We start from the raw sequence: 72,089 nt of genomic DNA on the forward strand, positions 1-72,089 counted from the left end.
TAGATTTCTTAATCATTTTTTGTTTGATTCACGGGCCCGCCCAACCCATATTGCTCAAGTCCACGAACCAACGAGCTTATACTGCTAGGATGAAAAGCCCTGTTCTTAAATGAGCTGCAAAAATCATAGTCCAACCTCATCAAATTACAGGTTGGGCCGGGCTGGTCCAACGGGCCTGACGCATATTGACGGCTCTATTGGCAGTAATAAAAGATTTAGCCTAGTGGTCAATAATATGAGAGAATCACGAGGTTTTAAGTATCTTGGACAGAGTTACCTGTTATCTGTAGCATGTGGCAGACTAACAAATATCCCATAAATTTTGGTGAAGTGCCTAAATTGATCTGGACACTATGATTATCAAGAAAAAAAATGTTGCAGTCTATTTTTTTCTATCTTTTTGTGAAAATGAATATACACGAAGGTAGGGTTGTGTATTGATCAATTCGGTTCGATTTCATATATTATCAATTCGATTTATTGATTTTTAGTTTTTAAATATGATAAAGCAATAATCAAATCAATAAGATATTTTTGATCCACTTTTGATTTATCGATTTTTAGTCTTTAACAGTTTGATTTTTTATTTAACTGATAAGAAAATACTCTAGAAATAGTAGCAACTAACATGAAAGTAGATTGAATCTTAATTGTCGTCAAAATCCTATAGATGTGCTTGAACTGAATGTTAGTTTAGGAAATTAAATAGATTTGTTAGTTTGGAGAAATTAAGGAGAAATATGAGTGTAAATATATGAAAAGATCTTTCTCTGCATAAATAATGTAAAAGTACGCTATGATAATCCAAAGAAAAATGTGATTTTATGAACTCGTTAAGATTTCGATTTTGTTAGTCCTTCAATAATAAAGATGACCAACTTCAAAATTTTCCCACAACAGTTGCATATAACACCCACGGATGTGGTCTAGTGATTCAATGAAGTGAGTTGAACGCTATGAAGTCTCAAATTCAATTTCCGACAGAGACAAATACTAGATGATTTCTTTCCATCTCTTTTTATCTTGGCGGACAGAGTTACCTGATACCCGTCGAGGTATGCGGAAGCTGGCCTGGACACCACGATTATCAAAAACTAAAAAAAAATACATATTCGGAGAACAATAGCACCAATGACCTCCAATAATAGATACAAGGACAGTATATTACATCAGGACAACATACCTGAAGCATAGTTTATTATTGGTTCTCGCGACGTGGGGGGTAATGGAGTACTTATTACAACAACATACCCATGTAGTCTCACAAGTGGGGTAGGTAAAGAGGCTGTTTTAAATGTACATGAATATACTTGAGAACAAGATGCTTAATATTAGACCAGCAACCAACATCTTGCTCTCTCGTTCACTGTATGTTTCTCGAATCATCTAAAACTATACATATTATACACATCAAAGCCTGCAACAGACTAGAGCTTCGTCTACTGTAGTTTCAGAACACGCGGCAGCTTCTCCCGAGTTGCTCAAAGCGTCCTTATTATCCAAAGTCTATACTTCTTTATATACAGATATACAAGACACGGACCAATCAAACTCGCATCTGAAAGGTGCTTGCAAAGGTTAAGGTATGCTTCCAAACTTCCAGGTTGTTGAATTCTTCTTCGTAGTCTCTGTAGCAGAGCTGCTCTGTCGAGAAAATCTGGATACAGACCCAAGTCGAGCATCTTAATTACAGTTTCCGCAGCATTCTCTAAGTGCCCGCCTTTAATGTAACCTCTCAACAGCCATGACAATGTTTTCTTTTTCTGTAATGAGCTTGAAGATTCCATTCCCGTAAGCAACCGTGAGATGGGGCCTAGCTCGTTTTGGGAAGCACATATTGCTAAGACAATGTCATGAAGATCTCCGCTGACTTCCTTGCCAGCCAACTTCATTTGCCACAAATGTCTCTCCGCTTCTATCCCACGGCCAGCGCAGACATACATTGCAAGAAGCCTCTCATGAACCACTCCAAAAAGAGAAGGGCCTCCCTCTCGAATCAAATAATTGGACAACTGTACACCCTCAGCTAACAGATCTGCTTGATATTCTTCTACGAGCCTTAGATTTTCTAAATCAAGCTCACCGACGAGACCAGTTCTGGCAAAACCTTTTAATTTGCGTAAAGCTTTTCCAAATTCATTCAGCTCTTTTACCACAGCTGTCATTGCAATCAAATAGCTGTATAACTCGGGCTTCAAACCAGAATCTCGAATGTCAATAACTAATTTGACTGCATCCTTGTAATTACCCTCCTCCTGACACAAAGGTAAAGCTATAAGACATGGATATAATTTTGCAGAACAAATCCTAGAAGCAGGAAAACCGTACATCAGAAAAGACACGGGTAATATAAAACATGAAGAAGTTACTATCAGACCTTTTTCCCCTTCTACTATACAACACCAAAGGATTGAACCATATCAATTTCTCAAAACTAAAATACAGAGCATTTAACCGGAGGACAGAGAGCTTGCAGCGATAAATTCATGGTGAAGTGATCCTAGATCCCATAGCAAAAGAACCCCCTTATCAACGTTCATTGTCTAACTTTAGTTGGGGATCGTAATTTGTGAACTGGGCTGCGACGACCTATCCAACCAGACCCGACCCAATTTTTTTGGCCAACAACCATCTACGAACATTCCACAAGTAATCTTATTCAAGTTTCACAACAAGACACACATGTTTTTCACAACAAGGATGCAAGAAAATAGAATATATACGCAACTTTCCTAATATCATAGGGTGTTATTTGCTTCATTCCAATACAATATGATACACAGCTAATGAGATAAATCCTAATTTGACTGTAATGGGAAATAAATAACTTTCAATAAGCATAAGATAGTATGACATTAACATGACCAAACTGAAGGACTAGAAAAGAACACAAGCCGGTCAAAGGCATGACACTTTGTATTTTCAATCAAGAGTCCACCAAGACAGGACTATATTACATGGTGGATCTAGAGTACAGTCACTGACTATATATAAAAAGGCAGTCCGTTGCACTAAGCTCCCGTGATGCATAGGATCCTGGGAAGGGCCAAACCACAAGGATCTATTGCACCCAGCCTTACCTGCATTTCCGCAAGAGGTTGTTTCCAACAACAACAACATACCCAGTGATTTCCCACCTAGTGGGGTCTGGGAAGGGTAAAATGTACACAGTCCATACCACTACCTTCGAAGAAGTAGAGAGGTTGTTTCCGATAGACCTCGGCTCAAGACACACAGACAGTAAATAAGGTTGTAATAAAACGTGAGACAAGATGAAATAACAGAAACAAGGTACCCACAAAGCAGTACGATACACTAACAAACTGCAAGCACCCACCTCCCCCAACCCACCTAACTAGAGATTCCATCCTAAAATGAAAGTCCTACGCTACTAGCAAGGCCACTCCAAAGCACACCTAACTATGCAAGAGGTTGTTTCCACAGTTTGAATTTCAAACCCATGACCTCTTGGTCACATGACAACAATTTTACTTGCTACGCCAAGGTTCATTCCACGGACACTGTATATATATTAAGAAATTTATTAAATATCTACAAATATTTGCCTGTGAACCCAATGATTGTTAGTATATATACTAACTTGAGGAACACCTAAATTTCAAATCGTGGATCTACCTATGTTCTATTATATCACTTTTTTAATGGAGAAACACCAAATATTTATAGCTAACAAGTACTCTATCTGTTCCAACTTGTTTGTTTTAGTTTCCTTTCTAGTCCGTTTCAAAAAAAAAATGTCTCTTCCTTTTTTGGCAACTCTTTAACCCGAAAGGTTGATTAACGATCATTTTGCTACATTTTACATATCTTTTAGTTTAAGACACCACAATTCAAAAATCATTTTTTACTTTCTTCAAACTCCGTGTCAAGTCAAAACCAGACAAACAAATTGAAAACGAAGGCAGTACTTAGCATAAATTCAACGAGTATATAAAGATTACCATCATCTTCCAGGCAAGATAACCAGCAGGACCAGGCTTATGCCCATCTACATTCGCATCGGAATAACCACCAATCTGCCTCCTCAACACCTCCTTCACAAACGCCACGGCTCCATCCCTCTCCCCCGCGTCCCAATACAACGAAACAACCTTCTCAACCATACTAAACCCCGGGTTCAACCCCACACAATCCATATCAACCAACAAATCCACCACATCTCCAACATCGCTCTTCCCACCAATCAACTTCTCAACCCATCCACACATTATCGAAACCATTAACTCCATCGTTTCCTTATCGACTCTATTCTCTTTCCTTAACCACTCAAATACCTCCAAGGCACACCACGAATCCCTCCCTTCTTGCGCGAAATACACTAACACCAACTGCATTTCTCTATCCGATAATCGCTCGTTCATTTCCCCTAACACATCTGATGGCTCCCTTCTCATGCTTTCCAATTCCTCTATCGCCTCGAAGAAACATTCACTCATCTCATCACCCTTTTCCTCATCATTATCACTCGTCACAAAAGAGTCCAATTCAACTGAACTATTCAACCTAAACCCATTCCTCCTTTGAGGGTTTTGTATGCGTAATTGGACACTAGGCAATTTCAACCAAGATAGAGGGGCGATAAAACGACGTCGTTTTGGAAAATACGCACGTTTAATCAACCCCAAGTAGGTAAAACTTCCAATTTCATTAACAGTAGCCATATATCTCAATCTTGAAACCCAGAAACAAGAATTCAGCTGCTTTACTTCCACCAAATACTCAATTTATTTTTAAATTTATTTTTTTTCAAATTTCTATTTGGCTTTTTTTGCTAATAATATTCACATAGAAGAAAATTTTTCTGCTTTTAGGTACCCAATATTTGCAGCTGGAATTCTATGTAACAAAGAAGAAGAAGAAAAAGTGAGGGTGTAAAGCATGTAACAAAGAAGATGATGTTTTTAATTAAGTGTCATTAGTTTATGTAACTTGTTTGGATGATGATTGTCACTGTATACTAATCTCTCCGTACAACAATACTTGTCCACAGTATTAACAATAATTAAGAATCATTTAATTGAAAAATGTTATAAATGTATTTAGAGAATATTTATTAATATATATAAGATCTAGTTGATATTTATCATTATTATCTAATTGATATTTATCAGTATTTGAAGTATTTGACTTTTAGTCAGAAAGTAAGTATTTTTTCCTGTAAATAAAGAGGTTTTGTTTATTGTATTCTGAATCAATCTCTCATCCTCAAGAGAAAAATAAGAATCACTCTCTCTATTTTCTCTACTCTTCTTCTTTCTTTATTATTTCATAACACGCTATTAGCACGTCTTCTTCTTTCTTTATTATTTCATAACACGCTATCAGCACGAGGCTCTGCCAAACAAGATGAGATTATAAATGTAATTTTCAAGGTTAGTAATTTCTTATGTTATCTGTCTTTTGCTACTAATAATATAATTATTGTTGGATTTGAAGAAAAATAATTGATTTGGAACCATTTATGTTTTAAATTTATTCGTCAAGAACAATATTATCAAAAGGGATGATAATATGTTGGGTTCAAGTCCCATTGATTTATGCCTAAGACGTCTTTATATGGGTAAGATGTTGAGTTTGAATCTCAATGCACCATATATATGATGATATTATGATGGCTAAGGCAAAATAATGTATTTTTGATGAAAAGTCATGAAACTTGTCCATTGAATATGCTCCATTCCAAAAAATGAATGCAGTAGCAATATATGATCAGTTTGAAAAATGACAATTTGCTCCATTCTTGAAGTGAATGTGGTAGCAATATAGAAAAATTTTCTCTATCATATTTATGTCTCGATTTGCTCCTGAAGTCGCAATATCACGAAAAAGGTTATAAGCTATCATAATTTGATAGGCTTAAGGCACAATTATATTCCATTCCTGGGGAATGAGAACCTTATTAATGCAAACGTGCATTTGATTGTGATGGTATCACAACTCACCTCCGAATGAGACATAATAACTGAGAAAAGTATTATATGTATTTACATTATAGTGAATATCTATCAAGATCTAATAAGATCTAGTTGATATCTATCTGTATTTGAAGTATTTGACTTTTAGTCAGAAACTAAGAGTATTTTTCCCTGTAAATAATCCCTCAAGAGAATAAATAAGAATCACTTTCTCTATTCTCTCTACTCTTCTTCTTTCTTTATTGTTTCATAACAAAAAAGAGTTATTTCTGAACATTAATCTCAAAATTAATAATATGATATAATTTATTCCATCACTATAATGTAAATGATGGAATAAATAATTTTGGTACCAATTAATACCTTACAGTGGAATAAAATTATCTTTTATTTTATTCCTAAACTATTTATCCTTTATACCTCACACCAAACAATCCCTTACTCCCTCTATTTAAAAAAAAAAGATTTATTTTAACTTGGTACGAATTTTTGAAAAAAAAAATAATTAAATCTTCATGATCTTAAATTAAAGATATCACATATATCAAAATATTATTTAATTTTGTGATTTTAAATATGTGGGGTGGAAAGTTAGAATTAAAGAATTGCTAAAAAAGGAGGGGATTATTTTATTTTTTTTAGACCTATTAAGAAAAAGAATAAGTCATTTTTTTTAAAACGGATGAAATATCTATACTCATACTTGTTTGGTTTAACAAATTAGTTGATAATTTACCTTTTTTTTTAAAAATCTATTTTAGCTTTACTATTAAATATTATTCATCTCTCAAAACATTATATTTATTATATTCAACAGATGATTAAAATTATATCTATTATTTATTAACTTTTAAAATTATATGTCAAATTAATAATGAACAACTATTGTTAAACAAAACAACTACTTATTTTGGATACAATTTCTTTTTGGTAATGTGAATTCACGGGCTAGCAATTAAAAGAAAGAAATAAGTTTTATCAACAAAGTGAAATTTTCTAAGTTTTAAAAATTATGAAAGTGACAATTTTTCCTTTAATAATTTTCAGATTTTTTATTTTTATACTTTTATCTCATGTTTTCTCGTCAGCTGTAAAAGTTGCCTTAGAATCATGTGTAGTTGGACAATTGAATAGATATTGAGACAATTAACATAATTGTTTAATAATCGGGTACAGTTAATTATTTGAAGAATTTAATCACTTTTATCTTATTAATGTTACGAAACTCTTTTATTCTTTTTAATTAGTATAGCCCTTTCAACTTATTTTTATGTGAATTCGCGGTTGTTATCTTTTGAATAAATTATAGATTGTAGATTTATTCTTCAGATTGTTGCCATGAATTATCATGTAATATGAAAAAGATACAATCTAATTATTGGCCAAGTTTAATTATATATATTTTTTTTCTCATATGATATTCGCTATTTATATTAAAATTTGATTACGTCGAATTCACGATGAAAAATTTTAGTAGATAAGTAAAATATTTCTTATCAAAGGAAACTCTATATTTAACGCTCGAATTCAAAAATTTTAATTAATGATAAAGCTGTACTTATCATTTCGGTGTCACCTTTAATAGTAATTTAATTTCTTTTCATCACTTTGATGTGCCGTGTTAGTTCATGTCAACTTTTATATTGTTACAGAAATTTATATTCAATGGGGGTTATATAAAGGGTGTGTTTTGATTGGAAGGAATTTTTTTTTTTTAAGAAAATGTAAGGTTGATTAAAAAAAGTATAGTAGGTACGTCTCAATTTTTTTATTTTTATTTTTTACATGGGTAGCGCGGAATAACTTTATTGATTAAAAAGAATATAGTAGGTAATATGATCCATCATAATCAATAAAAAAAGATCAATTACTGTAAACAATAGAAGTTAAGATGGTGGACAAAAGGGTTGACATAAATTGAGATTATTGTATTAGTATCTCGAGAAAATTGAAGGAAAGCTGTCTTTTAAATCTTGAATAAAGGATTGGTGACATTGATCAACTTAAAGGGTTAAATATAATTAGGAAACTTAATAAAGTTAATTGTGGACTTGATTAATATTTTCAAAACTTTCTAATATTCTCAAAAATACAAATCAACCCAACCCACACCCCTCTTCAATCCAAATCATCGACGTCTCTCTCCTCTCTCTCGACAGCTTCTCTCAACCAACAGTTCTGCAAATTTCTCCTTTCAATCCCAGGCGACTTCAACCTTCGACGATAAATAGTTGGGCTTCGAGTTCCTTTTCGACTTCAACCGTCAATAGACGTGACCGCCTTGCTCTCCGGCTACAACAACTTCAAATTCTTCATCGTTCCTTTTCTTCTTTCACAAGTAAAAAATTATGGCCTTTTTAGTTTTGAAGAAAATGAGGAACTTGAGCCAACTTCTCTTATAGTATTGGTTAACAATTTCAATATTTGTTGCTTTAATTTGAAATGCAGTCTGAATAAAACCTAATTTTTGTTTTTTCTTTTCTTCTTTTTTCTTCTCTTCTCTTTTGTTGTTTGATTTCGAAGTTTAATTTGATGCGCCCTTTGCTGGGTTGATCTGTTCCTGTTCTTGGTAAAAATGGTGATATTATTGTTGTTCTGTTGAACAAAATCGTGCTACTATTTTTTTTCTCCAACAAATTATCCATCTGGTTCAACATATTAACCATCTGATGCAACAGATTTAACATATGATGCAACAGATCAACCATCTAATGCAATAGAGGAACCATCAGATTAAAATTCTGATGCAACAGATTAACCATCTGATGCAACAGATTAACCATCTGATGCAACAGATTAATATCTGAAGCAACAGAGGAACCATCAGATAAAAATTCTGATGAAATAAATTTAGCTTATGATGCAATAGTTTAATCATCTGATGCAACAGATTAACCATATGTTGCAATAAATTAACCATCTGATGCAATAGATTTACTATCGGATGCAACAGAGAAACCCTCGAATTAAAAATCTAACGCAATAGATTAACCATCTGATGTAACGAAGGAACCAATGGATTAAAGATCTGATGCAACAGATGAACCTCCTGTTGGATAAAATTCTATCAACTCTCCAATAGGACATGTCTAAGACTTGATTTTTCCAATTGATCATTCATCTGTTGTGATAGATGATCCTTTTGTTGGAAGAAATCAAAACAATATTGATCGTTGATAATTGTTCCAATAGATCACTCATATCTCACAATAGTGTGTGATCTATTGCACAGACCATTCATCTTTCTCAACAGATGAGTGATATATTTTGTATTATCGCAACAGATTACTCATCCGTTACTACAAGTTAGTTAACTATTCTAACAGATCACTCATATATTACAACAGATGTGTGATCTGTTGCACAGATCATTCAACTTTCTCAATAGATGAGTGATATATTTTGTATTATCACAACAGATTACTCAGCTGTTGCTATGGGTTATTTAACTATTCCAACATATCACTCATATGTTACAATAGATGTATGATCTATTGTACAGACCATTCAGCTTTCTCAACAGATGAGTGATATATTTTGTATTATTGCAACAGATTACTTATCTATTGCAACAGGTTATTTAACTGTTCCAATAGATCGCTCATATATTGTAATAGATGTGTAATCTGTTGTACAGACCATTTAACTTTCTCAACAGATGATTGATATGTTTTGTATTGTTACAACAGATTACTCATCTGTTGCAATAGGTTATTTAACTGTTCCAACAGATCACTCATATGTTGTAACAGATGTGTGATCTGGTGCACAGACCATTCATCTATCTTAAAAGATGAGTGATATATTTTACATTATTGCAACAAATTACTCATCCATTGCATCAGGTTAGTTAGTTAGTGCAACAGATAACCTACCTGGTGTCACACTCCATTTTTTGAACTCCAAAATGATATGTTTTAAGGATCGAAAGGGTTTTAATTATTAAAGTGACAAAAGATGAAAATTTATTTCGAAAAAGGATTATTTTTACATTCAAAACTCAGAGTCGCCACTTGGCATAATCCGGTGTGCCAAGTTACCTTTGGAAAATCCTTTTCAAAACGATTTTGACTCTTTTAAACAGATCCGTGAATAGAGATTCCGGTTAAGGAATTCTGTTGACCGAGGAAAAGGTGTTAGGCACCCCTCGATCCTGTGGTTTGACCACGGTCACTTGGTGAAGCATATCGGCTAATTTTGATGCTACGATTATATAAACCATACAAAAGCACGCAAAACAATCAATCAACAAACAAAACAATCCAAAATTTAGTGTCCAGTCCAATTATACAGTCCAAAACAAAAAATGCAAAAATATAAACCTACGCTAACCTACACTAGTCCTAAACTATGCTCCAATGTTTTACCCGATGCCTCGGGCCTTCATCTCGATCATCTTCCGCCAACATAGTACGTCGGAACATTTATCGGTGAATAAATACAAATACCTCGGGGCATTCCCCGGCCAAATGAATACACTTTTCAAATGCGGCAAACAAGACATTCAACAAATATTTCAAACATTCCAATAATCCCCCCATTCTAAATTTGCCTACCCGGCCTAATGTTTGTCTACCCGCTCGAGGACATATCACATTCAACATCAACCATGAATCAAAATACCATAATATTCACTTTTTACTAATTTTCGATCTCCGTCCCGATTCATTCTCAACCAATGATTAACACAACATCCAACACTTTTCAAAATCTGAAACCAATATCCAACACATACACCCAAGGAAGATTCAAACTAAGCACATGAGTCATCCACAACAACAATCAATATTTTTGCTCAAAGTATTCAAAACCACACCATAAAATCACAACATTAACCAAAATTCGAGAAAATGAAAGAGCAAAGTTAAGAGATGGACCTTCAAAGAATCGATTTCGTAGATAATATAGAATTAAAGGAACCCAAATTCGAGACCCCGAATAGGAAAACCTCAACAGCTATGAAATCTAAGCTCGGTATTGAAGAACTGAGACACGAAATAGAATTCAACGAACGGGTCATGACAAACCAAAGACTAAATCCCCGAGCCAACAATAACTACCGATGAACCCGAGACAGAAATTGCAATAGCACAAACCCAAATCAAATTGCGAAGCAACGAGAAAACCATACCGAAATTCGCATACCCATCACAGTTTCAACCGTTTTCCGATGAACTTCACCGGAATCGAACTGAAATAGATCAAAATTGGTCAATTTTGTCTGATTATGGGGTCGAGCCGATGCTGTTTTGGTCGGAAACCAGGGCTAGTGATGTTTTCTGATGGCTTTGACCATATTTGTAACGGCTTTGGCGCATTTCCGGCGAGATTGTTGCTGAAACAGTAACCGCCACTCTCTTCTCCCTTAATTTCAATTGCGGATCTCTCCCTCTCTCGTCGTCTCTCACTGTGTGGCTATGTATATCGTGTGCGTGTATGAGTATTTCTTGCCAGTGATTTTGTGTATGATATTGGCAAGAAGAAAAGGGACGAATCCTGTTAATTGTGAGTGCGTGATTATGTATGTTTTGTCGTGGATGAGAAGATGGATAAAATGAGTATTTATGTGTTTGCTGTGAGTCCTTATTGTGTACAAAAAATGGTGTGTGTTCTCCCTCTTTTTTCTTTTGTATCCCTGAGAGAGAGAGGGTATGTAGGGGTAGGGTAAGGTGTTGGGTGGTGATGTGTTATCAAAAATTGATAGGAGGAGTTTATTGATTTGTTATTTTTGTCTTTTTGTAAAAAGATTATCATACGAACGAGGGTACATGGTAGAATAAGGTAAATAGGCAAACAATATCTTTTGGAGGGACAAAATTACGTGTCTACAACATGCCCCCTTTGAATGTAAACACAAAGTATTTTTAGACAAAGAAGTAGACAATGAGACCAAATTTTGACCCGACCATTTTTCAAAGAAAGAAACAGAAGGAAGAAGGGCAACCGGGTCTTTGATATCTTACTTACCTAAGTTATGAGAGAGTCCAATCACAGGTATCTCAAATGGTTGGCAAGAGAGGAATTATACCGAGTTGGAGAGTCGAGTGAGGCCCTATTGAGGTTCCGGTCCGCGGCTCTGTCATTATATCAAAAATGAAAAATTACAAGAGTTAAAAAGATAAATAAAATTACAAAAGTCCTATCTATGCAACTTCTTTTGAACTCTTGACTTGAGTTTCATCACCCTATTCTTCAGGCGGGCTCCTAACTTGCAATTTATTCAACTTGTTGCTTGCCTTTTAATTTCCACACCCTATTCTCGAAGCGGGTTCCTGACTTGCTATTTCATCAACTTGTTCCTATGCTTTTCAATTTCTATACCCTGTGCTCTAGGCGGGTTCCTGACTTGCTATTTTATCAAATTGTTGCTATGCTTTCAATTTCTTCACCCTGTTCTGCAAGCGGGCTCCTGACTTGCTATTTCATCAACTTGTTGCTATGCTTTTAATTTCTTCACCCTGTTCTGCAGGCGGGCTCCTGACTTGCTATTTCATCAACTTGTTTCTATGCTTTCAATTTTATTTTCACCCTGTTCTGTAGGCGGGCTCCTGACTTGCTATTTTTCAATCTGTTTAACTTTCAATTTCTTCACCTTGTTGCTTGGTTTTCCATTTATTCGGCCAGTGCTTCGGGCATGCTCCTGAAATCACATCAAAACTGAAAAAAAAAAAAAAATTATCTCAAACAAAGGGAATGACTCGACTATAAGGTACGTCTTATAGGAATCAAAAGGAGATGACTCGACTAAAATGTACGTCTTATAGGAATCAATAGGAAAGACTCGACTAAAAGGTACGTCTTATAGGATTCAAGGGAAATGAATCGACTAAAAGGTACGTTTTATAGGAATCAAAGGAATGACTCGACTGAAAGACACGTCTTATAGGAATCACTAGGGATGACTCGACTAAAAGGTATGTCTTATAGGAATCAAAGGGGATGACTCGACTAAAAGGTATGTCTTATAGGAATCAAAGGGGATGACTCGACTAAAAGGTATGTCTTATAGGAATCAAAGGGGATAACTCGATTAAAAGGTACGTCTTATAGGAATCAAAGGGGATGACTCGACTAAAAGGTACGTCTTATAGGAATCAATAGAAAAGATTCGACTAAAAGGTATGTCTTATAGGAATCAAAGGGGATGACTCGACTAAAAGGTACGTCTTCTAGGAGTCAAGGCGAATGACTCGACTAAAAAGTACGTCTTCTAGGAATCAAGACTTAAGTTAGGAAGTGCATTACCTAAGAAGCAAAATTTGAATTACCCAATCAAGGAAGTGTGTTTCCTTATCAATGTTGTTTGAAATATCAAAACAATTAAGTGTGTCTCCTTACCAAAGCTGCTTGAATTACCAAAACAAGAAAGTGCGTCTCCTAGAGATCTTGAATTATTAGTTTTACCATGGTTTTGATTACCAAACCTGTGCAGCAACCTTGCCTCTTGCATTTGTTGAGGTGAGAAATTACGGCCTTTGATGTTTAGGCTCTGAAATCCTTGATCTGAATGTAGCATGTATTCCTATTACATACAAAGAAAACTTGTGAGTTTAAAAACATGGTGGCTAGTTTGTGGCTTTGGCTTTTGAGGCAATTGCTCCTGCCCCCTTCACATTTAGCTTTGCTTCCAACCATTAGCATATGTTATTGACTTGCTGTATCATTGACTCAAACTCAGCTTATTAAGAGTGACTCTGAAACAAACACAATATTTCTGCTTTGTCGTGTTTCTCAAATAAACCTTTTGAACCTTGATATTTCCATGAGTTCCCCGACTTCTCTGTTGACAAAACTTCATGCATGCCTTTTTTGGGGCTCACAATCATGTCTCTTTCATGTGCTAGCTTTTGTCTTGCTTTGTGCAATTAAAGAAGCTGGTAGCCAGTTTTGAAATTTTTTCTCACTTGTTTGAAACGGACTTGACTCAAAGACAAAAAATAAAAAAAAAGAATGACAATTTTTATTTTGATAACTGACTCAAGAAAGATAAAATTAAAATAAAGAGAAGAAAGAAAAGACAATGAATGACCCCTTTTAAAACAAAGAAACGAAAAATTCATCTAAAAATGACAGTCAACACTAATGATTATGCCATGCATTTTGGATTAAGCAGCTTGATCTTTTTATCCAAACTTTTTACCCATTGTTGTTGAGTGAATGGCCTTGAAACTGAGTTGCTTTCTTAGGTCAATTGCATTTAAGACCCCATTCGGCTAGTGGCGCCTTGAGGGGTTTTCGCCAACAAGCTTCTTTCATTTTCTCTCGGCTCACTATCGCCTTATGGTGCCCGTGAGGGTTTTCACCAATAAGACTCTCTCATTTTTATTTCTCTCAACTTGCCATCGCTTTATGGTGCCCGTAAGGGTTTTCACCAATAAGACTCTCTCATTTTTATTTTTCTCTTGATTCCCTATACCGAGGAAGACAAATAGTTCCCAAATGCATCATCATATCCCTTGCATGCTCCGCCTTAACATCCTCAAAGATTGATCTTAAGGTCTTTCTTTGGTTGTAACTTGGCTTTTGGATAAGGTTAGAAAGAAAGGATGACATGGGGCCCAAATGACACTTGAAGTGGGGTAGGACTTACAACTTTTGGAATCGAATCAAACAATAAGGATTAACTCATGACCTAGTTTCTTTTGACTGGGTGACTCTAAATTGTTTATTTGGTTGGACCGAGCCCTTAGTAGGGCAGCCTACATATCTCACCCCCGAGAGAGGAGAATCAGGTCATGCATAGTTCTGGTAGCTTGTTTTTTTTTTTCACTTGATTCGAAGTTTTTTTTCCTTTTGTTGACTCTTTTCTCTTTGGGACTTTTCTGACTTTATTTTTCTCGACGCTCTTCTTTTTCTCCTTTTGGACACATTTTTCTCTTCTTTTTTTTTTGAAACTTTTTTGACTCTATTGTTTTGCTCGACACCTTTTCTTTTGAGCTTTGTTGACTCTATATGATTCCAAAAGAGGGGTATGAAATAAAATAGGACTAAAGCTCAAATGGGTAAACAAAGGATGACACGATGTTTGGATAGTAGAATAAAAGGCCTTCGTCATATCAATCCTTAAAAATGCAAGTACAGATCATGCAATATGAAAATGAAAGATGAAGATCATTTGTGGTACTTTAACAACACTATCTTCAACTGAGCATGTATGTTACTTCTTTTTCTACACTTGTCAAACATACAACTTCATTTTCGTTGTACATTCCTCATGCTGAAGGACTCATGACTTCGTGGAGCTGATTTTCTTCCTGTTCCTTTTGACATAGGATCACACATTCACTACTTGACCTAATTGAGATATGTCTTTCAATTGATGACCAAGTTATTCTCACGATTTTCAAAATAATAGCCTTAATTTTCAAAGAAGGTTTCAACTTGATCACCAAATGCCCCAGTACTCTATCTATTTTCTCAGATGCTCTTTTTTTCAAACTTTAAACCTCTGATTCAATGTTCATCCTTAAACTGGATGTTAAGATCTAGCTGTAAATTTCACTAGCATATCATATCCCTAGATTCAACATAAAATGTACTATGTAAAAAAAATAAACAAACAACATATATTTAAAACACAAAGAAAAAGGGGACACTCCATTTAATAAAAATGAAAGATAGAAGGGTTTGAACATAAACGACAAAGGGAAAAAACAAGATAGATCCCGAATTACAACCCTGAAATAATTCAAAAAATAGAAAAGAAGACAAAACAAACTACCAGACCTCTTTCTAGTAGGGAGATAGGTGCATTCTCAATTGCTCAGCCTGACAACTTAGCCGCTGGTTTGCATATCAGCATGACTAGAGCTTCCCTCACTATCAATGTTCTGCACCATAATTGATCCATCATGAATCATCTTTTCAATTTCTCTTTTTAAATCTCGACAATCTTTAATACTATGACCCTGAGCCTCAGAATGATACACACATCGTGCGTTAGGATCAAAACTTCTTAAACGTCGATTAAGGATGTGCCTAAGGAGAGGAGTGATCATTCCTTTCCAGTACCAATCTCTGAAATAAACTGGCATATGACTCTCTAATTGGTGTGAAGCTATATCTCGACTTCTGCCTTATTTCATTGTCTGACTTAGATAGAAAATCTGGCTTAGAAGGGGTTTGGTATGTTTGTGGAGTTAGAGAATGACTCTGGCGCATTGGGGTATGCCATTGTGGGTAAGATGAGGGTTGAACATATGGTTGTGTATTATACACTAGATATAGATGTGGAGGAACAGAGTATAATGGATTTTGGGAGTGATTATGTGAAGCCTGGGCATAAACTTGAGCTTGAGCCTGAGATCGACAACAACGTGGTATTCTTGACCTTTCTTGCTGTCCAACTATAATTGCAGGTGTATCTTCCTCATTCTTTTTCTCCCCAACACTTCCTGAACCCTTTTGAATTACTTGAGTAGTCGCTTTTAATGTTGCAAAACTCACAATGCGACCAGTCTTAATTCCCTCTTCTATCATCTCCCCCATTTTAAGGACCTCAATGAACGGCTTGCCTAATGCAGGTAACAAGTGTTGATAATATATTTTGTCCTGCGCTTGAATAAACACCTCCACTAATTTGCTTTCTTTCATTGGCGGTTTTACTCTAGCAGCTTGTTCGCGCCATCTAATCGTATACTCCCTGAAACTCTCAGTATTCTTCTTTTTAATACTAGTTAGGGATTTTTCATCAGGGATAAACTCCACATTGTATTAAAATTGTTGCACAAATTCGTTAGCTAGGTCATCCCAACTAATCCATTTGTCAATGTATTGGTCAACAAATCATTGTGAATCTAGACCTGAAAGACTCTCACCGAAATATGCCATGAGTAATTCTTCCTTCCCTCCAATGCCCCTTAGCTGGTTGCAATAGCGTCTCAAATGTGCTACAGGATCGCCATGTCCATCATACTTCTCAAACTTCGGCATTTTAAAACCAAGAGGAAGATGTACACCAGGAAACATGCACAGATCTTTATATGAGACACTTTTGTACCCCCCAAGTCCTTGCAAGTTTTTCATAGTCAGTTCCAAACTTCTCAATTTTCTGGCTATTTCCTCTTGTTCTTCTATCATAACAGGCTTCTCAGTGTTAGGAGGAAATTCAGGCGGTTGAGGACAATCGTAAGGACCAGTCGACTTAAATGTAGGCATGAGAGCATAATGCTGATCACTAAAAATATTCAATGCAGGCTCTCTTGTAGAGTAGGAAGGCACAAATTATGGATGAACATCAAAAGTAGGAGGTGGGGGTGGCGCCGCAAAAGCATGAACAGCAGCTGGAGCCGAGTATGTGGTAGTCTTGGATTGGGGAGTGAGGAAATGAACGTTGGAAGTGGTTGGATATTGTTGCCCCGGAGTCGATCCTGATGCATGTTGTGGCATATCAACAAAAATGGGAAATTATGCATGTGACACGGGAGGCAATCTAGAAAGATATTCCAGATTATCAGTGGGAACTGGAGGAGGCGGCAACCCATTAGCCCAAGCTTGATGCATTTCTATTATTTGCCGCCTTAATTTCTGAATCTCTTCATTATCTCCTACATTCTCATTCCCCGAACTCCCTATCTGATTAGTTATAACTAACTCGGTATCCTTGTTGGCCATAACTTCCTCTGTGACTTGGAGCAATATGGAGGACCAGCCAAAATGTCACAAACCAACCACCTTAAACTAACTGGACAAGAGATAGCAAATGCGTTAAGAGTTTCAATGATTTTTCAAAACCTCTTTTTTTTTTTTTGAAAAAAAATCACCGAACCCTAGAAGGGCTCCTACGTATCTCACCCCGAAAGGGGAGAATCAGGTGTGCGTAGTTCGTGAAGTCTTGCCAAAATGGCCAATTAAACTCTTTTTTCATTATTTTCCTTAAAATTTTAAGAAGAAAAGAAAATAACAATTTGTCAAAAGAATTGACGAAAATCTTTTTGCATTTTTTACTTTTAAAATACCTATACAAAACGAAACCTATCATTACCAAAGAAAAATCTTTTGGGATTTTCAATTTTGAATTTCATATGAAAATGAAATTTGAAACTATTAAAGGAAAATCTTTTTGTAGTTTTCTCTTGAAGATGTATATGAAATACCTACTCTAAATAAAGAGTGAAGAAAATCTTTTTTTGAATTTTTTGGAATAAGATCAACCAAAATAAAACCTACGACTATTAAGGATTTTTTTTTGTATTTTTATTTTCAAGACATGTATGAAACACCTACTCTAGATGAAAAGTGAAGAAATTTTTTTTTTGGATTTTTTAAATAAGATCCCCGAACCTATAATAGGCTGCCTACGTATCTCACTCCCGAGAGAGGAGAATCAGGGGTATGTAGTTCGTCCATATTGGACAAATAAAGATTAACTAACAGACTGACCCTAACTTAAGAGACACAACCAAAGACCGATGAATAAAAGAAAATTAAAAAAATTGGGTTTTTAAATTGACACCAACAACTATGAAAGAAAAATCTTTTTTTGAAATTTTTGAATTATGAATGCGTGTTAAAGGAATAAAAAGATTTTTTTTTTATATTTTTTTTTATATTTTCATTATATGAAATGTACAAAACTTCTACCATTATTTTTTTATTATATATATATATATATATATATATATATTTGCATTTTCCTTTATAAAACCTCCTATTGTAAAAAAAATCTTTTTTTTGAATTGTGAAAAACAAAAGCCATAAAGAACTATAAAAACTACAAAACTCTTTTTCGGACTAATTTTTTTTTCACACTTTACTTTCTAACACATGCTTTACCCCACATCATTCTGTCAAATGACCACGTTATCATCAAAGATGCAACATTTAGCACGTAGGAATGCTTTAGAGGTAAGTCTCCTACAAAGGATCAAGTGGACCCGCTAGGTCTCAATATGATGCACATAAACATGACCTAAAGGCTGACCTATGCTGGGGTTCACTAACAAGGCCGTTCGGGGGAGCATATGGTCGATAGTGGCTGCTTAGCTTTCCACCTACTCCATACATCCAACGACTCCCTCCCTAAAATGAAGGTGACTCAACTAAAGTTCGTGTCCACGACGTGCACTCCGAGACTTGTTGCGGACAGAATGACTCGGGTTATGCACATGATGTCAGATATAAAAGCGGTAAATACATAGGATAAATATTGTAAACAAAGAGCACGAAAACGCACAAAAGTGAAGACACAAACAAAAATCACAAACAATGCTTATACACTTGTAATGCCAAACAAAGCCGATACGACTCCAAAAAAAAGCTCAAATTCTGAAATAGTTCCCCAGCAGAGTCGCCAGAGCTGTCACACCCCATTTTTTTTAACTCCAAAATGATATGTTTTAAGGGTCGAAAGGGTTTTAATTAATAAAGTGACAAAAGATGAAAATTTATTTCGAAAAAAGATTATTTTTACATTCAAAACTCAGAGTCGCCACTTGGCATAATTCGGTGTGCCAGGTCACCTTTGGAAAATCCTTTTCAAAACGATTTTGACTCTTTTAAACTGATCCGTGAATAGAGATTCCGGTTAAGGAATTCTGTTGACCTAGGGGAAGGTGTTAGGCACCCCTCGATCCCGTGGTTCGACCACGGTCGCTTGGTGAAGCATATCAGCTAATTTTGACGCTACGATTATATAAACCACACAAAAGCATGCAAAACAATCAATCAACAAACAAAACAATCCAAAATTTAGTGTCCAGTCCAATTATACAGTCTAAAATAAAAAATGCAAAAATATAAACCTACGCTAACCTACACTAGTCCTAAACTATGCTCCAATGTTTTACCTGATGCCTCGGGCCTTCATCTCGATCATCTTTCGCCAACATAGTACGTCGGAACATTTCTCGGTGAATAAATACAAATACCTCGGGGCATTCCCCGGCCAAATGAATACACTTTTCAAATGCGGAAAATAAGACATTCAACAAATATTTCAAGCATTCCAATAATCCTCCCATTCTAAATTTTCCTACCTGGCCTAATGTTTATTTGCCCGCTCGACAACATATCACATTCAACATCAATCATGAATCAAAATACCATAATATTCGCTTTTTACCAATTTTTGATCCCCGTACCGATTCATTCTCAACCAATGATTAACACAACATCCAACACTTTTCAAATCACTTTTCAAAATCCAAAACCAACATCCAACACATACACCCAAGGAAGATTCAAACTAAGCACACGAGTCATCCACAATAACAATCAATATTTTTGCTCAAAGTATTCAAAACCACACCATAAAATCACAACATTAACCAAAATTCGAGAAAATGAAAGAGCAAAGTTAAGAGATGGACCTTCAAAGAATCGATTTCATAGATAATATAGAATTAAAGGAACCCAAATCCGAGACCTCGAATAGGAAAACCTCAACAGCTATGAAATCCAAACTTGATATTGAAGAACTGAGACACGAAACGGAATTCAACAAATGGGTTATGACAAATCGAAGCCTAAATCCCCGAGTCAACAACGACTATCGATGAACCCGAGACAGAAATTGCAACAACACAAACCCAAAGCAAATTGCGAAGCAGCAAGAAAACTGTACCGAAACTCTCATACCCATCACAGTTTTAACTATTTTCCGATGAACTTCACCAGAATCGAACTGAAATAGATCAAAATTGGTCAATTTTGTCTGATTATGGGGTCGAGCAGGTGCTGTTTTGGTTGAAAACCGGGGCTAGTGATGTTTTCTGATGGCTTTGACCAAATTTATAATGGCTTTGGCACATTTTCGGTGAGATATTCGTTGAAACAGTAACTGCCACTCTCTTCTCCCTCAATTTCAATCGTGGATCTCTCCCTCTCTCGCCGTCTCTCATTGTATGGCTATGCGTATCGTGTGCGTGTATGAGTGTTTCTTGCCAGTGATTTTGTGTATGGTATTGGCAAGAAGAAAAGGGACAAATCCCATCAATTGTGAGTGCGTGATTATGTATGTTTTGCCGTGGATGAGAGGATGGATAAAATGAGTATTTGTGTGTTTGATGTGAGTCCTTATTATGTGCAAAAAATGGTGTGTGTTGTCCCCCTTTTTTCTTGTGTATCCCATAAGAGAGGGAGGGTATGCAGGTGTAGGGTAAGGTGTGGGGGTGGTGATGTGTTGTCCAAAATTGATAAGAGGAGGTTGTTGGTTTGTTATTTTTGTCTTTTTGCAAAGGGATTATCATACGGACGAGGGTACATGGTAGAATAAGGTAAATAGGCAAAAAATATCTTTTGGAGGGACAAAATTACGTATCTACACCTGGTGCAATAGATGGGTGATTTATTGCAACTATTATTTTACTGTTTTGCATGTTAGATTTATTGTTATTCCTTTTTAACAATGCATTAATCAACTATAATATTATTTTTTGTGTTCCTATTAATTTAGATAATATGACTCCCAAAAAAATAGAAACCGAATCAAGTCCAAGTAAAGGAACAAGTGAAGCAGCTAGGCTACATCCACCACTCTATGAGCTTTCTTTACAAGCGTTTCTCAATGAGGAGCAGAATATAATGAACACGGGAAGGAGGAATATTTCAAAAGAGATGATCCAAATGCTAATAGCCCTTCCACCGAAGAGTTGGTCAAAACCTTCAGCATTGATCATTATTCTGTGAGAATGCAGTGGGATAGTGCCACAGATTTAACAGGTGATTTCGCGATTAAGTCAACCATGGGAAAATCTTTAACGCCTTCAGAAAAATAATTCGAGAATAAAAATTGGATACTTATTTCAAGGACAGCTATTTTGAGAAATATCTTGATTTGCCTGAGGACAACAATGTTCGTTTCCAAATGAAAATGGTATATAAACTTCTCAGTGTAGGTTTATGTATGAAAATAAAGATAAGATAGATGAGGTGTGGATAAATTACTGTGGCATGCCTGTTTGTTTTGGTTGTAAGGAGTTTGCCATAGTTACTGGACTAAAATGTTATCCTCCTTCTCCTTCTCATGTTATACCTATTCTAGCCTAAAAAAAGCACCCCACACACCCAAAAAAGGTAAAGTCAAGTCGTGTAATCATGATGACTTGGTGTCCATTGTTGGTCCAAGCTTCAAAAATAAAAATTTGATAGAAGCGTTGAAAGATAAAAGAATTTCAAAGAAGCACAAGCAGTCATTGTGCTTGGTTTGGTGTGTACATAATATTCTTTGGGCGAGAGACGTTAACAACAATATAAGTGTTGGTTTAATAAAGCTCTCCTAGGATCTTGAGGCATTCAACAACTATCTTTGGGGTTATGAAAGCTTCAAAATAACTGTCAAATATTTGTTGACTCAGTTAGCGCCAAAGACAGTCAACTTATATGGCTTTCCATGGGCTTTCATGGTAAATGTTTCTTTCTTTTATTATGATATCATTCATTTTTTTCACTCAATAATGGTTTTGATTTATTGGCATTATTTTATAGGCTTGGGCTTTGAAGCCATTCCTTATTAGAGACAACAAGTGAACTACCAGGAAGAAGTTTCCTGTCCAAGAATCTTGAGATGGTTGCCGGCCAAAACTGATAAAAATACAAAATTTTTTGATCTCTTCAACTCCCCGAAGGATGTAGTAAGTATAATTGTAATTAAGTTTTTATTTTAATTAATAATTTTTTAAATGATCTAATCATCCTTTAATATATGTAATGATTTATGTTAGATTGTGCATCTGTTGCTAGTTTTGATAAATCAAGAGTTGAAGATGCCATTTTTACTTACTTTACGGTCTGTGCAAACTTTATCGGACCTTAAGGTCATTGACAGAATAAAAATAGAATTGTTTGGAGCAACAACCATTACAAGAAAACTAATTTTAGAGGGTGGACTTAATATTGTTGATGATCTTAGTGGTGATGGAGCTGTTAGTGGTGGTAGTGGTGATGCTGTTGGTGATAATGATGCTCCTCTTACGGTATTTAAAATAAACCATTATGATTATGATCATACTGGTTATACAGATTTTGCCTCTCCTAGCGAATGTTCTGGATGTAAATGTCAAGACTGCAAGGCGAAACATGATGTAGTGATTAATACTATTAATGCATTAACTGCTTCTGTAAAGGAATTGACATCTAAGAGGGGTGTCATTCCATCAAAGAGAATTTTATATCCATCCACTCCATTAGAGATTAAGGCTAAGAGGAGAAGAAAACTAATTTTCAAGGCATTATCAAGCATCCAATAAAGCAAATTGCAACTCCTTTGTCTGTGTTTTTTATTGAGCAATGTACAATGGTCAAAGAAAAGTAGAACGAGCTGGAAAAAAATGAATATATATATGTCTTTTTCAACTAAAAACAGACACATATCTGTTTCAACAGATAACACATCTGCTGAAAATTATCAAACAGATATTCATCTGTTGCAATAGTTGACTAACTTGTTGCATCAGATAAAGTATCGGTTGCAACATATGTCTCGTCTGTTTTAGCAAATCAAATCGCTCTTTGTACCACTTTAATTTATACCAACAGATGACTCATCTGCTGCAACAGATGAGTCATTTGTTGCAATAGATGGTTCATCCATTGGAAATTATCATACAAGTCTTTCTCAAGTAGAAATTTATCCCAACAGTTGATTCATCTGTTCCAACAGAAATATAATCTGTTTAGGATAATTTAAAACAGGAGAAAGACCTGTTTAATTTGCTAGAACAGATGAGTTATCCTTTTCTGTTTTATTGTATCTCCGTGATTAGCATTGACCAATTTTGGCTTTCCAGGTGGATGTATGTAAGACCCCATAAAATTTCTAAGCTTAATTCATCCTTTTAGGCTTGCCAAGGGGTCTCAGACTTAGAAAATTCTAGCTAAGTTCCCAGACTTAGTTTTTTTTGGGCCTTCGAAAGTTGGTAATCTCATTTTGCGACCTTCATGTCCCTTAATGTTCTATATTTTTGTTGATTCATGATGAGAGAGGTCGATAGGTATTTTCGAGCAAGTTTTAGATTTTTTGGAACTCGTTTAGACCACGTTTGGTGTCCCAAAATAGTGGACCAATGTGATCTTGGCACGCCGCGTCGCCTATCACGTTGGTTAACATTGTTGCGGGTTGCCAGAGTCAAAACTACTGAAGCTTAGTACGATCATGGCGTGACGCGTCGGGTATTGTGTGGATGCTATCGACGCACCGCGTCGCCAATCGCATCGATACCCAGTTTTCAGTCATTAAATGTTCGCGTCTTTAAGGGTAAAAGGGTCAATTTTCCACCCCCTATATAAGCTTATAACATGAGATTCAGCTAGGTTTTCACCAAAATATAGTCACATTTCTGATATAGAGGATTGGTATGAGCACTGCTAACACTGACCTGAGACTTAGAGCCTGGTTCCCTATCCCTATTGTCGTTTTTGAATTTGGGTACTGGGGCACTGGCTGAAGAAGGTACTGGGGCTGAAGGCCTCTGATGAAACTTAGGACGGTTACCACCTTCTGACTTTGGTTGATTGAAGTTAAAATTACCCGTTCTAGCTCTTTTGTCTCCTCTCTCCCTCTCCTTAATATTTTGCTTCTCTATCTGTTGAGCATGGACCATCAACCTAGATAAGTCCATCTCACTAATCAACATTGCGTTCCTATACTCCTTGACCATACTATCAGATATGCCAGACACAAACTTACTCATCTTGGACCTATTGTCAGCTACCACATGAGGAGCATACCTAGCTAACTGAGTGAACTTGAGAGAATAATCCCTCATACTCATACTGCCTTGCCTTAAATTAATAAATTCTAGCACCTTGGCCTCTCTTAACTCTAATGGAAAGAATCTATCTAGAAAAGCCGTGGTAAATTCTTCCTATTCTATAGACCCTGCATCAACACCTCTATTAATTTTCCACTACTTAAACCAAGTATGGGCTACATCCTGCAATTGATATGCAGCTAACTCAGTATTCTGACTAGATGTCACCCCATAGCATCCATTACCTTTTGAACCATATCTAAGAATTCCTGTGGGTCCTCTTCAGACTTGGACCCCGTGAAAGAAGGAGGATTCATCTGCGTAAAGTCTCGAATTTTTGTTGCAGCAGTATTGGCCACTGGATTGATCGGAACAGCAGCTGGCCGTTCATTCTGTGCTGCTATAGAGTTCGCTAGAGTAGTGAACACAACCCTAAATTTTGCGTGAGAGACAAACTCATCCAGAGGATCTTCCTGGATGGGCTGTGGGGCTGGCTGAGTTCCTGTTCTTCTTCCGTTCTTCTTGGGAGGCATGTTCTGCAAATAGAAGAAGGAAACAGATTAGACTGAGGGTTTAACTTGAGCTCATGCTCACTTGCATGACATGAATACTGAAAGAAGGGAAACTTTTCCTATACGCCTTGTAGCCTCTCATCCATAAGTGTGAACAAGACTCTACTCGATGCGGCTTTCAGACTTTCTAGGACACTTTAAAACCTTAGGCTCTGATACCAAGTTTGTAATGACCCGAGACTACCCCCTAGTCGTTACACGGTGCTTATAGTCCTGAGGGACCACAACCTAACCCATGAGTTAGTACCTGCTATGAGCACTGGATAATATAATCATGAATGCGGAAGAATAACTGAAATGCCATAAGGTTTTAATATCTTAATTCAAACTGAAATATAAATCTAGGAAAGACATTTGTCTGAATCTGAGAAAATACTGATAAACTGAATAACTAACTGACTGTAGTGTCTGAAAAGCCTCTAAGGTTGACTGACTGAGAGTTGATGGGACAGGTCTCCAACTAACTCTACTAACTACTGAAATAAAGATATAAAGTAAAGTAATATGTCCTCGGATGATGAGGACTCACTACTGCTACTGTGCTGCTGATAATCTGAGAATCTAGGTGCGATTCGGGAACTGAGCGTCAACACCTATGATATGAGGAATCATAGCGCAAAAGAAAAATATGCGATCAGTACATTGAATGTACTGGTATGCTAAATGAGGTAGGCTAACATGCAAGGTTTCATAAAGAGGAGTAATGATCTATCTGAGTATACGTGTAAAGCATAGAATACTGGACAGAGAACATAAAATCTATAGATACTGAACATGCATGAAAGTCTGTAAAATATTGAAAATGTATGACCCGACATATAACATGGATTGAATAAAATCTATAATCTGAAGTACTAAAAAATATACTGATATCTGTATGCCTTGATCACACAATACAAAGACTGAATAACTAAACTGGGACTGTAACTGAGACTGTATCTGAGACTGTGGATTTGACCGACATTCTCTAATCTGAGCCAATCGGGGTCCAACCTGTAACCCCAGTTGGAAGGGTATTAATACCGTGCCATGGGTACTAACGCTGACTGTGTGGATCCACTAAACTGATATAATATCCAAAGGACTAAGGGTGTCAAGCCTGAACTGACGGGTGACCCCTGCGAGATAGTCAAGCCTAATCTGATGGGTGCCTACTCATATCCTATGCTGGCTATGTAGTTCTGGAGTATAGGGACTGCTACTAACGACTTTGCCTATTTGACGGGAAAGTCGCCATCCCTACACTCGCTCGGTGCTGAGTCCTACTCCCAACTGAATGACACTGAGATACTAGACTGTTTTGAGTTTAATGACTGATATCTGACTATTCTGATAATGCTCATAGTATAATCTGAACACTATTCTATAATGTACTGAGACTAGACTGATAAAACAGCTATGGTTTTCAGGTATTCAATACCCCCAGGACTCAAAAGAAATAATAGTAAAATAGCATCAAGCTTAGAGGACATAGTATGAAAATCTTTATCAAATATTAGTTCTTATAGGCATTTTATCAAACACTTGGTGTTCATAGTTTAAGCCACTCATGAAAAAATAGCATAAAATTTAAATAATAGCATGATTTCAATACCAATGACACTTAATCATGAGTTAATTCGAAGAATGACATATTGAGACATGTGGAAATTTATATCAACGATAATCTCATTAAAACAAAGCATAAAATCAATATTCATGGAAGTTCATGGAGACTCGTGGTTTAAAATCACAATTAAATATCATGAATCTTGAAAAAATGATAACTTTATAATTAAAATCGGATACTTGGACTCCATGGGTGAAAAATACTCATGGATGAACATTTAACATACCTTAATGGATAAATTTCTTGGTGAGTTCTTGAGCTTGTTCTTGATTCTCTTAAAACTAGGGTTTTGCCATTAGGGAGAGAATGTTTTAATTTCTTGAGAAGAGTGAGTAAATGATGGCATAATAGTTCATTTAGGGCTTTAATCCAGTGTTTAGGCTGATTGGAATAAGGAAAAAAAACCTAAAAGCCCTTGAAAATTAAATCTCAGAATTAACTGAAAATTCTCTATTTTCACCCTTGGCGCGACACGGCGCTATCACGCCGTGTCACTAGAATCGGACGACTGAGAAATGAGGGCTCAACATGACGTGGTGGTATCGCGTAGGGTCACTGGACATTGACAATTCTAAACTAGGCGACGCGCCATAATTGCGGACCCTCACTGAAAAATGACAATTACTATTTACACTGGCTCTGCGATGCGCTAAGTGTCAAAATAACGGTGTTTAACGACTGAAACTTAAAATTGTCATAACTTCTTACCCGATTATCGAATTTAGGCGAATTTTATATCGTTGGAAAGATAATTCAATTTTCTAAGCAATAACAGGCTCTAAACTGAAGAATAATGAGTGTTTCAAAAATTTTATAAGTGAATACTCATGTATAGGAACTTAGAATATGCTAGAAAAATACGGGGTGTTACAATAGGTCCCTCCTTACTCAATCTTTCATTCAACTACACTCTATTATTTATTGGTATTACACCTTGCACCACTTTCTAGTCCCGAACTCAGGTAACTTTTTTTCTTGCCAATTTATAGTATACGTTGTATTGCATTCGGATATTCTTTTCTTTACTTTTGTTTTTACATTTTTTGTCAATTCATATGTATTCTAGCTATGACTGATCCAGTGTGGGATGTTGATTTTCTGCAAGACACCGTGAATGAACTTCGGATGCAGGTTCATGACCTGCAATGAGAACTAGGAGCAGTTAGAGCAAGGATGCTCCATGAGATCCGCAGGCGGAGGAGGGCCTTGCTGCTACCTGTTGAAGATTGGCCGGCTGACAATAGTAGTAGTAGTAGTAGTAATAATAATAATAATAATAATAATAATAATAATAATAATAATAATAATAATGATAATAATAATAATAATAATAATAATAATAATAATAAGATTATTTTTTTCTTTTAGTTTATGCATATGTATTTTTATTTGTTTTTGTTTAATAAAAGAATTATGTTTGATCAACTTTGACGTTTTAATTCATATTTAATTTTTATTGTGTCTATTATCTTCTCAACAAACATGTCGACGATTGGACGCAAGGAATAATTTTGAATCCAGTAGCAATAGCAAGAGTTGAAACATATTGGTTATCTGTTGGGTTTATGGCAGGGGCGGATTTGTGTTGTTCCAAACAGATTACTCATATGTTGCAACAGATAAGCAGTTTGATGCAACAAATAATCAGTCTGATGCAATAGATAACTAGTCTGTTGCACGACTTTGACATTTTAATTCATACTCTCTCCATCTCAAATTACCCGACCCAAATTGAGATGACACATTGATTAAGAAAAATAATTAATAACATGTCTAGTTTACCATAATACCCCTATTAAATGATTTTTACATATAAATTTGAATAAAAAGTAATTAATGCAAAGGGTAAAACATGGAATTTTTTTTGTCTCTTCTTGATTAATGAAAAAAGATAAGTAAAATGAGAAATCAAATTAGGAAATTTGGGACAGATAATTTGAGACGCAGGGAGTATTTAATTTTCATTCTGTCTATTATCTTCTAAACAAACATGTTGACGATTGGATGTAAGGAATAATTTTGAACACAGTAGCAATAACAAGAGTTGAAACATATTGGTTATCTGTTGGGTTTGTGGCAGGGGTTGATTTGTGTTATTCTAAACAGATTAATCATCTGTTGCAACAGATTACTCATATATTACAATAGATAAGCAGTCTGATGCAATAAATAATCAGCCTGATGCAACAGATAACTAGTCTGTTGCAACAGATAACTAGTCTATTGCAACAGATAAATCTTCTGCTGCAACAGATTACTCATCTGTTCGATTTATGTTACAGGCACTATAGAAGCATAAACATGAATCCAACATATTCGTCTTCCGCTGCAACAGTTACTCATCTGATGCACCAGATGAGTGATCTATTTAAATTGTGGGCACTATGTTGGATTCATGATCGGGTTCTATCCATTATTGAAAAAAACAGCAGTAACTGAGTACCCAGATGACAAATTCGAATAAAAATCATAATTTTACTTACCAAAGTCACCTATGAAGTAATGTCAAAGTGGAAAGTGATATAGGAAACAAAATTTGACCTAACAACAACAGTAGCGGTAACAACAACAATAACAACAATGTTCGACAAAAACAAGATGAAGATGATAATGTAGTAGAAGATGATATAATGAAGTAGAAGATGATGAATAAAGCAGCAGCAATAATAAACAACAATAATCCTGAAGAGAGAGAAAACAACAACGGATGAGAAGAGAGAGAAATGCGCCTTTTCCCCCCTCTGTTTCATGTTATATTAACTAACATTTGGATCAAAGTGTAAATTAAAAAACTTATGGGTTATTTTCAAACTTCCTCAACTTTCTTAATCCGTAATAAAGTAATTGTTACCTCCACTCAATTATTAAAACTTGTGTCACCTACACCTCATTTTAAAACTCTTTTATCCCCGCAGCCCAAACCACCAAGTCTCATACTATTCATTTTAGTTGGAAAATTAATAGTTTTCTTAATAAAACATGTCAACAAAGAATATAAAAGAATTAAGACTCATATTATCCATTTTAGCAGGAAATTAATAGTTTTCTTAATAAAACATATCAAAACTAAAAATTAAAAAAAGGATCAAGTCTCATACTATTCATTTTAGTAGGAAAACCAATAATTTTCTTAATAATACATGTCAAAACAAAGAATAAAAAAGAATTAAGACTCATATTATCCATTTTAGCAGGAAATTAATAGTTTTCTTAATAAAACATTTCAAAACAAAGAATAAAAAAAAAAGGAAGCAAGTCTCATGCTATCCATTTTTGCAGAAAAATTAATAGTTTTCTCAATATAAAATGTCAAGTCAAAGAATGTACGAATCAAGTACTTAAATAATATTTCATTTATTATCTAACCCTATATTTCTTTTCCATCCAAATTTTCTATATTTGTGGCTTTATGCACAGTGTATATATATAGCCATAGATGAGTATTCATTTTCCACACTTGAATATTCATATTCAAAATATTTTCTTGCAAATCTTTTTAATCACAAACAAATGGGTAAAATTTCATCAACTTTGTGCTTGTTTCTTCTCCTTGTTTTTGTGGCAGGTGCATTTTTTATTCTTGCAATTTTCTAAAAATGAATTAGTTACAAAATTATTGTTAATTCTGATGCTAAATAGTTCATAATTAACATCATTTTTTGATAATTTATTGCTAATCAGTCATTACATATGATTAAAGATCAATCCTTTTTATGTTTCGCGATAATATTTGTACCTAAAATAAATTTAAAAGATCGAAATGGCTATAACTTGACTAACATTTAACACTATCATTTAGTCTCTCATACCTGTTACGATGTTATTTACTTGAACAGGCAGCAGTGGGGCTCGCGACACAGCGGGTAGTATCAATGCAAATGTGATAGTACCAAATGACCAATGCTTAACAAATCTAGGCGTATGCAGTGATAAACTTTGTGACGCACAGTGCTGTGCGAAGAACTGTTTTGATAATTTCAAGGACGAAAATCCATCTGGTACTTGTGAGACACTCCCTGGCTCTGCATTGAAACTTTGCAATTGTCACCATGATTGTTAGAAAGTAAAAAAAATAGTGGATCCAAAGTATTAATTTGATGCTTTGTTAGGATGGGATGATATGTCTATGAATACTTGTTTAAAGTTCATTGCTATGGGAAAGACTATTGCTTAATTCATCTTTTTTTTTTTGTGTGTGTGTTATATATGTTATTTTATTTATAGCTTCTTTAAGTTCCGTGATAGCAGAGGAGCTTGCCCTCCTAGGCAGTGGCAGATGTAGAGTAGAAGGTGTGGGTTTCCGAGAACTCACACCTGCTACCGTAAGGCTTAAAATTACGTAGAAAAATTGTCAAAAGTTATAAATATTAATAGGTGGAAACCCATAACTAAATCAAGGGATAACTTAGTGGTAGGAAAGGAGCTCTTGGGAATATACAAGTTTGAAATTCTGAATCCGCCTCTGCTCCTAGGCACACAATACTAAGTAATTCAAGCCTCCAGCTACATTGGAAAATGCAAGAAACTTTGTATTGGATATAGATAGCTCATGCTTCTTTTTCGATCAAATCTTGATTTCATTTTGCTTTTTCTGATTGTTGTACCCAAACAATAATATTACAGAGGGAAATGCACCTAACATCAAATATTTCAAGGTGGTACGTTCTGCTCTCTCTTGACCCCTACTCTAATTAAAAGACTGAAGGCCTCTATTGAAGAAAGATTGTCAAACTACGATCGAGAGTATTGCCTTTTGAAGCCATCCTTTTGCAGCTAGGAAACATTGTTGTTATGGGTCTGAATTTTTTGTGTCGTTTCCGTCGCCGTGTTTTGATATTTAATTTGCATACGAAGCCCTTCGAATGGAGCAATTCACAATAGGGAATACTTTTCTTTTAGTGGGACCTATGCAATATAAATCTAAAGGGAAAAAACATCATTTCCATCTCATACTATACAAGAAAAGTCTAAGCCACACCTAAATTATATAAGTGACCTATTACACACCTTAACTATATAAAAGTGATATTATTACCTCCCCGCGACCCTCATTCTAAGGCGCGTGTATTACACTTATTTTAGGCGCGTCCAAACTATTAAATAACAAAAGTAAACGGCTAAAAACATTAAAGGAAAAGGCATCGTTTCCACCCCAAACTATAGTCGAAAAGTCGAATCCACACCTAAACTATTTAAGTGACCTATTACACACCTTAACTATAAAAAAGTGATACTTTTTACTGACGTGGTGCTGACGTGACAACGCGTGTAAAACACCACACCACATGCAAGTGGTGGTAGCCTGATAGGGTGTAAATAGTTTCACTTTTTTATAGTTTAGATGTGTAATAGGTCACTAGTATAGTTTAGGTGTGGCTTCGACTTTTCGGGTATAGTTTGGGATGAAAACGATGCTTTTGTCCTAAATCTAAATTAGTTGAGCCATTATGTCAAATACTAAATCATCCATTAAATAAAAAAAGTGAGATCATCAAAAAGTCTGAGTTTATGAACTCTTAATGATAATGAGTAGCTTGTATGGATAGACTGTTAAAGTTATATGGAGAAAAGACATAAAATCACTTCTAAATTTGTTCGACTTTTGTCAAAAAGATATTTAAACTTTGCAGACGACCTATTACCCACTGAACAATTTAAAAGTGAAATAAATATCCTATTTTTCAGTCAATATCAGTTGCAAGAAAAGAAGTGGATTCACGCACCAATAACTATTTTCCACGTGTCAATTCATTTAATTTTACTTTTTTATTATTTTTTCTTACTTTATTTGTTAACCTTTTTTTTTTTTTTTTTTTTTTTTTCTATTTTTCTTTCCCTCTCCTTCATGAACTCCCATTACTCTCTACACTTCACCATTGATAAATGTTACAGCTTTGACCACCTCCTTACTAGCTCCTCTTATTTTATTTTATTTTGTCTCTTCTAAATAATCCTAATCTTTTTATTATTAATTATTTTATTTTATTTTTTTTAGATAGAAAACTAAGATAGAGTGGGTTGAGTGATATGATTAAGCTTGAAATTTTTTTCTTTCGAACGTTGTTTTAGTTATCTCCGTCATCACAATTACTGCTAAAACATCATTGGATTCAAATTAAAATTTAAAAATAAAATAGAATTATGTTGAATCAAATTTTTATTAAAATTAAATCTTGTATTTTTCTTAACCAAAAAATCATAATTTCATAACAAAATCAAAAGAAAAATAGTAAATATATAGTAATGGAACAGATATAAACTTAAGGTGAAAGAACTTGAAAAACGAGGAGAAAAAAATAAAAGGAAAAAGACAAGTAAAAGGATAGAAAAATGAAAGAAAATGGTGAGGAGTTAGAAAATGGTGAGGAGTTGGATGAAGAAGATAAAGAGAAAAAAATTAAAATAAATAAAATAATTAAAAAATATTTCTAATTAAATAAATCTTGATTTTTTAATAAGCAAAATATAATTTTACTTGTTTCACGCTCTATTTGGAGAGTGAAATACACTCTCCACGTCATGTGGGATTAAAAGGTGTATTTATGATGGGTTTTATAAGTTTTGTGGGGTATAAGGTCGCTCACAAAGTTTAAATGTCTTTTTGCAAAAGTAGGACAAATTCAGGGGTGATTTTATGTTTATTTTTTCAAGTTATATGAGCATCATTCTCATGTATACGTAGATTAATTTAATTTGATATATTCCCGCTGCCAATTTGTCACTTTTCTTTGAAAACTACGTAAAAAAGGCCATACATAATTATTGACAATTAAAAATAGGAAAAATGTTCTGTTTCCATCCTGAACTATACACGAAATTGCTGAAACATACCCGGAATTTAGGAGGGTCCTATTACCCCCCTAGACGAATTAAAATCGTATTTTTGGCAACCTTAGTGCCTATGTGGGACATCAGTGAATCAACACACTGAAGGTCCACGTAGACACACGTATGTGCCACGTATAGGGGCGGCTCGACCATAAAGCCACTAAAGCAATGGATTGAGGCCCTAACTTTTTGGAGGCCCTATTTTTTTTAAAATATTTTTACTAACTGACAACAGGATGCATGTATAGCGCACATAATGCACATAAGATGCACGTAAGTCGCACAAGATGCATATACGTCGCCTGAGATGCACGTGTGCCACATGAGATATATATCTGATGCACAAAAGCTAATTTTATTGAATATACTTGAAACTTCAGATTAAAATTTTGCTTCAGGCCACCAAATTCGTTGAGACGATCCTGGCCACGTAGGCACTAAGGTTGTCAAAAATACAGTTTTAATTAGTCCAAGGGTAATAGGACCCTCCAAAAGTTCGGGTGTGTTTTAGCAATTTCGTGTATAGTTTAGGATGAAAACAGTGCATTTTCTCTTAAAAATATTTAAAAAATAAAAGAAAAAATTACAATCAAAGATAAATTTATTTGAATCTCGAAATTCGAAACGTGAAACATAAATTGAAATGAAAGAAGTAGAATTTACACCTATTTTGAGAAATGCTGACTCTTGAATAAGAGAAAGATTACAGTTTGATATAGAATTTCTCAATCTAAGGGCAACCGGATGCATAAAATATCTTGTGTTAACAAAGTTCGTGGAAGAGGCCAGTGTGACATAAATAGAGCTACCCTAATACAATTTTGTAGGGTTGTGAGATGTTCGTAACACGCATCGGAAGTCATACTATTCATTTTAGTAGGAAAATCAATAGCTTTCTTAATAGGAAAAATTACACAGACTATAATTACAATAAATAGCAACACTTCTTTAAAATTGTAACTTATAGCAAAAGTAGTAATATTTTACCCACTTCATAGTAATAGAAGAATATGTATTTTTCAGTTGTGCATATGTATTTATGAGTAATACATATATATTTGCATATGTATTTATATAGCAACATTTTACTTAAATACAAATACAATTTGTTATTTTTCGTAATTATGAAACTGTTGCTATAAAAGTTATAATTAAAGCTAGAGTGTTGCTATTTCTGAAATTTAAACATGTCAAAACAAAGACTAAAAAGAATTAAGACTCATATTATCCATTTTAGCAGGAAATTTATAGTTTTCTTAATAAAACATTTCAAAACAAAGAATTGAAAAAGGAATCAAGTCTCATACTATTCATTTTAGTAGGAAAATTAATAGTTTTCTTAATAAAACATATAATAAAAAAATCAAGTCTCATGCTATCCATTTTTCCAGAAAAAATAATAGTTTTCTCAATATAAAATTTCAAGTCAAAGAATGTACAAATCAGTACTTAAAACAATATTTCATTTATTATCTAACCTTATAAATATTTCTTTTCCATCCAAATTTTCAATTTTTGTGGCTTTATGCACAGTATATATAGCCATGGATGAGTACTCAATTTCTACACTTCAATATTCATATTCAAAATATTTTCTTGCATATTTTTTTTAATCACAAACAAATGGCTAAACTTTCATCAACTTTGTGCTTGTTCCTCCTCCTTGTTTTTGTAGCAGGTACATTTTTTATTCTTGCAATTTTCTAAAAAATGAATTAGTTACGAAATTATTGTTAATCTGTTGTTAAATAGTTCATAATTAACATCATTTTTTGATAATTTATTTCTAATCAGTCATTACATATGATTAACGATCAATTTTTTTTTTTTTTTAATATGTTTAGCGATAATATTTTACCTAGAAGAAATTTAAGAGATCGAAATGGTTACAACTTAACAAACATTTAAAACTATCATTTAGTCTCATACGTATGAAATGTCACTGGTTATGTTACGTTGTTGTTTATTTGAACAGGTAGCAGTGGGGCTCGCGACACAGCGGGTAGTATCAATGCAAATGAGATAGTACCAAATGACCAATGCTTAACAAATTTGGGCGTATGCAGTGACAAGCTTTGTGGCGAACAGTGCTGTGAGAAGAACTGTTTCGATAATTTCAAGGAGAAAAATCCATCTGGTGCTTGTGAGACCATCCCTGGCTCTGCATTGAGAGTTTGCAATTGTCACCATGATTGTTAGAAGACAAATATAAAAATAGTGGATCCAAAGTTTTAATTTGATGTTTTATTAGGATATATGTCTATGTATACTTGTTTAAAGCTCAATGATATGGAAAAGACTGTTGCTAAATTTATCTTTTTTTTTTTTGTGTGTATTATATATGGTATTTTGTTTATGAGAAAATTTGGCTATTAAGCCTTTTTAAGTTTGTATTTAGCAAAATGTTCAACCCTCCTTAAGTTTTTAATTAACAAAATGACCTATTTTTATTTTATCTTTTGTCGGACAGATAATAGATCTGTCGGATTGATTGTCGGACAGATAATAGATCTGTCTTAAAAATGGGTCATTTCACTAGATAAAAAAATTTATTGTCCATTTAATTAAATAATAGAATTAAAAGGTCTATTTAACAAAGAATCCCTGTTTGTAGTTTTTTTAAGTAGTGCGCAGAAGACGGGCTTGTCCTCTTAGGCGTGCAATTAACACTAAGTAATCCAAACCATCAACTACATTGAAAAATATAAGAAATTTTGAATTGGACATAAATAGCCCTTACTTTTCTTTCTGTCAAATCTTGATTTTGTTTGGCTTGTTACGATCGTTGTACCCAAACAATAATATTACAAAGGAAAATGCATCAAATATTTCAAGATGGTACTTTATGCTCTCTCGTGACCCCTACTCTAATCGAAAGACTAAAGGCTAATACTGAAGATAGGTTGCCGAACAACGATTGAGAATGAATAAATTTCCAGTAGAGAATACTTTTCTTTTAATGGACCCATGCAATATAAATTTAAATTAGGAAGAGTCATTATTTCAAATACTAAATCATTCATTAAATTAAAGAAAAAGTGAGATCACCAAAAAGTCTGAGTTTATGAACTCTTAAAGATAATGAGTAGATTGTATGGATAGTGTTTAAGTTATATGAACATGATCCTAATGTAGACATTATAGTTTTCATTTACAAAAATAAGAGTAATGTAATTTGATATGTTTTTTCTGTCTCAATTAATGTGTCACTTTTCATTTTTTGAGAGTCAAAAGATTAAGTTTGATCGTAAATTTGACCACAAAATCTTCAAGCTTTTTAAAATAAAATTTATATATTTGAAAACTACATAAAAAAATATTATACATAATTATTGATATTTTAAAAAGTCAAAAGATAAATAAAAAAATTATGGTCAAAGATAAATCTATTTAAATCTTGAAATTAAAAAATTATCACAAATTGAAAAGAAAAGAGTAGAATTTACACATACTTTTAGAAATGCAAGCTCTTGAATAAGAGAAACATTGCAGTTTGATATTGAATTTCTCAAACTAAGGGCAATCGAGTGCAAAAAATTTCCAATATGTATAGATAGAGCTACCCTAATTCAATCATTGTAGGATTGTAGGGTGTTCGTAACACACATCGAAAGATAAAAATAATCTAGACAGATCTATTTGCATTTAAAATTTATCAACATCTAACAGCTACGTATCAAGATAAATCTGGTGGTGATAGTTGTAGCTCGGAATTTCTTCGATAGTATGAAGACTCAATGCGTATTCACACCGAGATCGGTCTTTTCTATCAACTCCTTGATCAACAGAACTCTTGAACAAATTGAATTATGAATATTGTGTTGAAACTTTTCTCAAAAATCTCAACCCATAATAAAAGAAACAAAAAACACTTTTCTTGTCAATTATATTTTTCTCTTTTGATTTGGTATTGGACTCACACACTTTCAATAAAATGTTTTTCTCATAAAAACTATTCTCATATTGATAAATTTTTCTCATGATGAAAATTATTTTCATAATAAAAACTTTTCTCATAATGAAAGTCCTTTTTCACAAGACTCTTTCATAAAACTTGTGTTACAATGAATACTTTTTTCATGAAACTTCTACGTAAAATTTTCCCCTCATCCTTTATATAGAATTAATTTTTTTTATTTGATCAAGGTAATTATTTACTTATGGTAAAAGTCTATTTTTTTTATAAAAATAAAAAATTGTCACGATCCAAACTGGGGTCTGATCGTGACATTCATCCCAAACCAAACAAGGCCTGAGATGACTCCTAGCCTTATCTCAAGAGCATAATAGAAATGATAGACAACGGAAGCCAACCAAGATAATAAGAGGAATATGTAAATCAAAAGAAAGTTTGAAAGTCAAAACCAAATCCACAATGATATCCCAACACTGTCCATAAAAGCATCTAATCCAAAAAATACTAATCAAGTCGGAACATGCCCTCAATTATAATAAAAGAAATTCAAAAGTGCTAGAATAATAAATGAAAACAAAGAGAGACAAGGCCTTCTGAAGGACGGAGGGTTCACCACTTTACAGCTGACCAATCGGAGTATCGAACCACCTAACGCTACACAGGGTCACAAGAAAAGCCCTCAAAACTTACATCATGAAATGATGTAGCGTCCGGGGATGGTCAGTATGATGAGTACTGATATGCGACCCAAAGAAAGGGATAAAATATGTATGCATTTATCAAAAAATAGTAATAAATCACATACATAATAATTATGGATAAGTATATAGGATGTCGGGATAGGGGCAAGGGACATGAGAGATGACCTTTTGAAAATTTAATCCTAAACTGCGTAGCTCGTACCGATCTAAAGGCACCCATGAGCTATATGGGTCTGGCTCTCCCTACTGGAAGGGCCTCAGTCCATGCTAGCCTCATGTACCAAGGAATAGGCTAAAACCACCAATAGTCAATTAGCCTTCTAAAAATAAACTGTGTAAAACAAACACAATGGTCATTCGTATTTTAGGACAAGACCTCCCAACGTGGACAAACGTGATTTTCAGTGTTGGTCCGTTTAAGTCCAGTTCCAATCTGGATATAAAAGTCGACGTTCAATCGTCTCCTGGAACTACACCTTCTTGGTGAGCTAAATTAAGCTCAAATTAAAACAGTTTTGCATATAACACTAATACCAGCCAAGAAGTCTTTATTTAAGGCATTTTCGAATTGGTATCGTCATACCAATAAACTTGCAAGCTATTCCAAATATGCATACCATAACCATTTAACCATTAGACTCCAAATTTTGTCTTAAATCCCAAATCATAGTCACCATGGGCGTTTCAAAACCTTTTTATCCATTTACCAGTTAATGCAATGCAATATTTTCAAAAGATGAGCTTAACTCTATAGAATCCTTATTCAAAAATTAAATTATGAAGTGGGTTGGGGTTCATGTCATTATCATGCCAAAATCCATAATCAATGTGAAATCAAGTATCAAATTTCACCATTATCATAAGACAAAATTTTTATTCACAATCCACCTTTTAAATCATGAAGAAAAATTATTAAAACAAAGGTAAAATCATCCACGTGTAAAACAACTAAACCCCCCAACCCCTAGTTTAACCAAGCATTCAAGAACACGTAAGAAATCATGTGAATTGGCGCAATAAAATAGTAATTAAAATAGGGAGTGTACAACATACCTTTTTTATGGAAGAAATTCGAAAAAAGTTTGAATCCTTAACTTTGAAGCTTGAACCCTAACTTGAAATCGATATGAAGACTTGGATTTATTTCCTATACCCATGACGATGAAATTAGTGAGAAAATATTGAGAAAAAATCATAATCCTTGACCTTTCTTGAACTTTAGATTGGGAGCTTGGGGTTTTTGGGAGAAAAGATGAATCAGGAATTAGATAGTGATTACCATACTTTGGGACCAATCTAGGGATTAAAAACAGATTGTGAGAGTTATATGGGGTGAAAGGACCATTGCCCTTGGTTTAACGTGGAAAAAACATATTTTCATGTTAGGTACTGGTGGGGTCGCACCGTAGGTCCAATCGCGGGGCAGAAGGTTTGCTTCGCGCAACCCATCACATACCTCGGATAGTGCCTTACTAAAATGCCCATAACTTTTTATCCAAACTTGAATTGATGAACAATTAGTGGAGTTGGAAAGAAGATTCGGAGGACTTTAATTTGGTATATAGTAGGCCACTTAAATCATTATATTCTATGAGTAATGGTTGTTAAAAGTTGACTCAATTAAAATCATATACTAAAACTCAATAGGTAGGAATGTTCTCAACTCAATCTTGAGCTAAGGCATTTTTGTGACTTCAACCAATATCCAAAGATGTTCCCACACTAAATAATTGATCATCCCACTTATATTTATATAGAAATCATTGAGTTCAAGTCTACACGCATGAAAAGAACCGGTTTAAATTCAAGCTAAAAAATGTGGGATGTTACAAAAATTAATTCTTAATTGGACGTGAGGTCGTATAGTCCTTTAAGGAGATTCCATAACTGGAAATACAAATCCCACTAAAGGAAAATATAAATGGAGAAGGACAAAAATAGCCCTTCTCCTAAAACTTATTCCACAAAAATAGCCACTGTTTTTAATTCCCACTTAATAGCCATTAAAATAATATCATATTTTAGCCATCTTCTAATCATCGCTAAGAAGCAGCAAAAATAGCATAATATATTTCTTTCCTTTTCAATTGAAACTCACACTTTCCTTCCCCAATTTTACCTCAGGATTCCTTTCCATTAAAATCTCACAAATCCTCTTTCAAATACACCATATTACCTTATACCTTCATAAATTGTATATAAATATACAATATCCTCCGTCAATTAGCTTCAAATTTTTTTTTCATTCACAATTAGCTTCAGTTGATACGAAATTATGGCTTCAAGTTCGATTTTAGTTTCAATTATGATACAGTACGAAGGAGAGTGGTTAAGTGATGTAAAGTTTGAAAAGTTTACAATCAATGGAGTACTTTAGAATTCGGATTGCAGGTACGGATATTTTGTTGATGAACTGTATAAGTAGTTGAATCTAGAGCAAAATTCTAGTTTAATGACAATAAAATACATTGTAAAGAGTGGATCTATGACTATTTACAATGATATGAGTGTTAGACTTTATATGGAGATGAAATTTTTTTTTGGATATAAATGAATTTTCATTGTGTATAACACTACAAAACACATTTGAAAATGGAGAATCGTCCATTGAAAATTTGATCGAAACATCTCTGAATGCTAGTCAAGTTCATCCAATACCTATTTCTGATTATACAATTGAAGATGAAGAAATTGAAGAACAGACCGAATCGATAATTAGGGATCCACTTTATAGAGATGTTGAAGAATGTAAGCTATACTGGGATAAAAATACAATATCAAGTATGATGAAACATTATGTAATCCGTGAGAGATTCCAATTTAAGGTGAAAAGATCATCATCATCAAGGTATAACCTATATAACTACTTTATATGACCTGTGTCAACAATGTGTAAGTTTTATATTTTATTTGAATGTTAGTTTTAAATTTGCATAAATACTACATATAAACTGCATATGACCTATGTACAGACTGTGTAACTACTATATATGACCTGTATATATACTACATATAAAGTACTACATATGAACTGTGTAATTTCTGTATAGCACCTGCATATATATATATTGGATATTAGACTATATAACTACTTTATATGACCTGTGTCAACAATGTGTAAGTTTTATATTTTATTGGAATGTTGATTTTAAATTTGCATAAATACTGCATATAAACTGCCTATGACCTGTGTACAGACTGTGTAACTACTATATAGAACTTGTATATATACTGGATATAAAGTACTGCATATGAACTGTGTAATTTCTGTATAGCACCTGCATATATATATATATATATATATATATTGGATATTAGACTATATAATTATGTGTCAACAATGTGTAAGTTTAATATTTTATCGAAATGTTGGTATAAATTTGCATAAATACTACACATAATATTGTAACTACTGTATAAGACCTATATATAAATTGCATATGACCCGTGTACAGACTGTGTAACTACTATATAGGACCTGTATATATACTGCATATAAAGTATTGCATATGAACTGTGTAATTTCTGCATAACACTTGCATATATATTGGATATGAATAGTGTACTGCATATATATTTATTGTATATAAATGTATCTAGGTACTATCTTAAGTGTATCAATCAGAGATTCAATTGGACTTTTAGATCTTCAAGTCAACAAAATTCAGAAGTTTTCATGGTGATCAAATTTATCGACGATCACACTTGTCCAATTGTGGACAGAATGCTTTCACAACGGCATGCTACTTCTTTAACCATCGCTAAAATGGTGAAACACAACTTTCTAAATCTAAGGTCAACATACGCTCCAGCAAAGATCGTGGAAGAAATGAGAAACTTGTATGAAATAGGATGAACTACAAAAAAGCATATAGAGCCAAATAAAAAGCACTTGAACTAGTTAGAGGTTCCTTGAGTGAATCTTATGCTAAATTGTCAGCTTACCTATACATGGTAAACACAACAAATCCTGGATCATTCACAAGACTACAAAAAATAGAGGACAATCACTTTTTATATGCTTTTGTCGCATTGAGCACATCAATTAGGGGTTGGAGATATTGTATGCCTACCATTGTTGTTGATGGAACTTTTCTGAAATCTTCTTACAAGGGAACAATGTTGTCTGCTAATGTGCTGGATACAACAGGTGAGTTTTATGAAATTGTTTTAGACAAAATTATGTATATGCTGGCATGAGCTGATAGACACTTTTCCACTTGTTTAATCAGGACATATTTTGCCACTAGCATATGCTGTTGTTGATTCTGAAAATGATGCTTTATGGGAATGGTTTTTCCACATGTTTAACACTGCTTTTGGTGAAAGAGAAGGCATGTGCATAGTATCTGATAGGCATGACAGCATATTAAAAACTGTTGCACTTGTATATCCAAATGTGGCTCACTGTATATGCATCTACCATCTATGGAACAACATCAAGGGTAGATTTAAGAAGAATCAAAAGTAATAAAGGAAATCTTCTTTACAATGGCCAGAACATACATAAAGGCAGACTTTGATCAGATTATGGAAGACATAAACAAAATCAATAATAGGGTGAAGGAGTATATGTTTGATATAGGCTATGAAAAATGGTCTATAGCTCATGCCTATGTTAACAGGTCTATGTTCATGACTTCAAACATAGCAGAATCCCTAAATTCAGCAAATAGAGATGCAAGACACTTGCCAATTAAAATTTTTCTATAATTTATGATGGATCTGTCTATGGATGGAATAATGAGCATAGACAATATTCAGAAGCAATATTTACAGAACTGGAAAACAAATACAATATAATAATGAGGAAAAATCTCATTCTATCAAATAAAATGAAGGTATTACTTCTTATTTCTACTTCATAGACACTTACATATTGTAATGTGTACACTATATACTAATATATTTTTACATTGCAGGTGATGGGTTCTACTCACTATTCTTATGTAGTCACCGAGGAAACTGAAAAACGAAACATTGTTTGCATGCATGAAAAAAAATGTTCCTGCCTACAATTTCAAGTAGATGACATACCTTGTCCACATGCTATGGCGGTCCTTAATTTTCACACATATGGACTTACAAAGCTATTGTGCTCTATATTACACAAGAGAAAACTTCTTGAAAGCATATGAACTTCCAGTTATACCACTTCCTGATGAAACAGCTTGGCACATTCCAACAGAGATATCAACTAATATAGTACTGCCACCAATCTGGAAACCAAAACCAGGAAGAACAAAAAAGAATAATCGAGGAAAGGACATTATGGACTACTTTAAGCAATAAATTTTATGTGGGCGCTGTGGAAAAATAGGACACAATCGAAGAATATTTGGCAATGCTCCAACAAGAATCTAATAGGATGCTGCTGCAAGAACACTTTTATCTTTCCCATTTTTTTCTTTGAAAAAAGACTATTCTTTTCATAGCAATGTAATAGCAACAATATTATTTTACTTCAAATGCATTCACTCTTATAGAAATCTGTGCATTAGGATGTTTCATTTAACCACATTCTTTGGTAAGATGCACTAATCAACTCATCTAAGCTGGGGTGTGTGTGTGTAATTTTTCTGCTACAATGCTTAATAAAACTGCATATCATCTGTGTCAATCATGTATAATACCTATATACAGTTTGAATATATAGAAGTACTAGTATTTGTCTTTTGAATTAATTAGCAAATACATAGTACCTCTATATTTTGAATATAACTAATTTTATAAACTATATAAATACTTTATTACAACAATGTATAAGTTTTATGTCTGGTTGGCAAAAATGTATAAAATTGTAGAAATAATGTGCTTAAACTGTGTAACAACTTTATAGAAACTGAATAAATGTTGCATATATACTAAATATTGGTATAAATTTGCATAAATACTTCATATAATATTGTAACTACTATATAGGACCTGTATATGAACTGCATATGACCTGTGTACAAGCTGTGTAACTACTATGTAGGACCTGTATATATACTGCATATAAAGTACTGCATATGAACTGTGTAATTTCTATATAGCACCTGCATATATATTATATATTAGACTATATAACTACTTTATATGACCCATTTCAACAATGTGTAAGTTTTATATTTTATTGGAATGTTGGTTTTAAATTTACATAAATACTGCATATAAACTGCATATGACCTGTACAGACTATGTAGCTACTATATAGGACCTGTATATATACTACATATAAAGGACTGCATATGAACTGTGTAATTTCTGTATAGCACCTGTATATATATTATATATTAAACTATATAACTACTTTATATGACCTGTGTCAACAATGTGTAAGTTTTATATTTTGTTGGTATAAATTTGCATAAATATTGCATATAAACTGCATATAACCTGTATACATACTGTGTAACAACTATATACGACCTGCATATATACTGCATATGAACTGTGTAATTTCTGTATAGCTCCTGCATATATATTGGATATTAAACTATGTAGGAACTGAATAAATGTTGCATATATACTGAATATCAACTTTAATCAACATAAACTAACATTTTGGCATCAATTGTACAGAATTGTATCAATTACCAAAACATATAGTATTCGGCATAACATTTCATAATAAGAATCTCCGAGTGTATCAACACAAAACAGAAACAACCCTAAGCATTTCAACACTAAAACATATCTAACATCAATACTTCAAAGACATTTCTAACTAAATTTGCTGCATACCATCCTTTTTCTTCAACAATCGACCAGTAGATTCATCTTCACTAACTGCACGTTGGCTTTGTTTCTTCTTTCCATAATCCCACAGTAACACACCGTACCTAGTATGAATAACATCAATATCATCTAGATGATTAGAAATCTCAAGACCATCAAGTAAACAATATAATTGACAAAAAAGTATGTAAAAATGAGCAATTGAATGTGCATTCAATATATTACATGTTAGCTTGCATTGATAGTCCATCAACAATACGAATATCAAAAGAGTTAGTCATTGGAAGTCCATCGCTCCTACTTTTTCAAAATTCAATACAAGAAAGAAAGTGTGGAATTAATTCTGAATACGCTGCAACTGATTTCTGAACATGAACGGCATGCCTTGCACCATGCATTGAATCATACACATATATGCATTGATCTTTAAAATACAGCCTCGCCAAAATCCCGTGAAACTCCTTAGCAAGATTAATTGGGAAAAGAACATTGCCAACGCTATTGCATGGGACGCTGCATCTCATAAAAAATCCAAGTATGTACTTAACAATTTGATGTTCTTGAGTGATAAGTGTTACATCTATATTGTTCTCCACAAAACGCTTATACAAAGTCTGAATCAAGCAGTTAAACCAACAATCGGTGGTTGTAAATTTAACTGAATCACAAACAAGCCCGTATTTTGACTTCTTTCGCAAATAACATCAATATGCTGAAAATACGAACAACAAAACCATGTTAAAATGCTAAAAATGAATACAAAACACTACTTTAAATCATATAAATACAAGCTACTTATATAACATGCATCATATCAACTACTGCATACAAATTGTATATCTACTGTGTAGGATCAGTATATATATACTGAATAGCAACTACTGCATTTAAATTGTGTACATACTGTGTAAACACTGCATAGGACCTGTATATACATTGCATATTAAGTACTGCATATAAACTGCACATAAAGTACTGCATAAATAAAGCATAGAACTTATATAACATTCATCATATACAAAATTTCAGTATTCCAATTAGATTATCACTATCAAGTACAGAAATAAAAGATATATAACCTACTTAAATAACAAATTCATTACTTACTGAATTGGTTAACGGTACTCCTGGATATGCCAATGTGAAGAACCACTCTTTCAGTTTAACAATATCAACTCCATAGTCAAAATATTTTCGGAGAGCATTGACAGAATCGGAATAAACAGACCTGAAAAAAAATGTTACAAAAATTGTAATATATGATAAAATAAAGTAAAAAAAAAAAGAAATTACAAACAGAAACTTACATCTGTTTAACGCGCAACGATCTCGCAACAAACTTGTTAAACTTTAACGTCACTTTCATATCATCAATTTGCTCCATAATACTCTTCACAAAAGGATGCTTTATAGACAAGACATGTTTTCTTGACTGAGCATTCTCTACACACTTAGATGATTGGCCTTCAACTTTGCCACAACCAGAATCAAATTTTGACAAAAATGGAGATTCACATACTACGCTGGCTTACGTAATTGGCGAGGAATAGCAGGTGTTTCATCCAACATAACAGGCGCAACCACCATGTTTTACTCAATCTATTTAACATTATCACTTGTAGTTGCATCAACTTTTCTAACATTATCACATACTAAATCAGTCGCATCAGTTGTTGTAACAAGAGTGTCCGGGTTGAGTGAACTTAGAAATTTCAGCATCTGGAATTTCTGACCAGTCATGCTCATTCTGGATAACCACTGCCACATACCTTCTTTTTGTGTCTTTTGATCACGAAAAGGTTGAGTAAATTTAGACGCTTCAGAATCAGTAAAATTAGACCAATCATTATCAACCTGACTATTTATACCCCGCCGTATATCCTTATTTTCCCTGAGCTTTGTGTGAACTTCAAAAAATCAAAATCTAAAAAATTCTTCCAAGCACCATCCTTAAAGTTTCAACCGCAGAATCAACATCGACATGACCACCTACACAATCACCTACAAAATTAACTTTCTCTCCAAAGGCATTCACCAAATGCCCAATTACGTCACCACCTACACAATCTGTTGCTTTCCCTACATCATCCATCAAATTGTCACTTATATGATCCACTTCCGGTACAACATCATTTTGTTGTCCCACATTAAGTGGATCAGTAACTTGATCATCACCTATACAACCGACATTAGGTGTCTCATCGCCTTTTTCATTTGAGTTGTCACCATCGTTATCACCAATTGATGTACCAACCTTTAAAAAAAACTTTATAAAATAAGTACAATAGTGTATATAAGATTTGTTAAAAAAATAAGAGAAATTCAGGAAAAGAATACCTTAGGCTCATTCTTTATATCTAGAGCTCGAAATATCAATTCAAATGAGGATTTCATAAACTTTTCCATCGAGGAAACCTTTTCCGTTAACTAAACATAAAAGGAAAAAGTCAACACATCAATTAACAAAAACATAAAAATATTAATAAAAACCTTCGACATACCATTTTAACATCACTTTGAAAAAGTGTCAATTCATTATTTGAGCTCGACTGACTATATTCTTGTTTACTGGCGCTAACCAAATCAACAGAGTACACAACCGCATCCACAGGTTTAAAATCAGGTAATTGAAGGATTGTTTTTTCAAGAACTGCCGGCGTAATGTTACGCAACACAACCTGCACATAAAAAACAGCACTCGATATTTAAGAAAGACATTACAATTTAACAAAACATATATAAATTATAATTTAAAACAATGATAAACCTGCTCTTTCCTAATATCACAAAATGCAGACTTGAACTCCTTGTATGTTGGTCTATACTTTACAAACCAATTCAGTATACGTGGCACACCATTTCCCACTCGGTCAACAAGATGACCATCGGCATAAGGATAACACTCATAAAACCAACACTGAAATGCAAGAGGAAAACCAGCACAACGATACATATTTTTTCGCTGACAAACCTTAGACTTCATTGACTCCAACATCAGACGAAAACACAATTTTTCCCAAGGAAATGTTTCATAGTTCCCAGATTCAACCAATAAGAAATCATTCTTAGTTATAACATAGCTATACGTGACAGAAAAAATAAAAAAATAAATGAAGAACAAAACAGAAATTTATAAAGCATCTTCATCACATCGCTACTTTTTTTTCCATGAAACACTCTTCTAAATCAAGCTTTGTGACCTTGGACTTTCCTGAAAAATACAACTCCATCAGCTTACTTTCTTCACTAACAGCAAACTCATTATTGTAATTTTTGGTACATTTTAAGCCGCTAATTATAGCAAACTCTTGTAAGCTGAAACGTAACCTAGTGTTATTCACTTTATTCCATATTTCATCATCTCTCTCACAAACAAGTTCCCTAAGCAACATTCCATGGAAAAGTTGATTTTGAGGAAAAATATTTGGTAAAGATAAGAAATACCCAAGGCAACTATTCTTAAATAAATTAAGTTGTTTCTTGTCCAACTTAGATTTCAACACAGTCACAATAGCACAGTTTGTGTGCACACTGAGCTGACACTTGTAATGATCAGATGGACCAAGAAATAAATCCCAAACCTGCAATACATAAGTGTGCTTTTAGGTATAAATATTTCAGAAAGCTACATATATTACTCATACAGTGTTGCTAATTGTACACCGTTACAATATAAATAGTCAAACTATACACAGTTCTTATACAATCCTGATACACAAATAGTTGTACAGTTAATATACACTAAGTATACGAATATAGTATAAATATTCAAACTATACACAGTTCTTATACAATCCTGATACACATATAATTATACAGTAAATGTACACTAATTTTACTGATACAGTAATCATTACAACAGTGTTACTAATTTTACACAGTTACAATATAAATATTCAAATTATACACAGTTCTTATACAATCCTGATACACAAATAGCTGTACTGTCAATGTACACTAATTGTATGCATACAGTGTAAATATTCAAACTATACACAATTCTTATACAATCCTGATGCACAAATAACTATATAGTCAATGCACACTAATTTTAGTCATACATTATAAATATTCATACTCTACACAGTTCCTATACAATCCTGATTCTCAAATAGTTATGCATTCAATGTACACTAATTTTACTCATATTACAACAGTCTTGTTAATTTTATATAGTCACAATATAAATATTCAAACTATACACAGTTCTTATTCAATTCTGATACACAAATAGTTATACAGTCAATGTACACTAAATTTAACAAAATCACTACCCAATATATTTCATATACAACACTGACACATTATATACATCAATAACACACATATTTCAAATATACACAAATTCTACACAACAAGTGAACATCTATCAGACATAATTAATACATACAAAAGCACAAATAATGTACCTCAAAATAAGTTAATTTGGGTATTTTTCTCTTTCAAGGAACTTTTTAACTTTTCTTTTTGGATGATTGAGCATCATCTTCTTCGTCATTTGATCGATTCCTTTTTTTTTATTTTTTCGGAGGAACAAGAGCATCTCCTTCATCAGTCACAATTATCTTCTCCTTTCCTTTAGATGACGTACCATCATCTTCATCATTTTTTGAATCACTATTTTTTTTGATTTTTTTATGAATGACAACAAGATCTGAATCATCACTCAAATCTGTATGTGCCTTTTTTAGTTGTTTTTTTTTCCATTGATGGATCAACTACTAATTTACCTCGAGACCTAGTAATTCGACTAGGACTAGCATGAACATTCTTCAAATCCTTCAATCAAACTTAAGGATTTGTTAAATCTTCAAAATCATCATCTGGAGCAACGAAATTAGGATCATATCTTATACCTTTACCAGCTCATTTGGTAACAGTATTGACTTTTTTCTTCATTTTCAGCACAACAAACTTTAGAAAATCTAATCGCAAAGAACAGTCGAAAAAGGTAAGGGGACTGTAGGTACCAGTTATTACCTTTTTTTTTAGGAAAAAGACAACTGCTAGCGTGAACTGTAGATACAATTTTTTTCTTTTTTTTTTCGGGAAAAGAGCAACTGCCAAGGGCGCATGTGATTTTTTTTTATTTTTTAGCATGTAGTTTATTAAAATAGAGGGCACGTGTGGCTTATTAAAACAAAGGGATAATAAATAGTATTAAAAACAGCCAAAGTGTTACTTTTGTCCAAACTGGGAAACGTGGGCCATTATTGTCCATTACTTTTTAAAAAAGCTACGTGGTGTCTTTTTCCCAAATATAAAATATAAATCCTTCCTTATGGGATTGGGCGCTACTTTTGATTTTCAATCCAAAGAGATATAATTTAATTTTAATTTTACATAAAGAACTTCAATATATTTACAATATTATTTATATTTTTGGTGCTAGCGAAGAACATAATAATATTTCATTTGGACTAATAATTGATCTATTTGACTAACTAAATTCTCTAATTCAATTACCAAACAGTAAAATAATTAATCCATTAACAAAGGGCAGAACATTGATTAGTGTGCAATCCCACAGGTTCAAAACTAAGCCGGTACTAAATTGATTATATCAATTTAATAATTAAGATTGATGTCTAGAAACACTCCGTTACAATCATTGGTGGATGCTATCATAACTCAAACCCATGACCTCCATTAGTGCACATATAATAGTATCAAATGACCAATGCCTAACAAATCTAAACGTTTGCAATGCTAAACTTTGCGATGAACAATGTGTTATTTTGGGTACACAATCTGTATGTTTGCACAATGCACTTTAATCTAAGTTCAAGACTTTCAAGAACAACAATAAAGTTTAACACCTTCAACATAAGTTCAAAATGACTAATCAAAATGAACTATCAAAGAAGTATGTTTATCTAAAAGAAATAATATGAAGTAGAAGTAGAACCAAGTCAAACAATTTCACAGAGTTTTCTAAAGAAATTAATTCCCCTCAAGTATCTGGGGTTGCGGAATGTTTCCTCCTAGGATAAAATGACTAACAATCTGAAGGTAGTGGTACCTCAAACTTTTAGATTCTTCGAACACACTCAATGACATATGACCAGAAAGAGTTTTTTGGAAGAAGAAGAATATTTTTCAGCACTTTAAATTATATATATATACACCTGAGGAAAAGTTCAGCTATTTATAGCCATCAAGTGTCCCTTCTAAAAGAAAACAATGGTTCATGAAAAGGTGTATCATTTCTGAACAGTCATGTCTGTTCCTTCTGAAATAGTGTGCCTTTTCTGAATAGTCATATTCGACCAAATAGTCACCCCTTTTCTGAAACAGTGTGTCATTTTTTCGAAGGTTGCATTTCTTTCGAGGTGCGTTTCTGAATGTATTCGCATGGCGTACATGGAGAAAATATTTTTGTTGGATTTTTGGATTAAAAATTTCACTTGATTTTTTAAGTTTCAAATAAAATTTGTCTAAAAAATTAATCTCTTGATTGATTGACAAATTTAAATCCAAATCCGAAGTCGAACCCGAGCGAGCGACGATGACGAAGAAACGAGATATCTCTTGGTTCTTGCCTCACTATCCACTTGAAGGTATATTTCTTAATAAAAGCACAATAAAGTTTCTTTCTCCCACCAATGTGGAGAAGTAGACTTTCCTTTAAGTGAGTACACTTTTCTTTTAAGTGAGAGCTTACTTTCCCTCCAATAATTTCCTCCATTTTCCATCCACACATTCAATTGAACCTAACAATCCCCCACCTGAATGAGGAATTACTATTCTTTATAAAACTTTACGGACAAGTATGTGATCAGTAAACAAAGATTGATTGCACCTGGATAAGTGAATTTTCCTTTGAACTTTTCATAGTGAACATGTATCGAATGCACTCGATCAATCGATAGATTTTATATCTTTGAACCGTCAAACTTTGGTGTACACCTAGAAAACACATGTCACATAATCAATCTTTTACCATTTATGGTTCTCACGATTTTATTCGTTTCAGTCATGAACACGTCCTGGTTTCATGAGATTTTAGAGAATAGACCTTTACTAACATTCTTCTTGAAACAACTTCAACTTCACTCTTACATAGGTTATTTCTAGATGTTCAATCCTATAGATTAAACTATTAGGTCAAATCTGCCAAATTTAAATAATCATTAAAAAACTTCACACCACAAGCCTTATCCTTGTTTCCTAAATATTGTCTACATCATGAGAATGAGTTGGGTATATTGACAATGCTGAACACCCAATCACAACTTTGTTTGATCTCCTTGAACCTAACTCTTGGGATCTCCAGTCTACTAGGTAGAGTTACCGCCATGCTGACTTGTCCTAGGCCATAAACCCATTTCCTTCTATGTTCTCTCAACTCCCTCTCTAGATAGGCCTTTTGTAAGTGGATCCGATATATTATTCTTTGACTTCACATAGTTAACAATGATAATTTCACTAGAGAGTAGTTCTCTAACGGTATTATATCTCCATCTTATATGATAAGATTTATCGTTATACATCATGATCCCTGCCATACCTATCACTGCTTGGCTATTACAGTGTATACATGCTGATGCCATTGGTTTGGGCTAATAAGGAATATCTTCCAAGAAATTTTGGAGCCATTCAACTTTTTCACCGACTTTATCTAATGTGATAAATTCAAATTCCATTGTAGAAGGGGCAATACATATCTGTTTGGACGATTTTCAATAGACTGCTCCTCCACCTAAAGTAAATACATATCCACTCGTGGATTTTACTTCATTCGATTCGGTGATCCAATTTGCATTACTTTATCCTTCAATTACCATTGGATATTTATTATAATTCAAAGCATAGTCTTGAGTGTATTTAAGATACCTCAAAACTCTTTTCATTGCCATCCAATAAGTTTTATTGGAATTACTCGTGTACCGACTCAATTTACTAATAAATAACGCATGCTATGTCTGGCCGTGTATAATTCATGATATACATTAAACATTCCAACACTCTTGCATAGTCCAACTGTGAGTCACTTTCACCTTCATTCTCTTGAAGTGCAAATTTCACGTCCAATGGAGTCTTGACAATATCAAAATCCAAATACTTGAACTTGTCAAGTACCCTTTCGATGTAATAAGACTGTCACAATGCCAACTCTTGTGGAGTTTTATGGATTCTTATTCCTAAGAGTACATCCACAACTCCAAGGTATTTCATATCAAACTTGCTCTCAAGCATTTGTTTCGTAGCATTTATGTCAGAAATGTCTCTACTGATGATCAACATGACATCCATATATAAAAAATTAATGACTTTGTGATTCAGAGTATCTTTAATGTAAACACATTTATCACATTCATTTATTTTAAACCCTTTTACCAACATAGTTTGGTCAACCTTTGCATGCCACTATTTAAGTGCTTGTTTTAGTCCATTGAGTGACTTAACAAGTCTGCACACCTTCTTTTCTTTACCAGGAACCGCAAAATCCTTAGCTTGTTCCATGTAAATTTCTTCCTTCAATTCTCCATTCAAGAATGTTGTTTTTACATTTATTTGATGAATTTCAAGACCATATACCGTCACCAAGGCAACTAACATCCGAATTGACGTTATCCTCGTTCCAGACGAGTATATATCAAAGTAATCAAGGCTTTCCTTCTGTTTGAAGCCTTTTACTACAAGTCTTGCCTTTTATTTGTCAATAGTACCATCCACTTTAATTTTTATTTTGAAGATCCATTTAGAACCTAAAGGTTTATTTTCTGGAGGAAGATCAACCAACTCCCAAGTATGGTTGCTCAAGATTGATTCAATCTCACTATTGACTATCTCTTTTCAAAAGGATGAGTTTGAAAATGACATCGCTTCTTTAAATATTTGAGGCTCATTTTCTAAGAGAAATATTAGAAAATTCAATCCAAACGAAGTTGATTTTCTTTCACGTGTACTACATCTTAGATTCTCATCATTATGTACTTCATCGTTTGGTTCATCTCGAGGTCATTTAGACCCTTCCACTAGACTGTCCATGTCTAGTTCTATACGGATAAATGTGTTTCATTATCTGATTCAATTACCGTATTTTCATTGATATTTGAATGTTCGGATTTATGAATAAAAAGTCAACATACTTTACTACTTTTAGCATATCCTATAAACACACAGTCCACAGTCTTAGGTCTTATTTTCACCTTTTTAGGCATAGGAACTTGGACTTTCGCTAACACCTTCATACTTTGAAATATTTCAAGTTGGGTTTTCTTCTTTTCCATTTTTTTATATGTAATTGTTAGTGTCTTATTATGGGGCACTCTTATTAGGATAGATTTTCCCACAAGTTTTGCAGTTAGCCTGAACTTATAAGTAAGACATTCATCATTTCCTTTAAGATTTGGTTCTTCTTTTCTGTAATATCATTAGATTGGGGTGAATACAAGACAGTAGTTTGATGGATAATTTCATTCTCTACACATATTTTCATAAAAAGAGATTCATATTCTCCACCCCTATCATTTTTTATCGTTTTGATCTTTTTCTCTAATTGATTTTCAACTTCTGTTTTATATTGTCTAAACGCATCTATTGTTTCATCCTTATTGTTTAGCAAATATACACTACATTACCTAGTGCAATTGTTAATAAAAATTATAAAATACTTTTTCTCACCATGAGATAATGTTGACTTCATATCACAAATTTCGGTATAGATTAAGTCTAAGGGATTGAAATTTCTTTCACAGACTTATACGGATGCTTAGCATACTTGGATTCCACACACGTTTGATATTTTAATTTATTGCACTCAAAGTTTGGTAAAACTTCTACGTTAATCAGTTTTCTCAAAGTTTTGTAATTGACATGTCCTAATCGTTCATGCCACAATTCATTAGACTCAAGCAAGTTAGAAGAACCAAAACTTTTATTGATTTTAACTGTCATTGCACTTATTTTAAATAGTCCCTCAGTGAGGTAACCTTTTCCTGAATACACTTCTCCTTTACTAAGTATAATCTTATCTGAAATAAATATAGATTTGAATATATTTTTGTTAAAAAGTGATACAGAAATCAAGTTTTTTCTCAACTCTGGTACATAAAGAACGTTGTTGAGAGTCAACGCTTTGCCTGACGTCATTTTCAAGAAGATTTTTCCTAGCCCTTCAACTTTTACAATTGGGGAGTTTGCCATATAGATCTTCTCTTCACCTTAAGTCAGAGCGTATGCAGCAAACAAATCTTCATTGGCACAAACATGGCAGGTGGCACCAAAATCCATCCACCATTCTCTAGGATTTTCCACCAAGTTACATTTAGAAAGAATGACACATAGATCATCTATTTCATTTTTGGATTCAGCCATATTGGTTTGTTCCTTCTTTTTGCCTTTCTTTGGTGCACGACAATCTGTTAACTTATGGACAACCTTGCCATAATTAAAACATTTCCTTTTGAATCTTTTCTTAGGTGGATTGCTTTGTTGTCCAGTTTTTTCTGTTTCCTCGAGCTATTAGGATCGCCTTCTACAATGTTGGCTCTACTCATTGCAGAATTTCTTTTCGACCTTTTCTCTGCGATTTTATAGTCTTTCTCAATGAGCAACCTCACAATGAGGTCTTGGACTGTCTTCTCCTTCCTTTTGTGTTTCAAGTAATTTTTGAAGTCCTTCCACAAAAGTGACAACTTCTCCATTATTACAGCAACTTGAAAGTCTTCATTCACAATCAAACCTACAATAAAGTTTATGTGAATATTGAGAACATATTTAACATATTCAAATAAGGTATTCACTATATTCATACTTTCAACAAAGAGATATAGGATGATAACTTGCAATTCTTATACTTGAGATACAACAGTCTTACTGTCAATCATCTTGTATTCAACGAACCTTGCAACAAAGAACTTCTTAGTTCCAATATCCTTAGTCATATACTTCTGTTCCAGCATATCTCTTAACTCTTTCGATGTCTTTTTTTCGTTGTACACGTTAGACAAATCATCTTGGAGATCACTTAGGATATAGTTTTTACATAAGAAATCAAAATGTTTTTGATGCCTCCATTACATTAAATCGCTCCTTGTCTGATGTACCTTCGGGCACTTCTGGAGAATCTTCGGATACGAATCTTTGAAGACACAAAGTTTTCAAGTATAAGAGCATCTTTTGTTGCCAACGTTTAAAATCTATACCCAAAATTTTTAGGACTTCTCCGCCGGTGCCATAGTGGGTGGTGCAGTTGTGCGACTTATTGTAGCAACATTCATTGCTGCTACACTTGTCCCACCATCAGTTACATGATCATCTGTAGTCATTTTTCCTGTCACAAAAATACAATCAACTTTAGTATGTTAAAATATTAATTATAAGTTTGTAGCAACTTTAAACACTACTTGTTTCTAGTTTAACAATGAATTTTTTATGTCTTCTAATCATTAAATGAATGACCTTTAACTTGTGATGAAGTTCTTATGTCTTCAAATCACTTGTTAAGTTCAAACAGAGTAGAAAGTGTTGGGTTCAATTGGTGTAGATAGATAATGGAGGGAAAGTCTTGGAGGGAAAGCGTACTCATTTAAGGAAAGTATACTTCTCCCACATTAATGAAAAAAAACAACTTTAATATATTTTTATTGAGTAATATTCTTTCAAGTGGATAGTGAGGTAAGAATCAAGAGGTGCCTCGCGTCGCCGTCGTCACTTGCTCGGCTTCAACTTCGAATTTGTCAAATGATCGATGAAATTAATTTTTTAAACAAAGTTTATTTGAAACTTCTATAAACAAGTGATTCGAAAAATCCAAGGAAAAACCAAAAACATTTTTCTCCATGAACGTGCATGTAGAAAAATTAAAATGTCACTTGAAAGAGATGCAACCCTTCAAGAAAAAGACACATTATTTCGAAAAAAAGTGACTGTTCGGTCGGATGTGACTATTCAGAAAAAGACATACTCTTTCGGAATGGACAGACATGACTGTTCCAAAGTGATACACCCTTCCATGGACCATTGCTTCCTTTCCGAAGGGGCATGTGATGGCTATAAATACCTTCATTTTTGCCACAGGTAGATACAAAATTTTCTGCATTGTAAAAATACTCTTCTACTTCTAAAAACTCTGTGTAATCATCTACCGTTGAGTGAGTTTGAAGAATCAGATGGTTTGAGGTACCGCTACATTCTGATTGTGAGCCATTTTATCCTGCGAGGAAAAATTCCACAACCTCGGGTACTTGAGGGGAACTAATTCCTAAAGGACACTCTGTGAAGTCGGAGGACCTAGTTTTGTTTTCTACTTCATCTTGTTTCTTTTAAATAACATACTTCTTTGATAGTTCTTGATGAACTTGTATTGATGGTGTTAAAAACTTCATAAGTGTTCTTGAAATTGTCTTGAACAAAAGTTGAACTATTTGTACAAATATACAGATTGTGTACCTGAAACAATAGAAAGCATAAAACTTTAATCTCCAGAAACCAAACATTACAGATTAGGGTTAATTCCTTAAGATTGTTGTTTCGGGTACACAATCTGTATGTTTGCACAATACCCTTCAATCTAAGTTCAAGACTCTTTCAAGAACAACAATGAAGTTTAATACCTTCAACACAAGTTCAAAATGACTAATCAAAAGGAACTATTAAAGAAGTATGTTTATCTAAAAGAAATAAGATGTAGTAGAAGTAGAACCAAGTCCTCCGATTTCACGGAGTGTCCTTAAGGAATTAATTCCCTTAAGTACCTGAGGTTGCATCTCCCAAGATAAAATGACTCATAATCCAAAGGTAGCGGTACCTCAAACTTCTAGATTTCCCGAACACACTCAACGGTTGATGATCACAAAAAATTTTTTTTGGAAGAAGAAGAATGTTTTTCAGCACTTTAAATTATATCTATACCTGAGGAAAAGTTCAGGTATTTATAACCATCAAGTGTCCCTTCAAAAAGGAAGCAAGGGTTCATGGAAAGGTGTATCATTTCGGAACAGTCATGTCTATTCCTTCCGAAACAGTGTCTTTTCTGAACAGTCATATCCGACCAAATTGTCACCCCTTTTCTGAAACAACGTGTCATTTTTCCGAAGGGTTGAGTCTCTTTTGAGGTGCGTTTCTGCATGCATTTGCATGGCGTACATGGAGAAATATTTTTATTTTTTCAAGTTTCAAATAAACTTTGTCTAAAAATTTAAGTCGAAGCTAAGTGATAACAACACAAGGCATCTCTTGATTCTTGCTTCACTATCCACTTGAAGGTGTGTTTCTTGATAAAAATACAATAAAGTTGCTTTCTCCGACCAATGTGGGAGAAGTAGACTTTCCTTTAAGTGAGTACACTTTCCTTTTAAGTGAGAGCACACTTTCCCTCCAATAATTCCCTTCATTTTCCATTCACACATCCAATTAAACTCAACACAATGTTGTGAGAAGAATCATTTTTATAATTTCAAAGGAGAAAAATCCAAGTGGTTCATGTGAAAGAATCCTTGGCTATCCATCGACACTTTGCAACTGTCACCATGATTATTCAAATTAGAAGACAAAAAAGAAAGATAAAGTGAAACAAAAACTTTTAGTTTGATTGTTTGTTAGGATGGGATGATATATCTTGTATTGAATGTTATTTTGATACTTAATTATCATGTCAAGTCTTTAGAATGGAGAAATTTTTGGTAAGAAATATTTTCCTTTTAATGAGTTTTGTACTGTACGAATCTAAATTAATTTTGCTGTTAACTTCTGAATGATGAATAGTTAATTAAACAAGAAAAGTGTGGTCACCAGAAAGAAATCGAGTTTGTGAACTCTTAGTGAAAATGAGTAGGTTGTATGAATATAGGGTTGATGTTAGATGAATAATATTGACTGACAGATTTCACCTACATTTTTGTGGAAGTACGTTGTATCTAACATGTAATTTTGGGGAAGTTCAAAACTTCAAATCAATGTTACTTACTATTTTCTAAGTTTACTTTGAATATTAGTCCATAAAATTAAAAGAGGTATTGTCTAACTTAAAACGGTAAATAATTAATTGGAGTGATGAGAAACATGTGTGGTCAAATTTTTAAAATTCAGTTTATTTTGAGAAATACTTTTTTTAAAAGTATTTTTTATGAGAAACAGCTGACCAATAAGTTTAGAAAAATACTTTCAGCAGATAGTGTTTGACCAAACTCTAAAAGTGATTGTAAATGCATTTTTCTCAAAAGTATTTTTGGAAGAAACTATTTTTTTTAGCTTATGAAAAACTGCTTCTGTTACTTCCTAGAAGTACATATTTTTATCTAAAAATTTGATCAAACATTTTAATTTTTTTAAAATAAGCGTTTTTTAAAAAAAAAAAAGTGCTTTTAAAAAAAAATAAGTTTGGCCAAACATGCTAGAAAAAAGGGCTAGAATTGATTGTAGCTATCATATTGACAAATTAAAAAAAAATAACAATCGACTTTAATAACGAAGAATTTTAGTAGTTTAGTTATTGACTATTTGAATCTCCATTTTGTTGGTGAGGCTTGGGTTTGATACCCAACTTCTTTTTTTTTTGGCTATTAACTGAACAAAAGAATTAAATAAATAGAAAAATTTGTGACGACGAGGTTAATTAATTTATTTTGAGTTCCGGTGCTATGCACTAAACTATTCGTTTGGAACGAGGGACATGAAATAATTAATTTTAACGAGGGATATGAGATAATTAATTTTTAAATTAATTATTTCATGTTTTGTTGGGATAAAATTATGGAATAAATTTATTTCAAAATTAGTTATCTAAAGATTGTATACTTTTATCTCACATTGAGTATGAAATAACAATTCTGAAATAACTAACACCAAAATTACTTATTCCCAACCAAATAATTTTTATAATTAGTAATAAAATAATAACAAACTCATTATAATAGATAAAAATCCACTGATATAATATACAAAAATTCATAATTCATATACTATCGACGTATATAAGTCAAATTTGTTATTTTTTGTATTTCAATCATAGGCTGGGGTAAGAAATTGTGAATTGTGAATTGTAATTATTTAATTTCTTGCCTTTGTCCTAGCACCAAAGTGTATCCGGTAAAATTTAATCATTCACCAAAATATATATCAAGAAAAAACATCATTTTGTTTCCATTTTTACTGGAATTATATAATAATAATAATAAAAAGTTCTATAGAGTGATGGTTAGACGATCGATTTTGCTGTATGGGGCGGAGTGTGGCCTGTTAAGAAGGCTCACATACAGAAGATAAAGGTGGCAGAGATGAGAATGTTTCAATGGATGTGTGGGTGCACTAGGAAAGATAGGATTAGAAATGAGGTTATTTGAGATAAGGTGGGAGTGACATCAGTGGAAGACAAGATGAGGGAAGTGAGGTTGAGATATTTGGTCTTGTGATGAGGAGGGCCGTGGATATATGTCCCAGTGTGGAGGTGTGACTTGTGAGAGGTTGGCTAGTATTCCCACCAAGTGGGGTCTGGGGAGGGTAAGTGTACGCAGTCCATACCACTACCTCAGAAATGAGATACAGAGGTTGTTTCTGATAGACCTCCAGCTCAAAATAAAAAATCTAATACGGAATAAGAAAAGGACAAAATCAACATATCCAATAATACCATATACAAGATACACCAAGTAGTACACTAAAAGAAACAACATCCTAAACTCATACTAACCTTCCTACCCAAATCCGCCTCCTCCACAACTTCCTATCTAGGGTCATGTCCTCGGTAAGCTGGAGCTGCTCCATGTTCTGTCTAATCACCTCCCACCAATATTTCTTAGCTCCATGTCCTGTCTAATCACCTCCCTCCAGTATTTCTTCGGTCAACCTCTACCTCGCTTGAACCCATCTCTATACTGGATATGTTGTTTAGTTTTTTAAAAAATTTCTAACCTAAAGATGAAAAATAAGTCAAAATGGCCATTTCCCTACATAGTTTTTGCACCCTATTTAAAGCCCTAGAGATGAACAATTATTTGTGCAACATACATTGATAATCCAATTCTAAAATATTAATTTTAACACATTTTTCCTTCATACACAAAATGGCCAACTTCTCAACCACTTTGTTCATGTTGCTCCTCCTTGTTGCATCATGTATGCTATATGTATCCTTCTAACATTATTTCTATTCATTTTAGTATGAAAGTTTAATAAATTTTCTTGATTAAACATATGATAAAAAACCATGTCTCATTCTATCCAATTTTTGCAGAAAAATTAAAGAGTTTTCTCAATATAAGATATCAAGTCAAAGAATGTAGAAATCTAGTAAAACAATAATTCATCTATCATCTTACCTTATATTTCTCTTCCATCCAAATTTTCTATGTTTGTGGCTTTAAGTTTATGCACAGTATATATAGCCATAAATGAGTACTCATTTTCTACATTTCAATATTCATATTCAAAATATTTTCTTGCATACTTTTTTTAATCACAAACAAATGGCTAAACTTTCATCAACTTTGTGCTTGTTCATCAACTTTTTTTTTTTTAAAATTTTATTCTTGAAATTTTCTAAAGGATGAATTAGTTTCAAAATTATTGTTAATCTGTTGCTAAATAATTCATAATGAACATGTTTTTTTTTTTTTTTATGATTAATAATGAGTTTTTTATGTTTAGCGATGATAGTCGTACCTAAAAGAAATTTAAGAGGTCAAAATAGCTACAAGTTGACCTTTCATTTAGTCTCCCCTACCTACAAAATTTCACTGGATATCTTAAGTTGTTAATTTATTGATGACACGAGCTATGTTATTTACTTGAACAGGTAGCAGCGGCGCTCGCGACAAAGCGGGTAGTATCAGCGCAAATGTGATAGTACCAAATGATCGATGCTTAACAAATCTGGGCTTATGCCGTGATAAACTTTGTGGCGAACAGTGTTGTGAGAAGAATTGTTTTGATAATTTCACGGTGAAAAATCCATCTGGTGCTTGTGAGACCATCCTCGTCTTTCCATTGATCAGACTTTGCAATTGTCACCATGATTGTTAGAATACAAAAATAAAAAATAGTGGATCAAAACTTTTAATTTGATGTTTTATTAGGATACTAGTATAGTACCCGCACGATGTGCGGAAAATATAAAAGAATTAATTGTAATTGAAATTTTGGCCAAGTATATAAACTTTTCATTGTTAAACTCAAATATTCACCTGTTTGTAGTTTTTAGTTGAAATTTTAGTTGTTCTTATCAAAGTTATAGCAAAAAGTTCTGCACTTATCTTTAAAAAAATAGAGTCGGTGATGTATATCTTATTCATTACTTTCGAACATCCTTTTTGGTACATATAACCTCTAAAATCACATCCTTCGCAATGTATACCATTAAGTAAAATCACATCCTGAATTCAGTAACAGGTTTCAAACAAATCTAAGAGAATTAATCATAGAACTAATTTTCAGTTGGAGTAGCACCCATAAATTTGAAGATTATAAAGAATGTTTCTAATGTTGTTTAACCAAACATGAATTCTCTTGTAACCAAAACAAAAACATTAAATTATAGAGAATAAATTTTTTGATAATCGTGGTGTCCAGCCAACTTATGCGCACCTTTAATATATACACAGGATACCTAGCACCTTCTGTCCACCAATGTTAGGACATATGAGAAGAATCATCTTGTTTGTCTCTGTCGGAATTTGAACCTGAGACGTTCAGATTCTCAACCCACTTCATTGACCATTGGGTCACACCCTGACAATTATAGAGAATAATTGAATTGCGAGGAAATTGATACACCAAATTTGATGATTTAATAAAACGATTACTTTTAATTCCATTGTAGACATATATATATTACTCTTATACTACATATTCGACGAAGCGCTTTATTTTTATCAACTTGATGCTTATGAAATTCACATTCTCAAGACAAATTACACCAATACTTACAAATAAAAAAAAAATATTTTAAGTAAAATTAAACCCCGTAAGTGACTTTCAGGTTGGTAGAATGTACACAAATCTTTATTCTACATTGAAGAGAGACCGTTTTCAAAAGAACCATGACTCGAGACACTAAAATAAAGGAAATAGTGCTAAAATCATTTTTTGTAAAATTGTGAAAAAAACATCTTCCAAAGAACCTAAGCCTTGATTATGTTGATTAATCTGATTCGAATTTGTAGTCTTTGATAACATACTCTTCCAAGGAAAAAATAATAAAGCAAATAGTGTTAGCGCTAGATGTTTCCAGAAGTTACACAAAGACAAATAATATTTTGGATGGTTGGTTAATTGAGATATCAAAAGGAAAATAAATAAAAATTTAGGTGAAATCTTGTGAAAAATTCTAGCACAATTTATAACACCAAAGTAGAGTTTAAAGTAATTCTATTGATGGTGTTTTCTTAAATTCATATAAAGCTGAGAAATTTAAAATCTAGGATTAAGACAGGATATAAAACAGAATTTATTAGTATTCAATAAACAAAATGAGATCTCTTTACCAGTTACCATTACGCTATACTAAAACATATTAAGCGAAAGAGTATATCATGGGAAGAAAGAAATGATCATATACACGTTGATGAATGAAAAGATCACTAAAAATTCATTATGATAAGCAAACACTAAATTAGAAATCGAACTATTATCCAGTAAACAGACTCAAAAATTTTATTTTAAACAAAACATAGACATCAAAAAACACAATGTTAACTACATAAAGTTGAAGAGTTACAACTTTAATTTTCTAATGCATGCAAGACTCAATTTTAGAGTTTCTCTCTAAGAAAATTAGTGTATGTTTTCATGCAAGAGACGGGGATGCCAAAAAGAACAATATGTAGGAATATCAGAAAATGCCTCCCGAAATGTAAGAGTAGTGCCACATTACCTTGTCCATGTATAGCTTATTAAGTGGCAACAATTAAAGGAGACATAAAATAATCAAGAAATGTGTGAAATCAGTAAAGAGGAGAGCAAAAGGTTCAAGAACTCTTTACTATTCCTTTTAGTTAATTCAGTCAGTACTGACAATGAAGGACAAAAACAAGAAAGAAAATCCTATAAATATACCCTAAGAGCAACACTCTCATATCTCCAAAAATTGCAACCTTTTAGAGAATTCCCATGAAGCAATATGGAATTTGACACCAAAATTAAAAAGAGACCACACATTGTAAAATCAAATAAGAAAACAACTATCAAAAATTTTTGTTGCTTAGTAAAAGAACAGCCCGATGTTCTAAAGCTCCCGTTATACGCAGTGTTAAAGTAACTCACAATAGACACTTGGAAGCAATGTTGCAATTGATACTACATGTCTCTAGTTTGGTTCTTAAAGTTCCAATGAAGTTTCAACTAATAAAGGAGGCACCCACTCCCTTTTATTTTTTCACAGATTCCTTAATACAAAGTTTCGATCTTTTAGAATGATACTTATCAATAACAACATACCTAGTGTAATTTCATAAATGGAGTCTAGTGAGGATAAAGTATATGCAGATCTTAAACCTACCTCATAGAAATAGAGAGGTTGTTTTTGATAGACCGTGGATTTAAATAGAATGCTACATACTCGTCATGTTGGATTATTTGATTCGTTAATCATAACACAGTCTAATCCAAACAGGATAGGAACTCAAGTACGAAACTTACAACAAACTAACATGTAACCATCTGAATCTTGAAAAATAGCTTTAGGTTTCAACAACTCTCAGTGTGCTGTATTACATTGAGGAAACAACCCGTTTAAGTAGTCCGACACAATCCAATAAAAAAATCTAGCAACACCTTAATTAGTGAAGTAAAATACATGTTAATAACTTATAGTTAAGTAAAATGAATTCTAAATTTAAATACATGAGATACATGTATTGGCTTGGTATAAACAGCGGGTGTGAGATAAATTTTTACTCTTCTGCTTAATGTTCGATTACTTTCCCTTTCTCAATTTGTGTCGTCCATTATCCTAAAAACAACTATTTTTTTCCTCCCACTCCTCTTTCTCATTATTTCTATTTCACCAATATTAATAATTAATGTAATCATAATCATAATTATGCAAAATATAATCACTGCCAAGTATAAAAGATGCCATGTCTACTCCTAAACACATAATTTTAAAAAATTTCGAATAAAATCTTAAAATAACATATCTTTTATTCAGATATTCAACTTAAATAAAATGCGGATTAATTTGAAATTTGTACACATAATAATAATCAAAATAGTACTATCCAAATTTTCCAAAAGAGTCATCTTAGAATATAGTAGCTATGATGCTTCTATCCGATACTGCAATATTTGGAAGCATAAGAGAGGAAATCGTAGCACCTATTACGTAAATATTGCTTTAATACAGAAAGACTTGTTTGGCTTAATGAAGTAATTAAACGCCTATTGGTATATATTGATCGTATAATCACTGCTATTTCAAGATTAATAAGTTAACGTCGTATCAAGTTGTTAAACTGGCAATACTAACTAATAGTTACCTATGTCCTTGAGCAATACCGTAACAATAGATCATGTTTGCCATTTGAAAAGTAAACATCTATACATTCCAAAAATACAAAGTTTTATGGTAGAAACATTAGTGAAGGTATTTCAATATAAATTTGACATGTCTACATCTTCGGTTATGGCTATTTACTAATTAGACAACGTCACGATATTATAGAAAATTATGTAATCAATAGAGAATTTAACAAAATAAAAAATAGACACAATACCGCATAAATAGTACGATCTGAACATTTTTATACATTAAGCAAAATCTTGACAACATACCTCTTGTCTTCATGTCCGACACGACAGTTGAAACTTTGAGAAATTAAATATGACACTCTAATGATATATTCCTTCACGAAACGTTTACAATATGCATGATTTCGATGTAGAAGAGAGTGTTCTTCGAACTTTTGTTATTTCACATAGCCATAGATGTTGTTGGATTTGGAAACAAATAGCATAGAAGGTGATCAACATAAGAGGAAAAAAAACCATAGAAGTTGTAACTGTTTTTTTTTACATAAAATTGTTTTATATCAAAAGTATAATTAATCTAATATAAAGATTAAAGGATAATCTGGTTAAGAAGTTGTATAAGTTTCAAATTTTAAAAATAGATGGAAGTTGGCAGTATATTAGGACTAAAACTAACCTATATAATTATTAAATTTTGAATTTTAAAAAAACTGTAAACTGTAAATTCTGTTAAAATTTGAATTTATTTTTAAAATGTTAAAATCAAATTAAAAATAGTAGTAACTAATAACTACCCTAACTATATTTTCTCTTAAACTACCAAGTGATTTATTTTTGGGTTGCCACTTGACTTAATGTAGAGGCTTTGTCTTCTCTTTTTAATAATATATATAGAATATAGATATAGATATGGGATGATATATCTACGTATAATTGTTTAGAGTTCAATGCTATGGAAAATATTGTTGAATGTTACATGATCATCGTTGTGATCTTGAGAGTTATACAAGTACCAGTTACAGTAGAGAACAAAGAAGAAGAAGAAGATGAAGAAGAATTAATGGAAGATTAGAAGCTGAAACAAAGAAGTAAGATGGGAAGAAGAGAAGAGAATGAATGTAGTGTAGAGTAGATTATTATTCTCAATCTTAATCCCTCAATGTACACATGATCAGTATATATATAGTGGTACTAACTGATTCCTAATCAACTAAGTGAGCTAACACTCTAGTGATCGATAACTAACTCAATCTATAACTAACTTACCTAACTAGTGGAGCCTATAACTACTTTAACTAACTTATGGATTAGTTTATTACTCAACACTCCACCTCAAATTTGGTGTGGTAAATATGTTAACCATGCCAAGTTTGGAAAGTAAGTGTTCACGCTGAACTCTAGTAAGTCCTTTGGTCATCACATCTGCAGGTTATTTCTTTGTAGGAATGTACTGAGTCTTTATCAAGCCTTGTAGGATTTTTTTCCTTATAAAGTAACAATCAATTTTTATGTGCTTGGTTCTCTCATGATGAACTGAATTGACAGTCATTTCTAAAGCAGCTTCTCTATCACTGAGTACTGTAATTGGTAGTTGAACTTGAACATCTAATTCTTTAACCAATCCACTTAACCATGTTAATTTTGCCACAGTAGTTGCAAAGCTTCTGTATTCATCCTCAACAAAGCTTTTTGATATAGTGGATTGATTTTTTGGGCCTCTAGGATACTAGAGATACTCTAAGTTTGATTGCAAATCCTATCACTAATTTTCTTGAGAAAGGGAATAAGTAGTTAGTGTATTAATGTTAGAACTAGATAGTAGTATACCTGATCCAGGATTCTTCTTGACATATTTGATCACTCTAAGTACAGCATTCATGTATGATTTCTTTGGTGATTGTGGGAATTGACTTAGAGCCTGGACACTATAAGATATGTTAGGTCTAGTCACAGTTAGGTATAGCAATTTACCAATGATTCTTTGGTATTTACCCTGATCCTCTAGTAGTAGTTCATCACTTGAGTCTGCTATGTCCTTGTTTTGTGCATCAAATTATCCTGTTGTTAATTTGACAGTTGAGTCCATAGGTGTGTTGATAGGCTTAGCAACACTGAGACCCATCTCAGAGATTAATTCAAGTGCATATTTTCTCTAATGCATCATGATCCCTTCTTTTGACCTTGAAATTCAATTCCTAGGAAATACTTCAGCTCCCCTAGGTTTTTCATCTTAAACACTTTATGTAGGGCCGCCTTTGTTTTAATGATCTGGTTTAGATCATCACCAGTAACTAAAATGTCATCAACATATACTAATACTATGATCATTTCTGAATCATTTCTTTTACTAAACAGTGATTGTTCATACTGACTTTGCTTGAAATTCCACTTAACTAAAGCTTCACATAGCTTAGCATTCCATTATGTAGGTGCTTCTTTCAATCCATAGAAGGATTTAAGAAGTCTGCATACCTGCCTTCCCCCTGCTTCTTGAATCATTGTGGAACTTCCATATATATTTCATCATATAGATCATCTTTTAGGAAAGCATTAAAGATATCCATTTGGTAAATATGCCAGTTCTTAGATGCTGCAATAACAAGCACAGTCCTGAGGGTTACCATCTTAACTACAGGGCTAAAGTTTTTTTGATAGTCTATACCTTCCTTTTGACTATATCATTTAGCAACTAATATTTTCTTGAACCTTTCCACTTCTCTCGTAGCCTTATATTTGATCTTGTATATCCATTTGCACCCAATTGGTCTTTTATCTGATGGTAGATCTGGTACCTTCCATGTTTGGTTTTCTTGTAATGTTGTATTTTCCTTTATCATGGCCTCTATACACCTAGGGTTCTTCACAGCTTCTGCATAAGAAAAGGGTTTAATTTTATTAAAAAAATTTACTAGGTAACTTTGATATCTAGGTGTTAAAGCATCATAGGAAATATAATTAAATAGTTCATAGGGAATGTTCCCATGAACACTTAAGAATACAAAGCCTTTCATCCAACTTGGTGGATGTGAAGCTCTTATAGATTTCCTGGATATGACAGAACTAGTAGAGGCTGGATTATGCAAATTTGGAGCATGATCAATTTGTTGAATAGGTTCAGGCATATGTTATTGCATTTCGTGTTGCTCCTCTCAGCCTTGTAGCTTCCTTGTCCTTATGCTTGAGTCAACTCTATGGTAGTTGTTTGAGGTGGAATCACAAGTGAATCCATTTCGGAGTGTATGAACAGATGATCAGGTGAAGTAAATATCTGGTGTGAGGTTGACTGCATATCTGCACATTTAAAAGGGAATATGTCTTCTTTGAATGTGACATCCCTATTGACAAAGAATAGTTTGTTAGTGATGTCATATAGAAAATACCCCTTTTGAGTTTCTGAATAGCCTATATGAATAGCCATTCTACTTCTATGCATTAACTTATCAGTTTTCTAAACTAATTTTAATAGCAAAGACAACTAAGTACTTTTAAATGCATAAGTGAAGTTTTCTTATTATGTAGTTTCTCATAAGGAGATAGACCATTTAAAACAGATGAGGGAATTCTATTAATAAGGCAGATTGCAGCTTTTGCCCAATTTCAGACGAGCGGAGGTCAGTTAGTTTCTTTGTGTCCTCCCTGTTGATTCTGTGGTCATTCTCATCGAGGTTATTGCAAGGAAGGAAGGGAAAAATTCTTCAAGTGTGGCCAGGTAGGCCATCAGCTCAGGGATTGTTTGGTCAATAAGGTTGCTACTGGGGCGAATAAGATTTCTGTGGCTTCATCTTTTATTCCTGCACCTTGGGGTGTGGCATCTGCTTCTATTACTGCTCTTGGTTCTAGTGTTGGTTAGGACAGGTTGTATGTTTTGGCACCCCGATAGGAATCCGAGGCATTACTTGATGTCGTTACTGGTACATTACAGCTTTTCTCTTATGATGTATATTCTTTGCTTGATCCGGGGTCTACTCTTTCTTATATGACTACATATATGACTGTGTCTTTTGGTTTTGATCTGGAAGTTATTTCGAATCTTTTTTGTGTTTCTACCCAGTAGGTGACTCGATTATTGCTAAGAGAGTTTATAGGGGGTTGTGGTATCTGTTGGTGGCAAGCAGACCTTGGTGGATTTGTTTGAGTTAGATATGATAGATTTTGATATAATTCTGTGTATGGATTAGTTGCATTCTTGCTACATGTCTTTGGATTGTCGGACTCATAAGTTTATCTTTAAGTTCCTTGGTGAACCGATTATAGAATGGGAAGGTTGTTCCTTAGCTCCTAGGGTGAGGTTTATTTCTTATCTTAGAGCTCGGAGGTTAATCTCCAAGGGTTGTCTTTATCACTTGGTCCGGATTAAAGATTCTAACTTGAAAAGTCCTTCTTTGTCTTCGGTCCCTGTGGTTAATAAGTTTCCAGAAGTCTTTCCAGATGATATTCCTGGTGTTCCTTCGGATAGGGAATAGAATTTGGTATTGATTTGCTTTCGGACACTCGTCCAATATCTATTCCTCTGTATAGAATGGCTCCGGCTGAGTTGAAGGAACTCAAGGAGCAACTTAAGGATCTTCTGGAAAAGGGGTTTATTCGGCCTAGTATTTCTCCGTGGGGTGCCATCGGTGTTGTTTGGGCACAAGAAGGATGGTTCCCTTTAGATGTGCATTAACTATAGGTATTTAAATAAGGTAATGGTTAAGAAAAAGTATCCTCTTCCGAGGATAGATGATCTATTTGATCATCTATTTGATCAGTTATAGGGTGCCAAGTTCTTTTCTAAGATAGATCTTTGGTCTAAATATCATCAGCTTAAGATTAGGGAGATGGATATCTCTAAGACGGCATTTCGTACTCAGTATGGGCACTTTGAGTTCTTGGTGATGTCATTTGTGTAGACACCTAATTTTATCCCTCCCGAAGTCTAATTTTATTCATGTTTTTTAGTTCACCTTACCATGTGTCTTACCCATTTTTATTATTCCCCACAAAATACAAAAAATAACAAACTCCCTAACAAATTCTATCCTATCCTAACCCCTACATCTTATCCTAACAACTCATCCAATCAAAATAAACCACATCACACCATACCCTACCCTCACCTCACCACTACCCTACCCTACCTCATTACCCCACCCTCACCTCACGGCATATATACACTACACCTCACGGGATTGGCAGAGAAAAACACACAACATTCCAATTTTTTCTTTTCTTCTTGACAGGACACACACACAACACTGATTCAGAGACTACACAGAGAACTCCATTTTTATTTTCTTTTCTTCTTCACTGGAAATTCGACTCAACACCCACAGATTCACCATGAGCACACACTCACCTCACCACAAACACTGATTCCCCAAAGAAGAACAACATACATATACATCACACACACCAGTTGAAATATTTGAGAGATTTTTTTTTACCACAATTCCTCGGACCTCACAGGAGCATGCACAGAATATCTTTCTTTTTCCATATATCACAGCAAATCACAGACTGAAAAAAGGACTCCATTTTTGGTTTCTTCTTCACGCCCAACAACGAACAACTTGCACACACAGAGAATCGAGAGAGAAAGGTTATAGCTGAGAGAGAGAGAGTGGCAGAGAAGAATTTGGTCGCTGTCAAAAGCTGCTGACGAAACCTTCACCGAAACGAGCTTCTAGGTCATCGTATTGAATGATTCAAGCTCAGGATCTTCAATTCTCTTAGTTTCAGATGGATTTCAAAGTAAACTTGTCCAGAAAACACTGAGATTTCACTAGAATCCTCCTTTCTTTCATCGTTTTCCAACGCCGTCTGAGCTCTCCGTAGCTCCGGCTCCACTGTTCTGGTTGGTTTTGTCTTGTGTTGAATCTTTGGGGTTCGTCCGATTTTGTTTTTTGTTGCTAGATTCAGGATTTGGGGATTCTCGTTGGTTCTTATTTCAGGGATTAGTTGATCGTGCCTTTCGATCAGTTTCGGATTGTTGTTTCGCTATTCGGGCCTTCGTCTCTCTATACTGATTTTGGTTAGACATAGTCGGGGTTCCTTGTTCGAGGGTATTGGTCTTGGATTTTCTTATTATCAACAAAGATCAGATTGTCAAAAGTTTGGAGTTTCAATTTTGGTGCTACCGAGTTTGGGTTTGGTCGTGGCTGAGGTTCGGTTGGAGGTTTTCGGATATGGACTCTTTTAATTCGAATAACATTGAGTTTAAAAGCTTCAAATTAAGGTCCAATTCTACTCTTTTCCTCTTTTTATTTCATTATTGATGATATCCGTGCATTGGATTAAATATCGTGTTGGTTGATCTTTATTGGTGATGAATTGCTACTTTGTTTGATTTGTTGCTGATTCCCTCGATTATATATGGTGTGATGATATGATATCATTTGAGATTTGAAATTGGTAATTTGAGTATAGAATTGGGGTGGGAATTAAAAGATCAAATAAGGTGAACGTTGATTAATTTTGATTCATTGTTGGATATTGTTGAAACTGATAGTATCATAGTTTAGATTGTTAAATTGGTAGACAAATACTAAGTTTGGGTAGGCAAATTATAGAAAAATGGAAGATGGTGATTTGATGAATGTGTGAATATTCGTTGAATGGTTCTTTCTATTTTAACGCACAAAAATTGAGAAAATGTATTCATTTTACCGGGGAATGCCTCGAGATTTTATGTATTTATTCACCGGGGAATGCGCCGATGTATCATGTT

At 33.6% G+C, this 72,089-nt stretch overlaps 4 protein-coding genes across 4 annotated transcripts; 3 read left to right on the forward strand and 1 right to left on the reverse strand.

The window, feature by feature from the left end:
- Window positions 1–1,111: 1,111 nt before the first annotated feature.
- Window positions 1,112–5,114, reverse strand: LOC107847985 (pentatricopeptide repeat-containing protein At2g30100, chloroplastic). The gene is made up of 2 exons (XM_016692617.2): window positions 3,963–5,114; window positions 1,112–2,255 (listed from the first exon to the last, which is right to left on the reverse strand). Exons 1-2 carry the CDS (start codon window positions 4,680–4,682, stop codon window positions 1,482–1,484), a joined length of 1,494 nt encoding a protein of 497 aa, XP_016548103.1. The 5' UTR covers window positions 4,683–5,114; the 3' UTR covers window positions 1,112–1,481.
- Window positions 5,115–30,285: 25,171 nt separating this feature from the next.
- On the forward strand, window positions 30,286–30,962 carry LOC107847312 (defensin-like protein 183). Its single transcript, XM_016691499.2, has 2 exons — window positions 30,286–30,371; window positions 30,643–30,962. Exons 1-2 carry the CDS (start codon window positions 30,317–30,319, stop codon window positions 30,864–30,866), a joined length of 279 nt encoding a protein of 92 aa, XP_016546985.1. The 5' UTR covers window positions 30,286–30,316; the 3' UTR covers window positions 30,867–30,962.
- A 4,256-nt stretch (window positions 30,963–35,218) lies between these two features.
- LOC107847280 (defensin-like protein 183) lies at window positions 35,219–35,948 on the forward strand. The gene is made up of 2 exons (XM_016691470.2): window positions 35,219–35,312; window positions 35,610–35,948. Exons 1-2 carry the CDS (start codon window positions 35,258–35,260, stop codon window positions 35,831–35,833), a joined length of 279 nt encoding a protein of 92 aa, XP_016546956.1. The 5' UTR covers window positions 35,219–35,257; the 3' UTR covers window positions 35,834–35,948.
- A 24,976-nt stretch (window positions 35,949–60,924) lies between these two features.
- Window positions 60,925–62,058, forward strand: LOC124888635 (defensin-like protein 183). Its single transcript, XM_047399498.1, has 2 exons — window positions 60,925–61,033; window positions 61,713–62,058. The coding sequence occupies exons 1-2, from the start codon at window positions 60,982–60,984 to the stop codon at window positions 61,937–61,939; spliced, it is 279 nt and encodes a 92-aa protein (XP_047255454.1). The 5' UTR covers window positions 60,925–60,981; the 3' UTR covers window positions 61,940–62,058.
- Window positions 62,059–72,089: the final 10,031 nt, after the last annotated feature.

The sequence above is a fragment of the Capsicum annuum genome, chromosome 11, assembly GCF_002878395.1.
Source record: "Capsicum annuum cultivar UCD-10X-F1 chromosome 11, UCD10Xv1.1, whole genome shotgun sequence".
NCBI lineage: Eukaryota > Viridiplantae > Streptophyta > Magnoliopsida > Solanales > Solanaceae > Capsicum > Capsicum annuum.

Bases quoted from the DNA above. Each gene is read 5' to 3' on its own strand.
- LOC107847985 (XM_016692617.2), bottom strand. From the start codon at position 4,682: ATGGCTACTGTTAATGAAATTGGAAGTTTTACCTACTTGGGGTTGATT. The intron at 2,256-3,962 runs GTAATCTTTATA...CCTTTGTGTCAG, and splicing joins ATCTTGCCTGGAAGATGATG to GAGGAGGGTAATTACAAGGA.
- LOC107847312 (XM_016691499.2), top strand. From the start codon at position 30,317: ATGGGTAAAATTTCATCAACTTTGTGCTTGTTTCTTCTCCTTGTTTTT. The intron at 30,372-30,642 runs GTGCATTTTTTA...TTACTTGAACAG, and splicing joins TCTCCTTGTTTTTGTGGCAG to GCAGCAGTGGGGCTCGCGAC.
- LOC107847280 (XM_016691470.2), top strand. From the start codon at position 35,258: ATGGCTAAACTTTCATCAACTTTGTGCTTGTTCCTCCTCCTTGTTTTT. The intron at 35,313-35,609 runs GTACATTTTTTA...TTATTTGAACAG, and splicing joins CCTCCTTGTTTTTGTAGCAG to GTAGCAGTGGGGCTCGCGAC.
- LOC124888635 (XM_047399498.1), top strand. From the start codon at position 60,982: ATGGCCAACTTCTCAACCACTTTGTTCATGTTGCTCCTCCTTGTTGCA. The intron at 61,034-61,712 runs GTATGCTATATG...TTACTTGAACAG, and splicing joins GCTCCTCCTTGTTGCATCAT to GTAGCAGCGGCGCTCGCGAC.